The sequence below is a fragment of the Amblyomma americanum genome, chromosome 3, assembly GCF_052857255.1.
Source record: "Amblyomma americanum isolate KBUSLIRL-KWMA chromosome 3, ASM5285725v1, whole genome shotgun sequence".
NCBI lineage: Eukaryota > Metazoa > Arthropoda > Arachnida > Ixodida > Ixodidae > Amblyomma > Amblyomma americanum.
The window spans coordinates 102338570-102399517 of NC_135499.1; the positions used below are offsets into that span (position 1 = coordinate 102338570).

Consider the following 60948-nt stretch of genomic DNA (forward strand, 5'->3'; position numbering starts at 1 on the left):
CGAGTGTGACGCAGTGGGAGCACTTGCTGGCCAGCCAGGACGAAGAAGTGCAACAATTTTTCGTACGCCGAGCCACGTTGGCAGCTGTCAAGTGCGGCATCCTGTACCAAGGAGCGGCCACGGCGCCCAGTGTCCCTTAAGGGTGAAGAACATTTTGAATTCGGCGCCAATAATGTTTTTTTATATCGTTACATCCATCCTACGACCCTTTTCGCTGCATCCGAACCACCACATGCACTTCCGGCGTTTCGACTAATCAGGCGTGACCGCTGCTGCAGATTATGACGTTTTTATTGTGACACAAACTCTGAGCAGGGGCCCAGTAATATGTTTTTTTTGGGCGCGAAAAAAAGAGTGTAAGAAATGTTTTAGCCTTAACAAGCGGAGATAGCCTCCTTGCATTTTTTTTTGCCTTTCAGCTTGCTGAGTTCTTTACCAAAGCATTGTTTGAAGAGATCAAGGCCAACTGGGAAAAATGCGTCGAAAAATCTGTGAGCGCAGTCCACAATGCCGTCAAAAAATTGGGGATGGTTTGAAAAAATTGGGCGAAACCGTGGTGGCCGTTAATAAGGTGGTCGCGTCGCCCGTCACGGCGATTGTAAAGGCAGGCAGGCGCGAAGCCTCTTTATACCATCAAATAGAACTATGAAGCCTTCAAGACTCTCACGAAGATTTTCGACAAGTCTGTGGTGAGCTACTCTTCCAAGGACATCAAAAAGGCGGTAGACTTTGTGGAGCAAGTGAGCTAACGTGTCGATGTAGTTGGATGCCAGGTCGTCGAACAGGGTAAAGAGCTGCTGGGTATTTACGACTACAAATTTTGAGAATAAATCTGAAACTTCCTTTTTCACCGAGAAGAGATGACTAAGGAAAACGTTGGCTTTCAGCTAGCGGTTTTTGCACAAGTCGCTGTTGTGATTTAAGCGTTTTCTATCCACAGGTACAGCTTACTCGTTCCGGTACATGCGCTCAAAGCTCAGGCAGCAAACAGAATGAGCACAAAAAGTTCCTTCCACAAGTCTCGATACATGCACTAGCTACTTGTGCAAAACCATTGCACTCAGGAAGAAAGAGTTAGGCTGAGATACACTACCACTAAATTTGTCTGCGGCTTAGCTCGGCTACGCCAGGGTATCCGTAGCGAGAGGTACATTTTCCTGGCTGAGCTCACTGTGGTCACTGTATGTTTAGCAGTGAGAGACATTGGATATACACATCTTCTATTCATTTTGCTTGACAGCGACGAAGACTGCGTGATGATCTGTGAAGTGACATGCAGCGGTCTCAATTTTGCCGATAGAGTATATCGATTTGGTAGAATCTCTTTAGTATAAAGCATTATAGTAGTTCCCCATTGTGTAGTCTGGACATGATGGTCAGAAGCTAAATTAAATTCAAACTATTCTTTCATACACTAAGAGAGTGCTGTCTTCTGTTGGAATCACCTCAAGTCACACACAACTGCGAAACAGTGCCGTAACCAGGTATACACGTGGAAACGCCTTGGATAATAATGCCGCTTTCCAGAAGCCGAACACAGCAGGATTGGGCATTATTCACCGCGATCGAAGGGAGATGTCTTGTTTCACGTACACACAGACTCCAGCGTTCTTTTTGGGTTCAAGCCAACTGCCAGACGACAACCTCAGGATCGGAACAGTTAATATCATATTCTCTATACCGCCGTTTAGCAACGGCTGGCTGGACTCTCCTTCTCTGCATGCATGTCAAACGTTGTGATACAGACTCCCACTACATCTCCGCCTTTTATACGCAATCCTGCGTATGCTACGCGGGGTTCGGGTGAAAGAGCGGCGAGGCGGCGACGAAGAATGCGGCGCAGCTGTAGGGTCTCTCTGCTTACCATGGTATCGGCGCATGCGCACAACTGCTCATCTGCGTGACGTCACGCTCCTCTTCGGTTGCCGTGGTAACGGCGCATGCGCCCAACTGACCTCTCCCGTGTACCGCGGAAATGCTCGACTGGTAGCCCGGTGTAGCTCTCGCTACAATACCATCCTAAAATGCTTGACATTGCGCGCGGTCTAATAGTTGCTGGTTTCACGCTTACTAGATTTTCGTCGCTTTTAGAGGCAGCGTTCTATAAACGGTCATTAAATTCATTTAATTCTTGGAGAACATCAAATATAATAGAGTTTTCAAGCGAAAGCTTTAACAGCCTCGTCTAGCCAAGGTATTCAGCGATGTACATTTGACCTTCAAGTAGAGGAGTGGTGGTGTGTCAGACACGTGATGTACCACTTGACTTGCCGCAGCGGCAGCCGCCACCGCTGCGCCGACAAGCGCCTCGCCAGCTGTGTCCACGTGGCTAAACACGTGAATCGCCGTGCGCTTGGAAGACTCGGCGCCGCTTTGCCTGCATACGATCTGCCGCCTCGCAGTTTCTCGCTATGGATGAAGCGAGTCGGCCGGTACTGTCTACGCCGTCGGGACGGTCTCGTATACGACGGGCTGAGTCTAATCATCTGGCCGACGCGGACAATCACGCCAAGTGTTTAGCTAGAGGTAGGGAAGGTAAGCGTGCAAAGGGAGCGGCAGAGACCGACGAAGAACGCAAGCGTCGACTGGCTCAGTGGCGGTAAAAGGATGCCGAAAGGCGGCAGCGAAGAATTTCAGAGGCAGCCGCTGCTGCTTTCTGCCTCCGCTACGACTTCGTCTTTGGGGATGGACGAAGAGGCTGAGTCCAACCTGGTTAGCAACGCAGCATAACCACGCACAACAAATCATTCGCTTGCATAATCTGGGTTAGCCGAGCTAAGCCGCAGCCATTTTTTGCTCAGAAGATTGCAGAATGCGCGCTAATATTTCTTCTCCTGGTATCGAAGTAGTCATCTAAGATTAATTTTATTCCCGCGGACCGATGGCCACTCCAACATGTCTCCTTTTGTGAGATAGAGCACAAACAAATGTATCATGTTCAGGAGCTTGGAGCAGCAGCTTGGAATCAAAAAGTGTAGACCTGTCTAGAAACGCTTGTGGAGGGCGGAAGCTACAGACAGAGGTGCTTGATTTCACGTACCTGTGACGTACAATACTTCAAATCTGGATAAACGAATCAAGGTTTGCACTGCTGCCACCATATGCCGCGTGGCGCTGAACACCAGGATAACAGCAGGAATTTTGAATATTCGGTACATGCCATTGACTTTCTGTGGCCGTCAGAAATGGTTGATGGGAGCGAAGGAAGCAATTTATTTAGTCACATTTCGCAGCGAGGACGAGCAGCAGGCCGTAGTTATCACCATGTTTACTCAGACTGTGTCTATCTGTCTAGGTCTCAAAAATTACAAGTTTAAAACATACCCACTTAGTTAAGGGGTGTTCGCTACAGGGGGCCAGCAAAGTGCCAGTTGCTAAATGTCCAGCAAAGCTGGGAACTGATAGAAGCGACAAAACATAGCATGTGGGAAAAAAAACAGCCCATGTCCACCATTGTATTATGTCACTTGTTTTCGCCCACATCAGGAATTGAAATCAGAACTTTATAGGCCCCCTGCCTTAATCAAGTCACCGTGATAAAAATCAGCAAGCGTATAATTTTATTGTGCTAAAAGCGACTACTTTATTTAAAATAGAACATTTAACAACAACCTTTTTCCTCCTCTTCTTTGTGATTTTCTCAACATGCAGCCTGTTAGCCCCCCCCCTCACGAAGGCCACGGTCAACCAACAGAATCGCTCGGGAAAAGAGCGTTCATTTTACTAAACAGGATATAACTAATTGATAGAGTTGACCGCTAGCCGGCGACGAATGTCTGCGATTACTGAGTCCCATGTCGGCTTTATCGTTTTTCTGCAGGTTTTCGTCGACTTCGTGCTGCACGTTTGTTTACGTGATGCCACGACACCCTTGGCGACGCCATTCAGAAGGGAGCAGCTCATTCATAGAGCCACCCATGTAAAAAGAGGCTGCATTGTGCTGAATATGGCGAGAAGATTCCTCCGTGTGGCACTCACTCAGAGAAGAAAGGGGTTTTGTTAAACTACCTCAAACTTTTCCTCGGTAATTTTGAGAAGCAGCTTAATGCAAGTGTATCGACCGCGTGCATGAAGTTATGTGGACCACCGTGAAACCAAATTCGGTGGTAGGGGACTTCTTTTTCCGAATTTAGAGGACTTTTGTGTGCCGAGAGGAGCGTCCACCGCTTGGCCTAACGTCGAGCTCCGCTATGGCCGGGGGAGCGGTAGGCCTAGCCTGAGCCTTGGTGAAGCCACCAGCGGAACATTGAACCATCGGTTATTACGCAAGTGAGCATTGACCTAAGATGACTACTGCTATGCGTGTAAAAGTGGACGGCATCGAAATTTCTCCGGACCAGTGCACAAGATCGCAAGGCTAGAAAACTGCTGGAGAAGCGAGAGTCAGGCACAATGGCATGGGCAAGCTAAGCCTAAATCCCATACTTCAAACGAGCCAAGATAGCGCCTAGGCCACGGCGCGGTTCAGGTGTCCAACGTTATATGAGACATATACTGCGCCATTTCCTTTTCCCAAAAACCAATTATATTATTATTAAGATGCCCCCAAAACCCCTATCAAAGCCGGCGCAAGGCAAGGGGGAATTTTTCTGCGGAACTCGCTAGTAATACCACCTAAGCCAGAAGATTTCACACTCCGCTGGTCAGAAATGGCAGATGTAATTTCGTTCAAAGTGATTGGTCCCTAGACCACAACAGGCTGCTGATTGTGGAGTCAATGAAAGCCTTCGAGTAAGCAACTGTAATCTAATGTCCCACTTTTACCCCCCCCCCCAGCCTATAATGAACTTAAGATAGTAATTACATTTAATATTGATTTATTTTTATGTTAAGTGTATAATTGCAGCAAGATCAATACAGCTGCTTTGCAGAACTATGGCCGTTCACGAGAAAGCCATTGATATTTTATTTTCTTCTCGGTATAGTCACTAGTTCGCCACCTGGGAAGCACTGGTTAGAAAGAAAAATTCCATGACACAATCGGTGTCATTAACGGACTCCAAGAAAAACCGAAAAGAGCAGTGACCTAACACACTTTGTGGTATGAAAAGACTAAGGAACAAGAGTTTAATACCGAGCCTTGTTACAAGCACCAAGCTTAAGAGCTTTACTGATGGGAAAGATACTCCAGAAAAAAATGAGTGAACTTAATATCTTTCATAACTTACGTAGAATGATTCCTCAAGAAAATAGGAAGCTGCAAGCACGTGCAGAATCGTTTGCATTGTTCTGAACCACTCCTATTATAATGTTCGTTTTAAATTAGCATCCTTAACAGAAGAACCGAGAGTCATAGCAACATAGAGCTGTACACACGCAAATCGCGGTGAAAATTGCTTTATAACGCTTGTTCTTCTCGCCATTTATTTTCGTTTCGTAAAATTGAACAATGTGGCACCATCGGACAGCACACTCGGGCTGATACTTATCCGCTGTTATCAGCGGCTTCTGTAAGCTACAACACTGCTGACGCTGAAGTGGCATGAAAAGCTGATACGAAAGTCACGCGATTGCAAAGGCATTGTTCGCCACATAGAATATTGTCGCTATATGCTTGTAAATGAAGGAGTTATGTTTTTTTTTCTGGAAGATTTCTCAAAGTCCATGAGTGAGGTTAAAGTAAGGGGGGTAAGAAACTCATATGAACTGCTTGGACGGTGGACAGACTGTGACCGCCTGGGTGTGGCCTTTTAATCGGTGCTGAAAAAAGGTGCTCACAGGTTGGTGCTCTCTGTTTTAAGATATGAATACTGTCTAATCGAGTTAGTAGTTGTTAAAGTTGGCCTTCTAGTGCCGCTGCTACTGCTTTGTTTTCATACACGCCATGCCATGTGAAATGTTCCTGGCTTGCTAGCAGTCTACTTCGATGAACTCTGTCATTATAGAATGCTCCGAGTCTACGTTTTCTTATCATCATGGCAACTACTCGAGAGTGAGAAAAGCAGTGATGAAATCCAAACCTGATATAAGAAAGTCTTGGCTCCGTACGACATGTAAAGCTTCTAAACTATTGGGAGCCGAAGCTCTGAAAGGGGAAAAACTCAGCAAGATGATGTCATTGCAGCTAGGCTAATCGTGATGAAGGAGAGCACCACCGCCCTTCACTCACTGCTTGAACAGACTGAGAACCTGATGTTAGTCAGAGAACCTGTTTATAGCTCTGAGACAAGCATCAACTTTCTGTCTGATGTGCACGATAAGGTTATAGAAATGGCTGACTGACACAAAGACAAAACTTATGACTTCAAAGGAAGAGTGTAAAAAAATCGAAACACAAACAGTGAATGAAGGAATTAGAGGACTAAAAAAGATATGTAACTACCTGGACCAATGTATCCGCTGACAGAACTTTGAAATTCATGGCCTCACACAAACTGAGGAGGAGAATTTCTTAAGCAAGCTAAACGACATTGCACGAAAACTGAACACTGAAGAAGTCAAACCGAGGGAAATAGCAGCCATACACACGTTGCCATCCAGACCTTTGAAGACGTCAGTTGTCCTTGTGCGGTTTGCTTCGATGGGAATAAGAGTGGTCAGACCAAAAAGTGCATGTTCAAACAAAACTTCCCGACCTCCGTATATTTGGCACAACCCCACAAATTCTCCCGGGGAACTGCTGTGTCTTGCTAAGTCGAGGGCAAAGAAACAATTGCACCAGTTTCTATTGCAAAAAAGCAGTAGGATATCTCTATCAGAGAAAAGCAGGGTGAGGTGGCCATCCGTGTAAAGTCTGTAGATTGAATCAGACAAATCGATTGATTAAGTAGAGCACTAGAGAAGCGCCCATCACCATGGCCGCTCAATCCTTTCACTGCTGTTATCATGACAAAAACTATTTCAGCAAATATTGCAAAAAGCAACAACCAAGAAAATCAATATGGCTATTGCATCCAAAGTTTCGAATTATGCAAATTAACCATATCGATGTTGGTACAAACTTAGACTCATTGAATCATAATTTTTCGATAACAGCTTTCATGGAAACTTGGTTTTAGCGGCTCTAGTGAGGTGATGGATGCTATCCCCGGAACGGCTGTTTTGAAGGGGCGGTGTAACTCTTGCAAAAAAAGTGAAAGCCAAAAAAAATTGCCTCCAGAAAAATAAACTTCCCCCCAATCTTCTCTCAGTCTTCTTTGATTGAGATAAATGTGTTTCCGGCATTTTGTATCACATCTCTTGTTACAAAGCTTTCCCATCTTTTGAATTTTATCCTCTTGATTATCTTTTTACGAGGTTTTAAATAAAGTTTTAGTTGCGAAAAAGCGCTCGTGTCGTATCTAAGTTCTTCATTTGATTATTGTTGCTTTAGCCTTACTTTTCGCCATGAATGAAATTCAACTTTCCCAATTTTTCACTTCCCTACTCAACACACTAAAACATTTCATTTTTGGTTCAATGGAGCTCTAGAGGACTGCTGAGAAACTACACAGACATTGCAGACATACCTAAATCAATGTCGCTTATTGCTTTGTGTCTTTAGGAGACAAACCTAGGCCCAAAACACACAAATATTTAAAAAAATTCTAAATTTGACGACGAGAAAGAGAACACCTGAACAGGCTGTCAGGTGGCCCGTAGTCATAACGCAAAGCGGCCTCCCTGCGCGAAAAGTATGACTGGAAACAAACTGCGAGGCTGTAGCAGTCAGTGTAGCTACGCAGGAAATAACAATACGCTCTCTATATACACCACCGCACCCGCACCTGACAGTTACAATCCACAATCTGGAAAGTTTTTACAACAATTGCATGAACCATATGTGGTAGTTGGTGATTTTATTGCGCGCTCCCTTTTTTTTGGGCAGTGAGCGGACAGACACCAGAGGCAAAATAATTGAAGAGCTTATACTTACAAAGAAAATATCCGTAATTAAAACCGGAAAAAAAAGATATTGCTCTCCCATATCCCAGGAAAAATGTGCTGCCTCAATTCATCCTTCGTATAAACCATGGTTTTAATGATGTTAATTCGGATGTTTTCAACAATCCCTGAGAAAGTGGCCCCTTACCGCAATTTTAAAGTTATTGCCCTGATTTCAAATCATGCAAACACAGCCTCAGCGCTGCAAAACCCAACCACCTGATTTGCCTCTGTTTGCCTCAAACGCCGCAATTCATGACGAATTCGATGATACAAAGGGTAGTTTAAATAAATGAAAGATTTACCACCTGCATAATTTCTCCACAAAAGATAGAAATTAAACATAATTAGGACAAGTCAGGAAAAAGAGGAGTTGTTGGAGAAAGGAGAGGAGATTATAAAGAAAGGAACAAAATGAAAGCATGGAGTATATTTAGTAGTGACCCCAGCGCTTAGAACTTATTATTTAAAAGGGCAAAAGCCAAGGCACGTTAAATACGCGGAATTTCAGAAAAAGAAGGCCTGGATGAAATACGCATCAAATATTATGCAGTTAATTAATGTAAACAATATTGTGGGATAGTCTTGAAATGCAACGGCGACTATTCTAACCACACTTTTGTACTTCTGTCCGCTCCTGGTACACAGACAACAGTTGAAAATGAGGCAAACATATTAGTAGATCATTTTGCTGCTGTCTCTAGTTCTTCCATCTTCACAGACACATTCCAATAATATACAATCATTTCACAAAAAGCCTCCCGCCCACAGGAGCAGGCATGAATGCAGATTATAACCGGGAAATTACAACACCACAACTAAATAGAGTACTATCTGCAGGTAAGAACACAGCAGCATGTCCAGATAATATACGCTCCACCATGCTTGCATATCCCTCTGAGACCACCGCTGAACAACTCCAAAAATTCAACAAAATCTGGCTTTCAAGGCAAATACCTGATCCATCGAAGAAAGCCGTCGTACTACCTTCCATGTAACCTGGAAAACCATCAAGTCCAGGTAGTTATAGAATGATTACGCTTAGAGTTGTCAAGCAAAATAATTTAAAAGTGTGTCGAAGAAAAATACCTATATTCGTGTCAAATATGGTGCCTCACACTAGAGGCCGGCAGTAAAAGTTGTCATAAATAAAAGCTTAGCAGAGCATAAAGACTCCGATGACTAGGATCTCGTGTTTAATCTCGTTAGCTTCTCGATATACATCAGTGGCTTTGTATCATTTGTATCATCAGTGGCTATGTATCATCTAGTTCATCTGGGAAACACAGTTAGAGAGGCGTTCATAGATAAAAAATATTATCTAGCGGCCTGCTTTGATATAGAGAAAGCCTATGACACCATTAGGAGGTTAGGTATTCTCCGCAACCTAGCTAGGCACCCGGGGCATGATGCTGAACTGTTCGAGTGCCTTTCTAGCAAACCGTTCTTTCCAAGTATGTCTACGTACTACCCTATCAGTGAATTCCATCCATGAGAATGGTTACTTCAGTAGTGAACTGTAAGTACTACACTTTCAGTAGCAAAAGTAATCCCCAAGACGATCATGTATTCAGTGTATGTAGATGAGTGTATCAACGTATGTGAGACGGAAAGAGATGACTAAATATATTGGCTAATTGGGCAGATAGAAATGAATTCAAGCTTTCTCTATTAAAATCAGAGACTGTGCTGCTTTCGCTAAAGCAAAATTTAGAGACTGAGCCCACCCTATACCTGAATAATGTTCTGTTACCAGTAAGATAGGGAAATATACTCTTCTGCACAACATTTGACAAAAGCTCACATTCATACCTCACATAAACAACCTAAAGAAGAAAGCCCCTTGAGCCCTCAACGTACTCACCGTACTTTCAGGAAAACGCTGGGGTGCCGATAGAACTTGCCTTTTGCAGATTTATTGTTATCTGCTGCGCTCCTGTTTACATTATGAATCCGTGGCTTTCGGTTGAGCCAGGCAGTCGTATTTGAAATGACTGGCCCCAGTTTATAACTTTGACCTTTGTCGTGCAACCGGAGCGTGCAGAACATCTACCATAAATATCCTTTATGTAGAAACAAATGAACCACCCCTACCAGAGAGAAAAACAATGCTCACAAACGCATACTTACCGAAAGTTAGATCTGTGCCCAAAACATATTTGTTATCCGATTGTTATCAAGTGCACTTCCAGAACACTGCTGAAGAATAAATTGCAATCATTAGACCTCTGCTTCTCCACTTTGAAGATAGTTGTCAAAACTTGGAAATACTGGAGAGCCTTCCTTATTTCTCCCCAAGGTACGACCCGCTGCCTCCGTGGCACAGCTTTCCCACTGCCTGTGACTTTACGTTAACAAACACCACACAAACAAATATAACAGGAATACCAAGCACTGCAATGAAAATACGTGAACCACATGGAATTTTACACTGACGCCTCATAAACAGCAAAATATCTCGGAAGGGCGGTTGTACAAGGAAACAGGCAAAGAAAAGTAAGGCTGCTTAACTGTGCACCCATTTTTAATGCCGAATGTCATGAAATCATATCAGCTGTAGGAGAATAATAAATAACAGTATTCCAAACAGCATAATCTGCAGGAATTCACCTAGCATGCTTATGGCACTACATTCCAGAAATGCAGTCGAACCTTTAATAGGAAGCCTAATACACAACGTAGAAAAATTGAAAGCACAGGGCCATATAATAAATTTCTGGTGGGCGCCGAGCCATGTTCAAATAGATAGCAATGAGAGAGCCGACTTATGTACTGCACAAGCAGGCAATCATGAAATCAAGAGTGTCAGCATACCCCATACATACTGGATGAATTTAATACACAGCGATTTGAAGGCTAAATGCAAGGAAATCATGAGAGTGATGTAACAAAGTGAATTTGGTAAAGCATGTACTGGGCGAATAGAAACCCTGTAGAAACCAGGAGCCTTTTATGCAGGTAATTTTATGTCGTCTCCTCATTAGACACACACACACCTTACACACAAGTTCCTACTAAGAAAAAGAAAAACATGTTTGCGAAAAATGTGAGGTGAATTAACAACAAATAAGATTTTATTGTTATGCATGAAACTCGAAAAACGAAGAAAAATGTATTTTACGCAGTGTTATTTGCTGAGTATTTTACTGAGTGTTATTTACACACACTGTTTCTCTTGTCTGAAGATGCAATTTTGGACATCTCTTGTTTGTTAAGCTTTTTAAGAGAAGCGAGTTTCCTCGACAAACTCTAAATTTTTACCCACTGCTTCGCTTCCTTTTTTTATTCACTTCAGCCACCTTGTCATTCCTGAGGAGAATGCTATAGGCTTGTATTTTATTGGATGGGAGGCTCAACATCTTCGCCCAGCCAAGTATGGCTGCTGAGGTTAGCAGACCTTCTTTAAAGCTCTTACTCTTAACCATTTAGAAAATTTCTTTCCTCTAGGTAATGCGAACCAATATTTTAGGCCATCCACACCACCAATCACTTCATTAGACACTCTCTGCATCTTGAGCTTGGCACATGATAGCCTTAGTTGCCTATGCTTCATAAAACACAACACATCTCATGCCGGTCAGTGGTGCACCGCGACTGCCGTCGGCGAACTCATCTTTTATGCGTATATTTGCAATTTGGCGATCAGAGCTCAGTAAAAGAAGAGCGCTTCAATCGCAAGCAAGTAAGATGTGTATCAAAAAAGATGTAGGAGCGATCTTCTTGCGCATAATTTGTATTAAAACGCGGCGCTTAGAAGGCACCCGCGGGTGAATGCGAGAGCAACTTTGATGACTGCGTTATACCGCTTTCTGGAAACAGGATTTTAACAGTGGCGTCTATTCCCAAAAGTCGAAGGGGTGCTTATTTAAGCAAAGAGTTTTTATGACGTGCTTGCAGTGTATATCTCAATCACAGTGGCAACGTGAGAAATACAAGGCGCAAAATATGCCATGTTGAGGAATAGAAAAAAGCGAAGAAACTTTTTACACAACATTTTTAATTATCTGCTTACTGCTCTAGTAACTTTTAGACGAAAATGTTTACGGTATATGGTAAGAAAAAAGCAGTTAAAAAACACAAACAAATGCCTCATCTCACGGATAATTGTAAAGTAACAAGTAAATAAATGCTCAAACTTTGTTGACACTCATATTATCATATAATCAGTTGCCATAATTACTTTTTTTTCTGGATGTCGATGCAGGAAAGAGGCCAACAAGGTCCATGCCGATTTGATAAAATGGCTTTTGGTGGTGGCATAAAGTGCAGAGGTTGTGCTCGATTGCTTGGTGGTGTCCCGAATCGATGAAAACCCTGACCGGTGGTTACGTACCATGCGATGTCTGCGTGCAGTCGTGCCTTGTAGTAATTGCCTTGAATGCCATCAAGAGGGCGGCCAAATCTGTTGCGCCCGGATGTCAATTCATCCTGGAAAGCCTGCAAAATTTTTTCTCGAAGGCTGCTGGGAATAACTAGAAGGTACGCTGTCACTTCGATGGCGAGATACTTCTTCGCGGGAACGCCGCTTCGTCAAAGAAAGGACGACAGTCGGCACTCGAATGCTATGGGCGAATATGTGGTTTCGGCTTCCACGTAATAGAAAATGTGTATTTGCTTAGGGTGCAGGCGCCCCTGTCGGGTGAGATCGCTAGCGCTTAACGGTCCTAGAAAGGCGTCGTCATCGTAGGCTTTTGACGGCGCATGGACGGCGGCTCGTGACAGGCAGTCTGCTTCAGAGTTCTTTTGCCTTGACTTATGGACTACAGTGACATCGAACTCTTCGAGGCGCAAGCCTGCGAGCCGTGATCGAGAAATAGAGCCTGAAGAGTCCTTCAATTTCTGCAGGCACCACATACATGGTGATCGCCAATAAATTTTAATGCTCGACCATACAGCCACAAACAGAATTTCAAAGTCGCCCAGATGATGGCGATAAACTCCTCGGTCATGGAATAGTAAGCATCAACCTTTCACAGCTAACGGCCAGCATACAAGATTATTTTTTAAAGACTTGCTTTTTTAAACGAGGACGGCACCTAGGCACACAGTCCTTGTGATGGTATGAATTTCCACCTCGGAGTCTTCGTCACGGTCCTAGGGCCGTATAGGATTGTAAACAACGCTAAAGTTCCTTGAAGGTTTCCACATGTGGTGCTTTCCATTTGAAAGGGGCGGGCCTCTCATAGGTTGTTCAGCTATTCGGCGATAGATGCAAAGTTTTTTTTTACAAACCGTCTGCAGCGTCACTAAAGCTGCTAATATAGGCCTAGCTAGGATTTATACATGACTTCGTTGTTGCGCTGTTCTAAAATTATAATATTATTTTATTATTATTATTATTATTATTATTATTATTATTACTACTACTATTATTATTATTATTATTATTATTAATATTATTATTATTATTATTATTATTATTATTATTATTATTATTATTATTATTATTATTATTATTATTATTATTATTATCGTGCTGAGTAGCGAAATAGCAAATTCAATTGTCTGTGATACGCACATAGTCCCACAAATGTGCGGAAAAGTTTCTTGTCGTGAGGCTCAAGAAACAGGGCATAGGGACTGTCCTCTGTGGGTCGGGGTGTACGCCGTTCTTGTTTTGATGATGTGGTCGAGAAACAGTAGCTCCTGGTAGGTGAGGCAGCAGTTTTCCTGCTTCAGGGTAAGTCTGGTATCCTTCTTTTCGTCCAGTAATGCCTATGAAGGTGTTCGCCGAAGCTCGTCGCTAACTCGCCAACTCTGTCCAGACGCACGCGAGAGATTTGGCACTTGAAGCCTGCAAACATCACGCCCATCACTCGTTCAAACGTTGCAGGTACGGAAGAAAGCCCGAATGACATGACCTTGAACTTGGATAGACCGTCCGGCGTGAAAAAAGCTCTCTTCTCAATTTTTTGGCCAATTTCATTGTCCCGCTCATAAGATCCATCCACTAGAAGTACTCGGGTGGGACAGTCAGTCTTGGGTTTTATTGATTTGGAGTAAGAGGCGGATGTGTTTGGTTATGTTGTTCAGTTACCGGAAATGAACAGAGAATCGAACAGTGCCGTCTTTCTTTTCTTTCTTTCCCACCAGAAAAACAGCTGCCACTTACCGGGCTCTGGACAGCACAACGATGTCATCGCGCAGAATTTCTTCTACATGCGCCCGAATGGCTTGGCGCTGTAGTGGTTACACACCATAGGAACTTTGGCAAAGACGTCGAGCATGTTCGTTGGTTACAATGCGAGCTTTCGAAATTGCGATTTGTTGAACCGTTTTGAACGACCAGAAGTACCAGCTGTAACTTCGAAGAAGACTGCCGGCCTGTTCTTGTTTGCTCCGGACAGGGCTCGATTAGTCGTGGTTATGCAATCTTCGCATCGATAGTAGAAGGCGAAGCCATGCCGAACATGCACTAGTTCGTCTAAGAAAGCAATCGTCGTGACTCTGTTAATTACGGAAGTCTATGAACCAGTCGATTACAGACAGAAGCGTTGGCTCTTCATAGGCTGAACCTTAGGTCTGAGAGCAACTGCGTGTTTAATTCGGCAGTGCCTTCAAAGTTCTTGATTATTGCGGCGGCCACACAGACGACGATGCTTGTCCAAGCGAGGTGGGACGCTCACTTCGTCTAGACACTGCTTATCTTGCACACTGAGGACGCTCACCGAGCCCAAGCTTGCTGTTGTCACAGATTCCAAATCACTTATTTCTTTGTGGTTGTCGGTCAGCCTTATATACGGTTTCTTTTCAAAGCAATTTTCGCATTCTTCCTAACTGCCAGACTGACATCATCACTACTTGACATTTAGTGCAGGTGCTGGGTTAAAATGCAATGCACAGGACACTCCTGAAAAGCGTGATTCTTTACTTCGGTTCTCACCCGAGGAACTCTTACCAGTCTGTCCAGCCAGCCGACTTCTTCAAGGGCGCTAACTTCAGCGCCCTACATGAGCTCGCCAGAGCCGTCGACCCCCGATCTTTCTACAGCATGTTACGAACGCCGACAGCCAGTGTGATTTAGCAACGCTGACAGCAAGTCTTGCCTGTTGGTAGCCAACAGGCTCTTCTGGGTGGCTCCGAGCAATTCGATGGTGATCGTTAAAAATCAAAGATCAAAAATACACGGGCTCTAAAGAAATCCATTCATTTCCACTCTGTTCATTGTCCTGACAGCGAGATTTTGTGTTAACTATCCGTAAATACACTCAAAATGATTTATCCCCGCAGAAACTTGAAAAAATTCGAGACCTCCATATTAACGAAGTTTGTATTAAGGGCGTGCGACTATATACCTATTTAGGCAATAACATTGTACCGAAGAAGCAAATAGCTTGCTGGTCAGCAATAGTTGGTCAGCCTGCAGGGAAACTGCTTAGCGGTTTCCGAATCCTCAGGTTTCGCGGTGCGAAATCTCTCATGAAAGCCCTCTGCCGTAAGCCTGATTCTTTGGAGGAGTGCCTTTTTGACTTTCTCGTTGTCCATGGAATCAGCAGCAGGCATCCTTCCAAACACATTCAGCGCCTCCCCGAAAAAACACATGCTCAGTGGCGTGGCCTGTTCACTGCGCTTTCAGCATTGTCCCAAAGCTATCAGCTCGAATCGTTGCAGATATACGTCCAAATCACCTCTTTGGTCATCAAAAAGAGCCATCAACTTTCTTGAACTAAATCTAGCCGGTCTGGGAGATTTCGTACCCACTAAGAAACGCTCAACATTGTCCGTGTTATCCTCATATCCTTCCGCGACATGCGTGTGTTTCCACAAAATAAACTTCTTCTCCCGTTCTATCCTCTTTTTCTACTGTTCTGCCTCGCGAGCGTGTGCGCGTGCTTGCGCCCTTTCCTCTCTCTGCCTGTTTGCTTCCTCTTCATAGAAAAGCATCGTCTCTTCGTTGCTTAACCTTAGCTTGAGCGCCATTTCTAACGTTTTTGTCAAATCCAAATCTTCTGCCGTAGAGAGACAGGAAAGATCCGAAACAAAACAAAAAGAAACAAGGAAATGATTTCTGGCACAGGCTCGTCACTTAACTTTGTCACGGACCTCCCCGGAGAACACTCGTACCGAAAGAATTGACTAGGCGACATGTGTATCCACACAGACGCACATTTAATCACCCTACGTAACACAAACACTAGCACACAAAACAAAGTAACATAACTAACACAAAACACAAATACCATTAATACACACGACCCGGGAACACTGCTAGTAGCGTCTACTACTAGCGTTCTACTGTTAGCGGACGGCGTTCGTGCTCACGGTTGGTCCGGTGCGGCTGCGGCGTTACATGGGTCCAGTTGCCGGCGTCGAGGTGGCGTTCGACGTGCTCAGGCTGACGTCGCTGGTGGCGTCGTTGGCTGCGTCGTAATAGCGCGCGGTCCAAGCGCCCGTGGAGGTGTTGTTGGCGTTGGGGCACCACCCGGATGTGTGGCAAAAGCGCTGGAGACACCCCTGGCCGTAGCAGGTGTTAGCGTCCTCCGATGGCTCCCCTGAACAGGCTCAGGGACGACAGGAAGTCCATGGTGCGAAGCCGTAGAACTCGAGCCTACCGGAGCTGTAGCAGGCGTTTCTCTCTTCCAGCCGAAGCGTCTCTGACCCGCCGGAGCCTCCGCGTTTCTGTTTTCCGCCGTGACTCGCACTCCCTCGCGCTTTTATATCCTTGGCGTTGGTCCACGTCAACCTTGTCATCGTCCTCTTTTTCTCTTCTGCACCAGTCACCTCTTCCCACCTCACCGAATACTTCTTCTTCATCTTCTTTATTCTTCGGTTAACTTACGTCATCCTTATCGCCGTCCTCATCGTCTTCTTCAAACATCTTTTGTTGATACTTTTATTTCAGACTCCCTATTATAAGTGACACAATACAACTCCTATGCAGACATCTCATCAGTTCGCAGCTCTCCATTGGGATGACGACGAGTGGCCGGATCTTCCCCGAGCACATCTCGCATGAACCTTCTGCTCAACAACCTTCTAACGGTACGGTGCGCAAGGAACACCGTCTACAACCGCCAGTAAAACAGTGCAGCATGCCTGAACTACCACAAGAGGATATGGCCGCAGTCTACAAAAATATCGCGCATCTTTTAGCGGAGGTCACCAAGCTCCGGCAACACTGTGAACTGCCTGCTCGCTCGACGTCGACAGTCAGCGCAATCATCCGCCACATCTACCAATGGCGCAGCAACATGGACTTCCACACGCCCACTTGTGTCATTTCCTGCCTCTTCCTAGTTTACCGCAATGTCACTGGGCAACTCTGCATTATCTTTGCTACTGTTTATGGTCAACCAGTTGTCTAACCTGACGTCTGTGATACTACAGCGCTTGAGCAAGTAACTGGAAATGGCAAGTTCTTGGCGTTCTGGTGTGCTGCAGTATAAGACGGAAAAGTTCAAGACCCAACTACGAATTCACGAGCTTTATGTATGGGCCATGTTGCTAGACTGATAGACTGTCGTTTACACACTGCTGCTTGCCCGGGAAAGGCGGCGGTGTTTGTTTACTTACGTTTTCCCTGTGTACGCAGTGCTCCCGAAAATGGTGCACGGCATATCAACAGCTAGTTGCAGTGGCTGCTAAATTTATGAAGGGAGCCATTGTGGTCGTTTCATTTTACGTTAGACAAGCCGGTGGCACTTTCTCACGTTTTAATCTTGGCTGGATACTAAGTGTTCGACGGCAGTACCCCGGGCGTCTGATTTTAGTCAGATGCGATTTTAATGCCTCTCACTTGGATTGGGGTACCGCACTTCATGCCTTCGTGGCAAGCGTGTGCGGGACCATTTCACGGATTTGAAGTTTGTTCTGCTCAAGCGTCTTCGGAGAGCAACACAGCCAGTTCTTGTGGTCCAGACCTGATGTGGTGGTCGGATCCGGGTACTCCCTCCTGGCCCATGGAGCCACACTGTTGGGGAAGTGATCATCAAACCTATCTCCATCAGTCCCCATACCTCACATTTCCAGCCCTTATGCTACAAATGATCAACTAGGAAGGACAGTTCTCAGTCCTGTCTCGACAATCTCTGTTCAGATTCTTCACCACTTCTTGCTGAGCGCATAGAAACAGCGCTTAACGGTGCTACCACCTCAGTCTGATGCTGGTCGACCGGCACCAGATTTCGGCCTCCTTAACTTGTAGGCTGCCGCCGTCAAACCGAGCTGGCTGCTACGCGAGACTCTACTTCGTCACAGGCACGTACGCGACTGCATTATCTTGCTACTAAGGCATGCAAATATGACCACGATATCTCACGGCCGCAATGGGATGCGTGGTGTGAAGGACTTTCTGCAAAATCCTCGACTGCCTCTCTTTGGCACAGTCGCCGTTCTACTGACGTGGTAGCAACCGCATGCTTCGCAGCTAACTTGTCGCCGGATAATTTCGCCAAAGAAGCAGCACGAAAGTTGTCCTAAAATACGATGAAGTGCCTACTTTACCTGCTAGTTTTAATATGGAAGGCATCCCAGCGCATGTATATGAACTGACATATCATGTCGACGGAGATAAAATTTAGTGTCCGTTCTCTACGCCAGAGCTGCGGGTTGCACTAGATGATGCGAAAAAGAAAATAGCGCCCGGCACAGCGAATGTACAGAATGAGGATTGCAGGAACCTCAGCAGCTATGAAATCCCTTAACTACTGGACGCCATTGTCGCGAATTGGTAACGTGTCCCCGACTTTCCGAAGAACGCTATCGCGTGCAGATTCGAACAAGAGAACAAGAGAACAAAGAAATAAAACAAAACAAAACTAAGCCGAATTTATAACACAAAGGAAAAGAGCAGATACGAAACAAAAACAACAAAAACACCTGCTCAACAAGAGTACAGGATTGTAGAATAAAGAAAGAGTTCACCAGGTACTGAGCATCCCGGGTGAAGTGGGGATGCCTTGCAGACAGGACCGACGCGGGTGGATGTAGGGCGACGCGTCTCTGGCCATGCGCCGAAGGAAGTGGCGGAAGGGAGCCAGAGAACTGCAGGAAGACGCAGGTGGTCTCCCGTCAACAGCCCGAACTTAGCAGCAGCAGAAGAAGCGTAGCCAGGACCCGTCGACGGCGTCCAAAAATGCCGGAGGTTTAAAGCAGGTTATCCAAGGGTGTCTTTCGGCAGCACGGACCCTCAGTCCATCGGTTTCCACCTCTAAACTTGAAAGCGACGCAGGAGGCTTGCGTCGGGGATCCAAGGGAGGCCCATGGCAGCACGGACCTAGCGTCCAACGGCTATTGCGCGGACCGCGGGACAGACGTGGCAAGTGTGTTGTGTGGACAGCACAGCAGAGTTGCACAAAATATGAAAGCAGAAAATACAGGACTTGTGCTTGTCAAGTGCCTGTGCCTTTGCCTACAGCTAGCCTGTAATGAGGCGATTGATCTTCTACTCTCTCACACTGTCAACCTTGTACGCGAAAATTTCAATTGGTTTGCATCTTCTCCAAGAAGGCAGCAAGAGAACAGGGAAACGTACGTAACCGTCGCTTTGGGTGATATACCGAATGAGCTGGTAGGTCTGTACGACAGGATGGGTAAACATTGCGCCTTTTTTGCGATAAAGCGTGGATCACTGCGCTGCACAAGATGTAAAATTTGAAGAAGTGAAAAGTAGGGAACACTCTAACGCGGCTAGAGTAATGTACACTGAAGAGCAAGATTTATGTTAAATTTCTAAGCCACTCGTCAATGAATTCGACCGAACGAGCAGTATCTTTCAGTGGCAGGTTCTGGAGGTGGGCTACATTAGGAATTGATTTGCTTTATGAAAACGCTTATGGTAAGGTTTTTAATACCTGGTTACGCAGAGCCGCGAAAACGTGGAATGGGAACAACACATATTACATGTCAGAATATGCGGCATAGGAGATTTTTTTCTCGACTGCCTTCAAGAGTCACCTCTCAGTGACACTGTTGAAGTTTCTTTTTTTTTTGTGAGGGGAGGGAAGGTGCGACAACCACATGTTTTTTATAGCTTGCATAAAAAGGGTGCTGAAGCGGCTTCCCGCGGGTCTGAGGGCTCTGAGCGACCACAGCAGCTTCTCCAACCAAAAACCTCAGTGAAAAGCTCTTCCAAATTGTCCGTAGTTCATTTGGCGCTTTTACACCGAAGAATTCAATTTTCTCTGTAGAATCTGAGCACCCGCTGTCGCAGAGAAAAAGCGACGAACTGGCGGAGGGTACCCGTTGCATAAATGAATTCTGCGTAAGCGTGAGGGATGAAAAAAAAAAGTTGTTGGCAAGCAGACGTTCCCACTGATGGGGGGCTTATTATTTTTCATTCTTTTTTTGTTGCGCCAACCTAACAAATTATGTCTGACCTGGCGCTCTCTAAGTTCTCATGCCGCTGCGGTGGCTCAGTGAGTTATGGCGCTCGGCTGCTGACCCGAAAGATGCGGGTTCGATCCAGGCCGCGGAGGTCGAATATCGATGGAGACAAAATTCTTCAGGCGCATGTACTCTGGGATGTCAGTAAGCGTTAAAGAACCCCAGGAGGTCGAAATTTTCGGAGCCCTTCACTAGGCCGTCCCTCATAGACTGAGTCCCTTTGGGATGTTGGACCCCCTGTAAATTAAACTATCTCTTTGTTATCAATACCCGTACCAACCAACGCTGTCGAACGAGCGCAGCCAGGTCTCACTCACTAAAATCGGCTTGCGAAATAAATTGTCTAACGAGACATTGGAAGCTCACCTCCACGCCAAGCCTGGCCTGGCCAGAAACAGAGGCTGCTGTGAGGATTTTGAAACTACGCGAAGATTTTTGGTCCCGTTTCAGCTGCAACATTTTTGTGTGAGTCAAGCAGTCCCGTTTCCTAATCAACTCGTGATCTTTCTCTAGCCTACTTTCTTTTGTAACGACTTTCTTGTCAAAAGAAACGACTGAATTTTGTAACGAAGACAACATTTGCCTTTCATGACTTTGCTTGCATGCCTGCGTAGCTGCACTCCTTGAACTGGCACAGCACTAGCATTTTCCATGGAGTGTGGCAGCTGCGATGGTGCATGCGGCTCACAAAAGCACGCTCCGTGCAGCATCTCGAGAGATCTTGGCTGAAAAAAACTAATGCATGCATATCCTTGCTGAAAATTACCTCAAAATGCCAGAGGAATCTCTTCACACACAAAAAAAGCTGTTTGGCTACTTTTGGACTACTTAAATTTTTGCCCCTGGCTACATTTGGGCTAATAAGGAGGCCAATTTGGCTACCTGTGGTTGAAACGTTCTAGCATCCCTGGCCGCGTGCAGCATTCGCTTGTATATCGAAGCTTACTCTATCGCAGTTGATTTGGCTGTTAGACATACCACAGCAAAATTTCCGAAACGCAGTCAGGCCACATTTCAGTTTATTTTTTACTTTGACAGACACGCTTTTCTCTTTTGCCTCTGCAAACAATATTAAAAAGTTGCAGCATTATAGTACGCAGACATAGATAACTCGCACCACGCGAGGTTTCAGCTTTTAAAGAATTATAATCAGCGGACTATAGTCTCGAAATTACAGAACATTAATTCAGTTGCGTAGTGCTTTCACGCATAGAAAAAGAGGTCATTTCTGCTCCAATCATCATTAGGCGCGCATATTTATTAGCGTAGGTGTTAAGTGCCCATTCTCAATTTGAGCGGCGTTGACATAAGATGGTGAAGCAGTAAGATAATTATAATGATAATGATCATAGATTTTTATGGCGCAAGGGCGCCTATGGCCAAAGAGCGCCATGACACAATGTATTTTGGATTACTCAAGGCAGGGTCAAAGACCGATTTTTCAAGCATTTAACCCCTACAAGCCGAGCACCAGGCCATGGGAAAGCTTGTACCCATTGTACCACCGGTGGGCACCCGGCGGCTCTGGGGATCGAATCCCGCACCTCCCGCATGCGAGGCGGATGCTCAACCACTCGGCCACCGCTGCGGTGAAGCAGTAAGAAGGCGAAGATTAATGGAAGGAAAAGGACGAGGAAAGAACAGAGCAGCTGAGAGAGAGGGAGAGAGCCTAATGGCTGGAAGACAAGCGGCGCGAAGGGGAGTGGCTCCGATCAGACCGCAAAAGCAATTGAATAGACAGGTAGTACAAGAATAAAATGACGTTTCCGTGATAAAAGCACGTCCCTCCTGCAGAGCTCGTGGTCACGGGAGTAGACGACAGCGGGATCTGGGACAGGCTAGAAGAAGGAGGCAAAAATGCTAATATCATTTAAGCTTAGAGGGAGACCACAAGCGGACGTGGCCTTTAAGAGAGAGCACACAGCGCAACTCCAGAAAAGTTGACGTGTTGATGAATTTAGAACACAAAATACTTAGCGCAAATGGACGAGGACTTAAAAAGAACTCAAAATACACAGGGCTAACTTTAAACAACAGAGTTGATTCAAGTTAGTGCTTAGTCTCTCGGCGTTCTTTTTATGCCTTCTTCCATTCGAACTACATGCTCATTTTCTACATTGCAGCTAACTGCGATAGCGCTAATACACCTACCCTTTTAGTGTGAAAGCGCTACCTCACGAGGTTAAACCGGCTCACCAGTTTGTGTGATGCATGACCTTGTGGGAGGCCCCTCTGGCAAAGCGTAACAAAATAAAAAATAATTACTGCAGCGGCAGCGATTCGAGCCCACGGCGGCGCGAAAAGATCGGCTACGCTGGCTAGTGCACGATAAGACTAGACTATCGCCGCAACAGACCACGCCTCAATCATATGGGTCTGCAGCCACCAAGCCATGCCAGGTAACGAATCCACCAATCTGGCAGCCCACGCACTCACTTACCGGGTACCAGGCGTTCCTTGGGAGGACCTTAAACCAGATCACAGCCCTTTTCTTCATTTAAAGACATTACTGAGCACTATCGTGTCGAACACCGGCGGTACCCGGTTCCTATGAAGGGACTCAGTAATGCTGGCGAAAGAACTCTCCTTAGGTTCTTTACAAACATCCTGTTGTGCCCTGCAGTTTTCAAGCACTTTGATTCTTCTTTTGATGGCCGCTGCTCATTCTGTGAGGAGGTGGCCTACACCGTTCACATGGTTTGGGCAAGCAAACAAACTCCTTCTCTCCTCCCTATCACCCCTTACCCTACACTAGAGGACAGGGAGGCGGCTCTGCTCGGCTGCCAGGAACTATCGGCCCAACAGGCTCTGGTTTTGCTGACCTGCGCAGGGCTCAGGACCAACCGGGTCCCGGAATAAGGGACTCCGCATTATATTGTAAGGGGCGAGACCCACTAAGGGCCTCTTCCCGAGCCCCTCTCTGGTTTGGTTTATGGGGCTTAACGTCTCAAAGCGACTCATGCTATGAGGGACGCCGTTAGTGAAGGGCTCCGGAAATTTCGGCCATGTGGGGTTTTTTAACGTGCACTGAAATCGCACAGTACACGGGCCTCTAGAATTTCGCCTCCATGGAAATTCGACCTCCGCATCCGGTATCGAATCTGCGTCATTCAGATCAGCAGCCGAGCGCTAAAACCACTGACCCACCGAGGCGGCTCCGAGCACTTCTCTGTAAATATAGCTAAATAAATGCTATTCACCCCCACCACCACCACCATCATGCCTGGTTTTAACCTTCAATGCAGTCTCGGGCGGAGGATTGGACATCTTCCGGCAGCAAAATGAGACTAATTTTCTCGCTTTGAGCTCTGTGGCTGTAGTGACCGACAGATGCGCAATCCATGCGTTGGCATGGACCGTTGGCATGGACAACGTGGTGCTGAAAACATTGCTGCAGAAATCTCATCCGGCCATCTAAATTCTTAATCTCATCCGCCCATCTTACCTTCGGCCACCAGCGGCTACGCTTGCCTTCTCTTGGAATCCATTCATTACCCTTAAATACCAGCCGTTATCTTGGCTTTGCATCACATGCCCTGCCTAAACCCATTTCTTCCCCTTGATTTTGACTACGATGTCATTAATCTGCGTTTGTTCCCTCAGCCGCTCTGGCCGCTTCCGGACTCTTAATGTTACAGCTATCATTTTTCTTTAAATAGTTCTCTGCGTTGTCCTTAACTTAAGTTGAACCCTTTTCGTTAGCCTCCACGTTTCTGCCCCGTAGGTGAGTGCCGGTAAGATACAGCTGTTTTACACTTTGATCTTGAGGGATATTGGCAAACTGCTATTCATGATCTGAGAGAACCTGCCATATGCGCTCGACCACATCCTTATCCTTCTAGTCATCTCCCTCTCTTGATCCGGACCAGCTGTCACTACCTGCCCTAAGTAGACATATTTCGTTACCACTTCCAGTACCTCGCTGCCAATGGTGAACTTCTGCTCCCTTGCTAGACTGCTGAACATTACTTTGGTTTTCTGCATGTTAGTTTTAAGACCCATCGAACTGCTCTGTATAACTCATTGATCATGATTTGTAGTTCATCTCCTGAGTGACTCAGCAAGGCAATGTCATTAGCGAGTCTCAGATTACTTAGGTATTCTCCATTAACTCCTATCTCGGATTGTTTACAATTCAGGCCTTGTAATCTCTCCTGCACACATGCGGTGAATAGCATTGTTGAGATCTCCCTGCCTGACATCCTTCCTTGTTAAAATTTTTTTGCTGATTTTATGGAGGACTACAGTAACCGTGCAGTTGCTATATATATATATATATATATATATATATATATATATATATATATATATATATATATCGCCTAGTATTTTGACATAAGGCTCTTCTATACCCTGATTCCGCAATGCCTGTATGACTGCTGAGGTTTCCACTGCGTCAAATGCTTTCACGAAATAAATCAACGCTCTAAACAGGGGTTGGTTATATTCGGCGCATTTCTCTATAACATGATTGACTGAGTGATTGCGGTATATTGTTGAGTATCATTTGCGAAAGCTTGCCTGGTTATTTGTTTGATTGAAATTTAAGGTGGTCCTGATTCTGTTTACGATTACCTTAGTAAATTCCTTGTAAGCAGCGGAGAGTTAGCTAATTGGTCTGTACTTTTCAACTTCTTGATGTCTGCTTTCTTATGAATTAAGGTAATGTTAGCGTTTTTACAAGCTTCTTATAAGGTCTAGGTGATAAAGCATTGCGTATGCAGGATAGCTAGTTTTTCTAGCACTATTGCTCTCCATCCTCAAGAAGTCTGCTGTTACCTGATCCTCACCAGCTGCTTTCCCCCTTTGCGTTGCTCCCCAAGGCTCTCTTTACTTCCTGTTTCGCTACTGGCAGGACGTTCCACAACTGTTTGTTACTGTCGTTGTTATTAACCTTCTGATTACATTGGCTACTGTATTGATTATTGTAAAATTCTTCGGCTATTTTTACTGTCATATCCGTAGTACTAATGACATTGCTCTCTTGTCTCTTTGCGCATACATCTTGTTTTTATGAATGCCTAGTTTCCACTTCATTCCTTTAGGTTACATCCGTTCTTTAGAACACGCTATAGTTTCTCTAAATGAAACTTCCTTATGCCGGCTACCCCCCCCCCCCCCCCCGCCCTTGCGCTTATTTTGTTAACTTCGATAGCTCTGCCAGTTCTAATATGTCATATTCTGTCCTGAGATAGCTTTGCGATATCCCGTCGAACAATCCTACCACCTACTACTGCGCACTTCGTAATGATAGCGGTGAGATTATCGTTTTTAAATTGAATATTAAGATCGTCTTCCTCAGTTAGAGCCGAATATCTGTTCTGCAGGAATATCCTGAATTCTTTTACTTCGCTTCTTACGGCTAACTCGTTATTGGGTTTCCGCCTCACTAATATCTTCCCTTCCCTCTTCTGGTATAAGCTAATTCCAGACCTTACCTTTACTGTGGTCGCTACAACGCACCTTTCTGAGAACTCCCACATCCTTCACTATACCAGAGTGAGCGCATAGTATGGTCTGTGTCATTTTTAGTCTCCCCTTTGGCGATCTTCCATGTGCATATCCTGTTATTTTGTTTCTGGAAGAAGGTATTCATGATCCGTAAATTATTTTTATCTGTGAACTCCTTTATTAACTCTACCATGCTATTCCTAGAGCCTATCCTATAGTCGCCTACCGTCTTGTCGCCAGCCTGTTTCTTGCCCACCTTCGCGTTGAATTCACCCATCAGTACAGTGTTCTGTGATTTTAGTTTTTTTCATTGCCGACTCCACGTCTTCATAGAGGCTTTCAACGATCTGGTCATCACGGCTGGATGTAGGGGCATAGGCCTGCACCACCTTCAGCTTCTACCTCCTATTGAGCTTAATTACGATAGCTCCCACCCTCTCGTTAATGCTATAGAGCTCCTCTACGCTGCCATCTATAACCTGGTTAATGAGGAATCCCAATCATTGCTCTCTTCAGCCCGCTAATCCACTATAGCGCAATACGTGCCCGTCTCTTAGCATTGTATACGCCTCATCTGTTCTCCTAACCTTACTAAGCCCTATGGCATCCCATTAATACCCTGTAGTTCCTCCAACACCACCGCTAGACTAGCCTTACCGGGTAAGGTTGTAGCGTTAAATGTACCCAGGTTCAGATTCCAAGGGCGGCCTGTCCGGAGCCAGAGATCCCTAGCACCCTCCGCTGCGCCACAGATCTGACCGCGGCCTTGGTCACTTGCTCCGCAGCCTCTGAGGACTGGGGGCAGAGGGATAATGTTTTGTTCAAAAAATGTTGTGGCGGTGCAGTACACCGGGGTGGCCATATCCTGCTGTGTGGCTACAGTAGGTTCCACTCATGGTTTGTTTCTTTTTCCCCACCTACGGGTCGTAAAATTATCATTGCCTTTGGGCTTCTTCTTTTATCTTCAAATTAGATTAAGCCGGTTGTAAATCACGCTGTGCAGGCATGGGCTGATTATGTTACAATTTTTTAGCTTCCCTAGCCTATTATATGGAGTGAGGAAGTACGTCGTTGGTTCTTGTCGCCAAGATGAGGCCTCGCCTCAGGCCTAGTTGTGCAATTCTATCGACACGCAGAGTTCTTTTACTTTGAACTTGGTGGAGAATCGCGGGGCACCGGGAGTCGAAACCCGGTCCCCTTGCATGCGAGGCAGATAGCCTACCTCTACGCCATCGCTGCCATGGCATTTCGCCTTCATGGAAATAGGACCGCCGCTGCCAGGATTGAACCCGCGTCTTTCGGGTCAGCAGCCAAGCACCACAGCCCCTGAGCCACCGCAGCGGCTATATGCGGAGAAAATTAATGAGAATCGAAGGCGAGAAAACGACCTTTCCATAATGACGCTTTCGCGCGAACCGTGGCACCGAGTGACGGGCTGTCAAAACAGCGGAAGTAGCCCCGTGCAGGCGCTCGTACTGAGAGCTCAGCATGTAAAACAGTGTCCGACACGGGTGTATTCATCTGCGAGTAAGAGTAACGACACACCCTTAAGATTGGCCGGTGGCTCTTTGTGACACGACTACACTTGACGGATCTTATCGCTCAATGGACGGACGCCGTCAGGGTTCATAACAGCTACTTGGTTATCTGCATATGCGCGCAACATAGACGGTAACACATGTGTTTATCGGGAGACGATGAATCAATTGACGTAGTGCAAGCAGTGGCATATTATTTTATAGCGCAAGGTACCGACACGTTAGCGCGTGATAAATCCTGCTATGCAATTCCAGTGACGAAACACCCACCTTTGTTCACATTGTGTGTGGTCGCTTCAGGGGCGATGCACCTTTATGCATAACTGGCTGGCATTTTTTTCTCGCCGTATGCAGTTCCAAATCTCGGGCACACGAAAAGGGCGAAAATTGGGCCCAATAGGTGGTATAGTGCACTACCACCATGGTTCGTGGTGGTTTATGGAATTGTCGAACGTAGCAAGAGAAATACTTGCTGCCTCCAGCTTTATACAGTGGTCATAGTATACAGAGAGTTTTGCCTAAGGGTTTACACAATTTTAAAACACGGCTTTTTTGAGTCAGGAGGGTGCTTTCTCTGGCATAGCATTGTCGGTGGTGTAGTACATCAGAATACAGCTAAGACGTGCTAACCAGTAAGATATTTAATGCTGAATAGCATACTGAACTGCATCGCATCCTTTCCTACTTCGTCTAGACATGTGTTTGACAGAAGATTTCTCGCTCACTAGGCAGGCATTTCTAGCGTAGCGGTCACTATTTCACAATCACGTTTTGCGACTGTAGCATAGAAGTCCATAATTACATGCAATTAAGGTCATTGATGCAACAGAGTATGGGCTACCATTAGTTCTCCAATTTGGACTAAGCAGTCTCTGCTGCTGGCGTGTTCAGGCAGTCCGCGCGAATGGCGTGATGCAGGGCGCCAGTGACCGCGTGACGCGCTGTACCACCGCTCCTCTCCCCTGGTCGAATTGAACAATCAAGTTGTGACACGCTTTACACCCTGTTTTCTCTCTGCCACCCGCCAACCGCCGCCTCTCGCCTTGTCATTGTCGATGCATACTCTGTCATATCTATAGCATTGATGGTTTAAAAATTTTCAGCACGCTAGCACTAAAAACTCAATATCAGCTTTCGCCGATGTTCGTCTCTATAAGGTAGGGTGGCCGCCGCTGGCAAAGGACAGTCTTAATTCGAGAGATATTAGAGAGGCCTTTGTCCTACAGTGGGTGAAGTCAGGTTGATGACGATAATAATGACGCTATCTGTCCGAAGCTCCAAACAGGTTCGAAGGCTCTGGCAATCCAGCTTTATGGCCAACTATGCTAAACGTTTTATGGCAAAACACTATGGCCCCTATTTAGTTTAGAAACAGGGGCAGCGTGAACAGATCAGCTTCGTTCATCACAGCATTAGACGACTATGTGTTTACCTGCCAATTTCACGCACTCAGCTTTGTTTGCAGTCGTTTTCACCAACCTCCAACCGTGCGCAATGAATTGCAAACTCACATCTATCGGAATGCGCTGTTAAACCGAGCGTCGTATCGAACCCGGAAATGAATTTAAATCTTCAGTCATTTTTTTCCTTGTCGCCTTGATGCAGCCGCCGAACACCACTATTCAAGGATCTTTCGGTAAACATAAATTTCGGCGGGAAAAAAGCGCTCATGATACACAACACACCTTGTTCAGCGGCATATATTGCCAGAACGGGGGGATCGATGCCTTGTGCGGGAGAGAACCAAATGAGTCTCATTGTTTTGCGGAATGTTTTGGTGCAGTTAGCGGTGAAAGTTTTGATTGCGTGATTCAGTGACAACCAAGGCGACGACATTTAAAGTGAGCAAGAGAGCAACTCTTTGTGAGAGGCTTCCCTTTTCGAGGCAGGTTCAATGTATTCAATACGGCGAGAAAATTCGTGCATGCATAACCGGCGTAGAAGGAAGAAGCTAAGTAATACGAAATCAAGCTATTCGAAGTCCATCTGAGGTGGGGTACCGTCGTGATTGCTACTTGGGTGTACGCGTTACATGCCATCAAAACCTAGGGCACCTGGTTTTATATTGCATGTTGGGGTACAACTACCATTGTGATTTGGCTTTTATTATGTATCTATATGTGACACCAACGGCTCGAAAGTTTATGTGCGTATATTCGTGGGCGCGAGAGCGTTTTCACTTCAGGGGGTGAGAAAAATCACTTTTACACCTAACCTAAGCTGGCGACGGAAATTCATGCTTATCTCCAAACGTAATCTCTAAGGAAGAAATTCTTGGAAGAAAAAGACTGAAACATTAAAAGCAACAAGAACAATGCTCCAAATTTATGTAACTTACGAATATAGCGGCTCCTGCAAAACTTCACATTTTCTTTTCTTGCAACACATGATTAGCTCTCAGCCGTTGAAATAATCCTTTTTTTTTGACACAGACAATGCAGGGTTCTGTGTTGAATCAGCGGCTTGTGCTCTGTAACGGCTTCGCCAACAGAATTGTTGCCGGCATATCTTAAACATCAAAGTGTTCCGACATTCTGGTGCCAGCCTCTTTGCTGAAAGTAGTACCGTGCATGAATATTTCGACGGGTTAGATGCGCCATTGTACAAGTAGTCAAGTGAGTGGCATACCGGAAACTGTGACGTCCACGCGAAGACCGAAGAGAATTGCGCCCAACTAAGCTATATATAAAAGGCGGGGTAACAATTGGCGCTTTCTTCAATATTCCGTCTGTAGGCAAGGGGGTCAAAAATCAGTGGCCCAGGCCATTATGCTCTCGTCATAGAGATTTGGCGAGGTCCAGAATTTAAAAATAATTTCCTCTTTGTCCAGGTACACCTAATAAAAAGCGGCTTTGTTAGCATGCTAGCGGGCACTCCCTGAAATATTCCATCCGCTGTCTTCTTTTTCAACCGGGAATGGGAAACCACGCCGCATTGGTAGATAGGATACATGGCAAGGTGACGGACACTGCAGCTTTCTTCGTATCTTTAATTTTCATGACCAATAGTTAGCTAGGGCAGGGCATGTAATTCGAGGGCAAGAAAAACAACGGTTTTTAAAGGTAACGGACTCAATTCAAACAGAAGGAAAATGGAGGAGGGTGCGGCAGATTGTTGGGTCGGCGGATGAGAGTCAGATGTTTTTTGGGGTACGGTGGCCGCAGCTGGCACAGAACAGGGTTCAATGGAGAGACCTGGGAAAGTCCTTGGTCCAGCAGTGAGCGCAATTTGGCTGATGATAATGATTAGTTAAATAACTTTCATACTACCACACGTACTATTTAAAAAAATTCTTACAAGTCATGGTACCGTCATCTTAGCAACCAAAATTCATGAGCGTTTTGCTGAATGAGGGAAAATATTTATAGGATAGGATATGAATAACCTTATTAAAATGACGCCAGCGGACGGTTTAAAACGGCTACCCTATGAACACTCCCCCGCATACGTGCGAAGCGCCTGCGTTCCCAGCGCCGCGCCGCGACGGACATCGAAAAGGGGCATCCACCTCCATGCTCCTGCAGCTGACTCGTTCCCACTCTATGGTAAGAATTTGAAGGCGTGAAGAAAAAGGGCTTGGGGGCGCTGAAAGGACACCTTAAACCGTGAAGAAAAGTAATTGGGGGGGGGGGGGGGACCTGAAAGAGCTCCAAGCCATGAAAAAAAAATTCCCAGAAAGCCCCGCGGTCCTCCCATTTTTGTGAACCGGACCCCGCTTCCGACGCGCGCGCCAGCGCCCGCGCGCAGGCACGAATATCTGACATGTAGAGATATCTCCGCCCCACTCGCGGCTGATCGCGCGACGCGCCTCGCGCATGCGCACGCAGGCTCCAGCGTACGCCCGTGCGCGTAGGCGCTCCACCCGTACGCGTAGGATGTGTTCATGGAGTTGGGGCTTAACGCGTCGTGATGTTCGCCAAGCGTTGACCTGGGGTTATGCCCTGCTCTCCACTAAGCGTTACTTTGTTAAAGATATCTATTACATATCTAGTGAAGGCAGTCACAGTTCCAGGCCTCGACAATATATGAGGCCATTCAATCGCCAGTGGCGTTTATCTTTGCTAGTGTGGTGGATTTTTGCGATCAGCGTTAGACTTGAATGCCTTGCAAGATATATACCCGAAACAAGAAAAGGCACTTTGTTGTGAAATCTCTGTTGAAAGAGCAGATGTTGGTGAACGATTTCGAGGTGCTCTATAGATAGAGACACTAAAGTCTGTGATAATGGAGCTACCACGAGTAACTAATCAGCATTTATAACATACACAATAAATGGAACTAATAATTTCGTCGGCCTAGCACTACACCCTGACAGTTCAACAACCTGCTAGCTGGCCGTAGTTGGCTTGTATATTCAGCTGATAAACTTTGATTCGTTCCAACCACCTCCGCATTTTTTATCAAGAAACCGTTGAGATTCCTGACCGCTTGTGGAGCATAAAAGGCAGCACGCTGTGGTTCCTCAAGCATTACTGTTTCGTGGCAGTACCCTACCTTGACGAGTCCGCTGCAAACCACTGGTAAGTTGCTGCACCCTTCTTGTGAGAAGAATGTCTCTTGAATGTTAAGTGTTCATTTGAAGTGTGCATTACAAGGAATCCTTTGTCGATGGTGGATTCGGTAATTAACAAACATTGCATTCGTAAAAAAAGTGCGACGTCTTTAGGAAATTTTTTCATCGAGCAAAGTTTCCTTCGGATGAACTTGGGAACGACGTTTACTCTTGAGAAGTAATTTTCCTGTCAAGCAAAATAGTAGCCAACAGAAGGTGCGAGATTAAAGCCACAAGGGCGGTTAGTAGAATTTCGGCATATTAAAATTTTCATATTTACCTCAGTGAGAACCGCACACTGTTTTGCAATCAACTATTCAGCCCGCGATTTCTGGTTGTGAAATCTGTGCGCGTACTGCAGGCCGGCACTGTTCAGAAAAGTAAGTTCAAATGCCTTCGGTTTTGGGGGTTTTATGTGGCATACAAAGCAGTGTGGAACGTTGTGGACACTAGTTCACAAAATGCCATATATATTCACCTTCCTTTGCGAAAAAAATGCACACAAATCCTACTGGTCGTAAGACTACCTTCTAGGCTCGCTTTCCGCCGGGATTGGGCTTTTCTAACTTGAGGTGACAGTAGAAATCATTAGTCAGCTGCCCTGAATCTATCTTAAGGACGCTTTTCAGGCATTTACTTGGTAGTAATGTTATTCCTGAAAGTTATTCTTCTTGCCCGATTAAAAGCGGGAAAATATCCAGCGAGTTCGCTGGAATGTATGGATTGGCCAGCGAAGATACACCCCACTGCTCTTATAAAGAAATTGTGCGCTAACACGTCGGTTATTTAAGAGTACAGTGCATACATGGCGGTACTTAGTTCTTGACAACCGCTAAACAGGCATTATGCACAAACCAACTCGGGCTTCATGGTTAGATATCACAATACTGCCTGCCTCAAAACATTGCTGTATTTCAAGTACAGTAGCTTCCTCGAATATATATATATATATATATATATATATATATATATATATTGTTGGTTTCTTCAGTATTCGTGCATACTAAAATCTTCTTACATAACTGTATATATTGTAAGGCTCAAATAAAGTTATTCCAAAAGAAAACAAGAAAAAGACAAGTGCTCTAGATTTCCGGGTCTATGTTGTCGAGAAAAGCGCCCAAAATCAACAAATCTGTCACATTTGATGTTAAATTGATCTGGTAATTTTACCGCTAAATGAATCCACTTTTTCATAAGTGCCATTAACGTCCGCAATGTGTGTAGGGTTTTTGAGGAATTAATTTTTGAGGAAAACTCCCGTCCGCAATGTGTGTAGGGTTTTTGAGGAATTAATTTTTGAGGAAAACTCACTCTTGTGGCTCAGTAATAAGGCGCTCGTATGCTGAGCCGGAGTACCCGGGTTCGAACCCGACCGCGACGGCTGCGTTTTGATGGAGGCGAAATGCAAAACGTGAGCGTGTGCTGTGCGATGTCGGTACACGTTAAAAAACCCCCTGGTGGTCGAAAACATTCTGGAGTACACCACTACCGCACACATTTCTCCCTGTATTGTTTCACTCCCTCCTTTATTCCTTCCCTTACGGCGAGGTTTGGGTGTCCACCGACATGTGTGAGACGATTACTGCGTCATTTCGTTTCCTCAAAATCAATTCTCAATTTCTTGTGCACCCCAATGCCGCGTGTATATTTTCGTGTAGACAGCAAAAATCAACATTTCTTAAATTTTATCTTAAATTGTAGTCAAAATTTCACCACTAAATGATTCAACCTTTTTTTTATAGACGCCATGAATGTCATTACGTCCGCAATTTGTGTGCTTGGCCTCTTTTTCTTCACAGGTGAGATGATTCGTATGGCTGCTTCTCGTGAGGCGGTGCTATTCTCGCATATCTGTTTATTTGGGCAGAGATTTTAACTAATTGCCTGTACAAACAGGAAAGAATGGATTGTTAATGGGATTTGTAAAGGAGTAGTAAACTTTGCAAGCTACTTTCGGCAGCTTTATTTTAGTACTTTTTGAGTGGCGGTCCTCCGCAGAGTGGGAGGCCAATTATAACCAATGCTGAATTTCTCAACACGCACCACAACCGAGCACCTTTCCCACTGATCAGGACCCTTAATGCTATCCGCTAATCGCCTGTAGAGGATCTTTATCCCTCATCTTTACCTAATGTGAGAGAATTTTGCTGACAAGAAAGAATATATTAGGCGGATCGCTGTTCTTTAGGCGAAGGTTGCTATATTGCATTGCAGCGGAATTTTCGCATCCCAATGTAAGATTACTTTGCGCTAAGGTTATTGGCAAATAGTGGTGAAATACTCACTACATTGCAGCTTCAGCGGAAACTTCCGTAGAGGAAGAGAAGACGTTGGAGGTGGTGTCGGGCCTCCAGTCCAAAATCGCCGCCGATGAGGCCGTGCTGGTCGGACACATTCTGCGCAACGTTGCCCACGAGCTTCAACAAGACACCGAACTGGACAGCGAGGTGAGGCTTGAAAGAACTATTTGTGCACGCGCCAAGAAACCTATAGGTTTGGAGAAAAAAAAAGACAACGTCTTCTCTTGGAAATTAAAAGAGCGTTTTGGTTTTTTCACATATTTAATTCTCAGATATTCTCTCTCGGTATTGTTTTTTCTTTTATTTTTAATTACTCTGCAATTTCGCCCAAGACACAATCATTAGCTTGACACCAGTTTACCCTATTCTAAAGGGTCTCCCCCCTCAGAACCCTGGTCACTCCCCCGTCGTGGGTATGTGCCATGTCACGAAAGCAAGAACAACAACAACCACAAATAGAACCATCCAAGCGCCCACAACCCTTGCATAAGTAATCCTCAGATGCATGGTCAATTCTGTGCCCAAATTTAGAGCCTGTATATCTGGTGCAATCTCTAAACCTGACAGAACATTTCAATGCCCATCATCGCGACCAGGTTAGTGCTTCCGAAAAAGATTTTTTTTTGTTGACTGTTAAAAAAAGCATGAAATGGTAGAAATAGCGATCACCATCTTACAATTTGAAGGAGGTTAGCACTATTGCATTTTGCGACCTGAGCTGACAAGACGACAAGTCGCTTGTATGTAATTAAAATACGCATGAGATTCGAGGTTAATCTGCAGTGAATTGAAATGCATAGGTGTTCTGAAAACCTAGGAACGCAAAGTGCCTCGATCAAACATTTTTTTGTAATTTACTGATATAATAGGGGTGCTTTATTGAATAAGTAAAAATGAAAAATCAAGCTCTGAGACAATGCTCGCTCCCTGCTGTAGGTTTGAACAGAGAACTGCATGTGTTAATGAATGAGGGCAGAATTGAGGGATAAAACATCTGCTTTTGCAAGAATTAAATTGGTTAACAGAGACCTCGTGCAGTCTCTGAGGAGGAGTTGGGTGACTAATGGATGGAAGCAGTACCTGACTTTGCCTAATTATGCGTCAACGAATATTTGTTAATGTTGCACGAATATTGAGGAACTCGGTTAAAATAAAAACAGTAGTTATTAACACCATAACATTCGCACGGAGCACGTCTTACAAATTGATTTCTTGCTAATCTAGGAAACTGTAAACACGCGACTGAAGGCGCAAGTAATTGTACAGGGGTGATAAAAGTTATTGGGGTGCCTCGGTTACCTTAAGAGGGGAATGCGACAGCGTTAGACATAGTTGCTGCGACAAACTTCTGCGTGTCATTTCTTACACCACATACAAAATATGGCAACAGTCATCTTGCATGTATACTGGCAAGCACATAATTATGCGCTCATTATATCTAAGTTCATTTCCTAGTCAAACTTCACTGTATTCGTTAATGTCGGTGTCCTAGAGGCTATCGAACCCTTTCCCCCAACCGGTTCCAACCGGAGTGATTCGACCCTTTATGTTTGCATGCGGAGGGGCAAGACCAGCGCTGTGATCATGTGATCTTGTGACGTCATCGCCCTCTCGTCCAATCTTCTCCCCAGTTGTATTCAACCTGCTTTTTTCTCTTTTCCCAGCTGCGAGAAAAAAAGCGAGAGCATCGCCGTAGAAGTTTCCTTTGCAATGTAATTATCTCCATCTGCAAAGGTGGGCAGGTTGTTCACAACCTGGTGGTCAGGTTTATACGGGCCCCGTTGGACAAGTTGAATGACATTGTTCTCTCGACCGATCGGAGAGTTTTGTGAACTAATACTACAAAATATTGCGATATGAAGCTCAATGCTCTCTCGCACTTCGGCATACGGCGGCTAGAGCGAGCGAAATCTGACGCAGAGGAAATGCTTCCTCCTTCATATTTCCCGGCCACCCCGTTGGCGCTTCGACAAGGAGCTCCCAATTGCCCCCCGGGAGAACGTGGTTTTGATGATATCTATGCGTGCTCAATATGTAGGTAGCCAGGAGAATGTGTCATTTTCGCGGAGATAGCTTTTCGTAACGCCCTCCACAGCCTGTCACGAGAGCACGTTAGACGTGTTCTCTAGTATCTCATCGTCTGTGACCATAAGAGTATGCAAGTTTTCTGAACATAAGGGGAGGCATTTTGCAGGACGTTACGTATTTTAACACATTCGCACTTTCTTGCTTATTTATTTAGTTATTTATTGTATTTGTTTAGTGTACACTCATGGCCATTAAGGCATTACAGACGTGAGTGGTAAAAGAAACGGGTATGTTCAACGAACGGGAGTTCATGAGGCGAAACGGCATATATACAGTAAAAAGGCACCTAAATACAAAAGGTTAGCTTCGGAGTTAGTGAAAACAAGTAGAACGATGTCAAGAAACAGGAGCCCTACTTCAAAGGATGCCGCACTGTAAGTCACCGCATGAACGGAACATCCTCGTTGAAATCCTATTTAAGGACAGCATTCGGTTGAACTTTCTCGGCGGCACAGTTCAGTTCTGTGCTAATCGGGCTTTTTGATGGGCATTTCGTAGTAATCTCTGCCGCGGCGGTGAATACCACTTGCTCTCGCGGCCAAATGCACTAGTGTGAACGACTAACATTATTATCATATTAAAAACAAATGAGAACAGCGCTGGACCTACGGGCGTTACTGATCACATTTATTTTAATCGGAACTGTACTGCCTATATTAGGTTTGAAACTTAAGAGCATGCTTGGGCATTATGTTTTTATTCTTCCATTTCAGACGGACGAGTATTTCTTCCGCAATTTCTGGAATAAGACCAAGGGAGCAGTGAAGAAGGCTTGCCGAAAAATCAAGAAGGCTGCGAAGAAAATTATGCCCCACATCCAGAACGCTGCCGAGGATGTCGTCAAGTCCGTCTCTAACGCAGTCTTACCAATCATAAAAGAGAAGGCTGAGAAGAAAGCCACTGAACTCGTGACCAAGTTCTTCGCAAAGCATTTGGACGTCTACGCTCTGCAAGACTCGAGCAGCCATACCGATGTTGTACGCAGTCTATGCACGCTCTTGGACGAAGAGGGCAAACGACTTATTGAGCAGGGCGAGAAACTGAACGCCCACCAATTTGTTTTCTCTATTCATTAGTCGATGGCTAGAAGCCAGAGCCCGCTGCAGGTGTGTCCTCGATTAGAACCTCGGGGACTCTTGTATGCTGAGGGAACGCAGGCGTTTCATTTCATGTATTTATTACAACCTCAGTCATGATAAGTCTCTCTCAGATAATTGTAACATGATATTGCCGGCTGCTCAACAGTTTTCCTACAAGACGCTTCAATGAGCCGTCTTTGCTCGACGAGTAATAAAACATCGTGCTTTTGTCAAGGAAATATTGTTTGTTTTGCATGTCATCGAACCAGAAATGAGGCAGCTTAGGCTTATAAATTTAAGCTGCCTCGAGCAGGCTTTGATCATTTGGTGGACTGCTACTACCAGAGTTGCATTCACATGAATATTAGTTAAAGAACTCACATTACAGGCACATCAAATTAAATCGGTGGCCTTACAGGCTGCTATAAACAGCGCTAATGATAAGCAAGGTAGAGGTCATTTGTACATAGATACAAAGAATAACTGAAGCGTTGCCCATACTCTTTCTGGTAAACCCGGCGAAAAGAACTCTTGGAAGTTTCTTTTTATTTGCGGAGTTTATTCAAAGAAACCTGCATCGCTAGAAAGGTACTTTTGCGTGGTAGACCTGGGAATAAATAAAATATCACAAGTGCCATAGTCAGATGCTGAGACATTTGTACAACACACAGAGGAGCAATAATACAGAAAATAAAACTCGCGCACACACTCGCGTACGTTAAATAAGACAATGCTAAGATAAAACATTAGAAGAAATGCACGAAACGCTTCCAGAATTGCGCCGTCGACAAAATTTTTGGCACATTGTTCTACATATATATGATATTTGTAAAGGAAGAGTTTTTGCTATCGTCTGTTGGGCATGACCACAACGTACAGATACCGAGTAGGCCAGCTGAATGTGCAAAGCATTGCTTATCGCGGTTTTGTTGAAATGGATGTGGTTGAACATTTCCAACTTTACTGCAGAGATTCGTGCTACTGGAAATTTATCAATTAAATAATTTGTTGTTACGAAACGCGGCGCCTAGTCACTGGTGCCAAAGTGAGCTGCCCTGGCCTGAACGTTTTCCTAAGGAGCCGGTAATGAAGTCATGCGTAGATCCCCCACCGCACTGGCATGTTCAGAAATGGGTGTGATGGTTGTGAGATGCAGCGGTGAGTTTATATATACAGCAGCTTTGTGAAAATATTTCCGGAATAGATTCAACATTCTCAATGCTTTCGAAAATATATCAGGTGATTTTCTTCCAATATTTTGATTTTTATTTTTAAACATATGAGAGTTACCTCCATGCCAACTGTGTAGGTGCATTTTAAAGCAAGGCACATGGCATATGCGCCACAAAGCTCAATAGTTACATTATTGCCTAACTAAATAACTCATAAACGTTTTAATTGTAAGGCAGGAGTTCACCGACCGGTTTATTCCCACCCGCAGCCGGTGATACACTCCGAGCGAACAGCTCTAGCGATGAGATCAATATACACAGGGGAAAAAGGATGAAGTCGCGTACAGATAGGTGAAAGTGACGAAGGCACAAAGAGTGCTAACAATGTATAGTTATGACATAACAAGCCATCAGTGATTCTCTGATTGGGTTTCGGCCGACGGCGCTCGATCTGGAGTCCTCATTTAGATTTGGAAAGCAGAAGAAAGAGGTCGCGGCTGTACCCATTTTGGATATCGCAAATAATATGACACCGTAGAGCATTCAATACTCTTGAGCAAGCTTGACGAAATTCAGCCGCCGTATACACTGTTTCATAGGTACGGGATTTCTTAAAAGAGAGACGTTTCATGTGTTCCGATGGTTTCTTTACTTCTAAAACCTTTTCACAGACCAGAGTTGTGCCTCAGGGATCGGTCCTGTAACCTTTAATTTTAAACATACTCATGCCGGGCATACCTACTCAATGTGACATCAAAGTGCATGCGTATGCGGATGACATAGCCTTTTTCGCTTGTGCTAGAGATGTTCATTCACTGTACCAGCTATTGGAAGCCTACCTCAATGCCCTGGAAATTTAATCGTGTAAGTTACGTTGAATTCTCAACGTAAACAAATCTTTCGTTCTCGTTTTCCCACCAGCGTCCCCTCTTTATATCTGTTTAAAGTGACATGGCAACCAAATCCCATAAGTTGTGTCCTTAAAATAGCTAGGTGTAATAAACGACCCTCCAAAGTATTGTTCAGAAAGGTGAGCGGGCTCTCGATCGCCTTACGCGCATCAGCAATAAGAAATCTGGTATGCGCAGAGACACTTATTTATCTTTAAGACTTACGTATTATCAATTTTGGAGTTCGGCTGCTTTATGTTGTCAGGTTATCCTAGATACAAAATTCAACCTCTGGTGCTTTTGGAGAGGCGCGCTCCAGGGCTTTGCCTTGGCTTGCCAAAATCAGTGGCAAATGTCCCGTTTCTGGAAGCCCGCGTACGGGACTTGAACTATCGCTTCCAGCTTCTCACATTGCTTACCTTCTTACGGGGACTTGAGCCTATGCCTAGAGTCGCTCCACCCATTTTCTTTGATAAAATCAGCTTCATTTCTAGATAAACTTTGGCCGCAAAACAAGGTGCCTCAACTTGTGTTTATAGAGTATCTGTTATCTAGAATTGCAGTCTCGCTTAGCTTCGTGCAGTCCGTTAGCAATGTGCAGGCTACTCCAGCTGTTTTCTTCAAACATATGCTGCCGCAATATGATGATGGTGAGGATAGTGATTGTTTTATGGCGCAAGAGCATCTGCGGCCAAAGAGCGCCATGGCACAAGGATGTTTTCGTTTGCTCAAGATGAGGTCAAAGATGCATTTCCCAAGCATTTCACCCTGTTTATGCCGAGCACCAGGTAAGAGAAATTCGTACCAATTGTATCACCGGTTTGTACCAAGCGGCACTGGGGATCGAACCCCGCACCTCCCAAATGCGGGGCGGATGCTCAACCATTAGGCAACCGCTGCGGTCATCTGCCGCAGTATGCAAAAAGATTGACTGCCAGTGAGCAAAATCGTCTCCCGGAAGCATACATGTTCCAGTATCCGAGCCCAGCAGTCATTTCTAGAGATGCCTCTAAACATGGCGGAAAACAGCAGTAGGTGTTATTTCCCCGCGCTCTAGATTGGAATTATTCTATCCGGATCCCAGATTACAACCCAATTTTTGCTGCTTAATTTCTCGCTATTAGTTTCGCGCTCAAAAAAGTTCCCCACTATATTTCTCATGTAATCATTCTCTTGGACAGTCTCTTAGGCTTGACAGCACTTGAAATCTCGATAACTCGTATCCTGTACCAATCCCTAATGTACTTTGTGCCCCTTCATGTACAAGAAGTGTGTTTGCAGTGGATTCCAGGGCATGGTGCCATTACTTAAAATTCAATGGCCTATTTCTTAGCGAAGTCAGCCATCAACGGGCCTGTTGGCTACGTTTCTCTAAACCTTAACCTGCTGACCACGTCCTGTCAGGAACGTTTAAACTACACCAGAACCTGAGCTAAGAGCCCATCCTAGCTACAACAGACCATGAACACTGAAAATTCCCATAGAACTTTCGTTCACGTGTTTAAGGCAATGTGAGGTTTTCATCACGCTGTTCCGCAGCAGGATTCCTCGTCTCAATATTTATGCGAACTTGGTTCACGCCGTCGAATCTATGGAGGTCATACGGGGACAGTGAATCCTTAAAGCATTTCAGACTATCATGCCGGCGGTTTGCACGGCAGAGAATAAAGTAATTTCTAATTTCCCTCGCTCAATTAGGGCTACCGTTTACTTTTCCCGTCCTCTCCTTCCTTCGGTGCAACCGTGAAAGGACATGCCGTTAAGCTGGTGTGTGAGCTCCTTTGCAGATGTGTTATCGAGACGTGGAGAGTTTTGTGTTAACTTTTATTTCCCTTTTCTTTTCTCTGAAAATTTATTTATATAAGATTATTACATTCTAATCAATTTAATGTAGCCCATACCTCTTTGTTCATCGATTTTTATAACCATCTTCTCAAAATCTCTCAAAATTTGTTATTCGTTTCCCAGATTGCACAATTTTTTGTTTATGAGCCGCTTGAGGTAAGCATAGATAAATTTTTCACCTCTTTGAACCTGCACGAAACCCTGGCAAGTCCCACAGTTTGGGTATGTGCCATCACTTTAGAGGCAACAACAACAACAACAACAACCACCCGCGCAGTCGGACATCAACAGCCTGGCTGCGATTTGTCAGATACAGGGTACGGAATGAAAGGCGTCAGGCGGGAAACTTGGCAATTTCTGTCGCGCGGTAACATCAGTCCGCAGGAGGATCAGCACGAGAGACACGGTAGTTCTCTGAAGAAGTTTAGACGAGCACCAAGCAGGGTCCAATTAAGCAACTCTAAAGCTTGAGCAAGTCGAGGCATCCGCAAAAGGATCCAAAGTAAGACCTAGTCGACAGGGGGGAAATACAGAACGTGGTGCGTCGCGTTGCAGTGATTCTTGTGATCTTCTTTGGAGGCTTCAGTGTTTAGGCGAGCAAGATGGCCGAATAGGGCCACTAGGGAGAGGAACTTTTTCGGAACAGACGGGGGGCAGCTCGCCGGCGTCTAGAATAAAGAGGCGTCGAGAAGGGTAGTGAAAAGACGACCGTAAACGATAATAAACGGACATAACCAGTAGTTAGTAGGAATGCGAAATTTGGACAAAAGCAATGGCAGGAAAGACTGTGTCCCAATTTCAAAAAAATTCTATTCAATTCAATTTATTCAACATCTTGAAGATGTTGGGTGCGTCGACAAAAAGCCAGAGAGAAGGCTTGACAGGAATCGACGCACCCTACAATGACTTGGCAGCAGCATCAGAATACATTAATAACAGGATCACTACGTGAGTATGGAATTAAAATAAAACGACAAGTAAGCACAAACGAAAGAAAATACAAATAATAAGTACAAATCTCAGTTGCACGAAGTGCTCACGGGTACCTAAGTGTGCATCAATTTAGATGTTTCATTTAATGAACACAGAAGAGTGTATGAAAGCATTTGGCGCACATAATTCGTTGAAGTTTTCGACACGAACCATGTGAAACAAGTACGGGTGGCATAATTCAATTCTTTACATTCTATGTTCGACAGGCACACAAAAATAGATTATTTTTTCTAATACTGTTTTATACCGCCTCAGTAGTATATATTCAAAGACTTGGCGAAGGGGGAGATGCGAAGCGATGCAAAAATCGGTTCCGTATGTTCAAAACGTGAAACATTAACAATATTTCGAACAATTTTCTTTTGAAGTAATTGCAGCGGTTTGATATTCACAAATGATGTTGTTCCCCAGACCAAAATACAATAGTTAGTCACCGAGGAAAACAGTGCGTTGCACAGCATCAGCTTAATGTGCTTTGGGAAGAGGTACCGCAGTCGGGACACAATACCAGCAACCTTGGACAAATTGTCCCTAACTTTTTCAACGTGTTCATCCCATGATAAATTTTCTTTAAAATGCACTCCCGGGCTTTTGGCCGTAGGAACTATTTGAATGAATGAGGAACCCGTTTTTAGGCGAATTTGTGAGACAGCAGGATCCTTATTACGAGGTCTAAGAAGTACAGCTTTGCTTTTTCCTGTGTCCATGATCAGTAAATTGAATTCAGACCACTTGTGAAGTTTCTACAAACAATCTGCAGCTTGCTGTTCAAGATCTCGCACATGTGTTGCTCGGAAAAATAGAGTGTTGTCATCTGCATATATGACAAAAGTTGGAAGTTTACTAATACAGACAATGTCGTTTACACAAAGAAGGAAAAGCAGCGGTCCCAATGTAATACCTTGCGGCACACCAGAAGACAGATGTATAAAATTTGATGACTCGTTGCCTACTGTTACTTGTTGTACACAGCAATTAACGTATAATGTAATTATTTGATAAAATTTTCCGCGAAAATGATCGTGTTGAAGCTTTGCCAACATTGTGTTGTGATTGATGCGATGAACGCTTTCGAAAAGTCGACAAAAATGCCAAGAGTGAAAAGTTTTTGTTCAAAGGTCTCTAGAATTAGTTCTTTTTGGGTTACAAACGCAGTTTCTGTAGAAAAGCTTTTCCATACGCTATGCTGGCTAGGCGTTAGTATATTACATTTCGGTGATCATGTTCGACATACATGTCAATCATATCTGAAAGTGTGCGATAGAGCCGCTCAAACAGGAGGCCATTTGTACCGAGGTCGTAGCAGGAGGCCATCTTGTGATGTGTAAAGAGGCTTGAAGAACTTCGGCAACAACTCTCGACAGGAACGTGCGGCCGCGGTCACTGAGAAGCACATGAGGGGCGGCCTGGCGCACTGCGAATAATTCCAAAACATGGTGGCAGCGTTGAGCGCGCCATGCCATTAGACGAGGCTGCGGTCTCTTCGAAATGGTCAGATGGTCGATAGGTTTGGATATCCAACGATTACCGAGCCTAGAGACAGGAAACGGGCCACACAATTCGACGCCGACGGCGGCGAACGGTGTGGCGGGGTAAAGAAGAGGCTGCAGATGTCCGGCGGGAGGTAAAGTCGGTCTTTTGGACGCTGGCAGAGCGAGGAAGATAATTTGTATTTAGCTAAGCTTGAGGAAATGCCAGGCGAGAAGAAGCTGCTTTTCACGCGGTCATATGTTTTGTGAGCATCTAAGTGACCGGCTGTGGCGACTTTGAGTAGGGCGTACAAAATTCTAAAGCGAAGCGTACATGCCACCAATTGAACTCAGCGGGTGCCGTCGGGCAGTAAGCGTAGCGGAAGAGCACACAATTCTCTAATTTTGTACTGGTGAAGCTGCCTACACAGCCAAGCGTTAGGAAGGCCGGAAGCCCCAGTGAGGCGGTCGATAAAAGAGCGAAAGTACGCATCGCCGCAGTGATTCGATGCAAAGGCGTCGTAGTCGTCAGATGCGACATTGGGGAGGGGGCGATGTGCAGAACAGCTGACAACGAAGCAGCGTCGCGCTGGAAGGAACAAGGTGGTGTAGAAGAACGACACGCAAGTTCCAGAAGCGGGCAACGCGAAAGAGTATCGGCGTCTTGAAATGTGCGAACCGACATGTATACGATGGCGAAAGTGTATTCTTGGAGACAAAGAACTCAGCGGCCAAGGTGCCCAGTCAGCATTTTGAGGCTTCACAACAAGCCTATTGCGTGATGGTCCGTAATGACCGTGAAGTGGCGGCCGTAAAGTTAGGGGCAGAATTTATGAACTGCCCAAGCGACGGCAAGACGTTCCTGCTAAGTGATGATATAGTTACGTTGCGCAGGTGTCAAAGTGCGGCTGTCGAACTCAATAACTTTCTCGCGAGAAGTACTACTACGCTGCAGAAGTGCAACGCCAAGGTCGTGGCTGCTAGCCTCAGTGCGTGCAATGGTGGGAGCAGCATCGTCAAAATGACCAAGGACAGAGTCTGAAGTGAGAGCCAGCTTGAGGGTTTGAAAAGCACTTTCACATGGCTGAGACCAAACGAAAGCACTCTGAGTGGTGAGAAGCTGACACTCTGGGGCGGCGGTGGTTGCGAAATTTCTGACAAAACGGCGAATATAAGAGGACAGGCCAAGCAAACTGCGCGGTTCTTTACCCCTTTGAAGATGAGGAAAAATCTGCGCATCGGCCAACTTGTCAAGGTCGGTGCGAATTCCGTCGTGCCTGATGATGTGGCCCAGGATCTTGATTTCCTTTCTGGAGAAATGACACTTTTTGTATTGAGTTGAGGGCCAGCGGATTCCAGGCACCTAAGCACTTAACCGATGCGGCGTATATGGTCTCGAAAAGTGAGGAGAAAATAACAATGTTGCCTAGGTAGCATAAGCAGGCTTTCCAGTACAGGCCGCGGAGGAGTATATCAATCATGCATTCAAAAGTAGCGGGATCATTACAGAGTACAAACGGCATAACTTTCAATTCATATAGCCCGTGGAGATTAGCCAGCGCGGTGTTTTCTTTCACTGCATCATGATTTGGGAATGTGTCAGAAACTGGAACGAAGATCTAAGGTTGAGAAGTATTTAACTCCCTGTTGAGAGTTGAGAGTGATCAACCAGACGCATATGGTAAGCATCTTTGTGAATGATTTTGTTGAAAGTGCAGTAATCAACACAAAATCGCAGTTACTCATTTTTTTTTTAAGAGCACCAACGGGGAAGCTCAAGAACTGGCTAAAGGGTGAATAATGTCTCGGTGGAGCGTATCACTCACGTTGTCTTCTACGAATTTCCTTACAGATAAAGCAACTCGCTGAGGGCCACGGCTAACACGCGCTACGCTAACTATACTGTGCTTCATAACAGAAGTACCTCCCAGGGTAGCAGAAGTCACAGCAAAACACTTTAGTGCTTGCGAAGCAAGTTCAGGAACTCTTGGTGTTGCGAAGCAGGGAGGTACGCATTGATGGTGGCGGAGGGGACAGATAGCGAAACGTTCACTGAATTTAACAGCTGGGAGGAGGGCGCTGTAAGCACGATGATACAAACCGGCTGAATGTCCAACACGCATGAAAAAGAGGTTCCTTTGTGCAGGAGAACAGGTTCACGGAAGGAGGTCAAGGCAACGGCAAAGGCTGATCCGTTTTCAAACCGTACAGGGCGAGATACAAAGGCAATTTCCCTGATTTGGTGCCGACTAGAAAGCGCGATAAGCACATTCCCACTAACAATGGAATTAAAAGTAAGCGTGAAAAGCAAGCGTGACAAGTAAGTGTGACAAAATCGAAATAGCAGCGGCAATGATGCGATGACATGACTCGGGAGAATCAGAGGGAAGATCTCTCTCATTCATGTGGATAATGCGGTCGCGAGAAGAGGTAATAGCGCATGCGAAGAACAAGATTTCCCAGCCAAAAAATGAGAAGGTGACCTCAAGGAGACAGCGCAGCATTGTATGCATGGTAATGGGCACCATCAATAGAAACTCGCAAAGTTCACTTTGCTAATGGACGAATGACGACTGCGTAAGCTCCACGCAGTTGGGGCTCATCGCACGGCGTTTTCACTTTCCACAGGAAGGAACACTACAAGTCGGTGTCAATTACGGAAACAGCAGCGCCCTTTTCCATGAAAGCCTCAATTCATAAAGCTACAATGCACACGGAAACCATATTTTAAAAGCGTTCTGGGTGAATCTGTTGTGGTTTGAAGCATGCAGCTTTCTTTCCAAAATTGCACCAGCAAGTTTTCCAAGCGAAGGTCAGGAGCCGGAGAAGCCGGCTGGAACGGAGAGGAAGACCGGCGGTACGGCGAATGGGATCGGCTACTGGTGGGCTGATAACGCGGCGCAGCGGAACTGTCGGCAGGTGGTGAAGAAGAACGCCGCGAAGAGGCATGGAAGGAACGGCGCTGCTGGGCGAGAGATCTAAGAGTGTAGTCACTAGGAGTGCAGTCGACGTTCATCTTGGAAGCAACGACAACAGAAGTGCGAAATGTGGCAACGGAAGCCGCAATTATAACAAAAGGGGTGGCTTGGGCGCCTGAACTTGTACTATGGTGGAAAAGGGGCTAAGGTTGCCAAACCTGTTACATGGTCCCGTGCAGGCGCCGGCGTTTGAGGCGAACCAAAGCCAGGTGACAAGGCAGCGACCTGCGCGTACTTGGGTGCGGAGGCGCAGGAGAAGTTTAGCGAGGCCGACTGTTCTTTGATAATGCTTCGAACGTCGGCACCAGCAGATGACGGTGCAGGAGTCCCAGGCTCATTGCGGCTCGAAGACCCGTGAGCGAGAAGTTCCTGAGGAATGAGCACCCGAATTAACGCACGCAGATCGGAGTCGGCAGGCAAAAGGGAGGCAGCCGGGGCATGTTGCAGACGGATGGGTTGCAATTGTAAGGAAGTTGACTGGTTGTGATGATGGGAGGTAGGGTTTTGAACAGAAAGGGCTTTGAATGCAATAAAGGCGATACGTTTCAGGACGCGGAGAACACGGTCGGCTTCTGTCATGGAGGTACTGACACGTCGACAAAGAGCGAGTACATCCTCAATTTAGAAAGTTTACGACTCAGTTGTGCGCTGAATGCTGTCACCATGCTACATCTCGGCGACTTCAGCCCGAACACCCGGAGCGCTGAAAATCTGCCGCAACCATCCTTGAAACAGGACCAGTCCAGAATATCCCTCTCGTGATTAAGTGACCATGTGCGTGCGACGCCGCTCAGGTATTAGGACACGTTTAGAAGTTTTAGGGAGTCGTGCAATTTGTTTGAAAGAGCGTGCGCGGTCGTAGTACTCAAGTCAGTCGTCGACGTCGTCACCTCGGGGGCCAGCAAACATCTGAAGGCCGCGTTGGCGGCTGCTGAGGGTCCAAATCGCGGGGGTAGTACAGGGAACCGAGAAGAACCCGGGCTCTCAGCATTCTCCTCTTGGGACATGACGGTTAGAGCACAGAAGCAGCGACCGGAACGCAGCTCGAGGCAGATGCTGGGAAAGAGGCAATGGCGGATCAAGGTGCACCTTCACCACGTGTAAGGCAGGAACCAGCTTACGAATATTCTTCCTTGGCAATCTTGTTCGATACATCGATCATCAAAAATGTGCATTTGAAAGCTCGTTGAGTTGGCTCTTCGCTTCGAAGATTTGAACAATGGTGTCGCTAGGATTTTTAACGCAAGAATTACAAACGCTGTTGGTTTATTTTCTGACGGAGAAGCAGCAAACGTGATTTCAGTGACGATGCTACGCAAACGAGAAAATTTGGTATATATACAGTGAGGCAAATGAAACTCAACGAGTTGGTTAAATGTTTTTAGGTGCATCCCCCAATGCGAGTACATTTGTAAAAAGAAGCGAATTCCTCACTGGCATCCACGCAAAGGCAGCCATACCGCTACAAATAAAATCTATACAGCTTCCACAGAAACTTCGTACGTAGTTAAGGAAAAATTTATCCTGGTAAAAGGTTGGAACCCGGGACCACCGTTTCTCTCGAGCAGTCGGTCTACCTACTGAGCTAAGATTATCTTCTTTCATTTTAGAATTCACGACTCTGACGGTCTTTCTCTTTACTCTGGCGTCAGCCAGGGCTCGGTTCTTGGGCCTGTTCTTTTTCTTCTCTATATAGATGAGGTTGTAAATGAGCTTCCCGTAAAATTATTATTCTATTAAGATTATTGTGTTTTGCGATTAGAAATAGAAAGCCCTTCTGATGGAATATTGTTAAATGATGCATTTCAGAAGGTCGTTTCCTGGTGAGACGTATGACAGATGTCGGCATTTTGAGAAAGCCGTTTTTATGTGCATTACTCATGAAAAGAGTAAGCTGAAATTGAATTATATGGTTAACGACATTTTATACCTGAGTTAACAGAACACAAATACCTTGGCCTGTGGATAGCTAAAAACGTCAAATTGAATCAACACATAAAGTTACCACTAATAGCTACTCTAAAATGTTTTTTTTTCTCCGGAGAGCCTTAAAACTGTCCACATGCCCCGTTTGCTTAATAGCATATAACACAATAATATGTCTAGTACTAGAATACCCAGCCGTTATTTGTGATTCCTTTATGCAATCTCCAACAAGTGGAGAGAATAGCAGTTCCCTTCATTTACAATAACTTATTCCGCACCTCAGTTAGAGCGCTTTTAAAACGAGCCAACTTGCCCGCACTAACAGAGCGTAAGCGAGTTTCTCGACTAAAGTTCATGTATCAGCTTATAGAGGAACATTTGCCTCTCTGGGCATGTTAACCTTTCTGATATAATTATATTCTCTTCTGGATATTCCACAAGGCCAAGTGATCAACTAACATGACACTATTGTGCGTAAAAAACGATTATTTTAAACATTAAATTTTTTTCCGAGGACCGTAATAGAAAGGAATAACTTAATATCGAAGTTATACAGCCTTCCATGTCCTTATTTGCTCCTAATTTCTCATGATTTTTTTCAAGCTCAAAGGTGCCGCTTACTTTTATGCGACGTTTTATAGAATAACGACGTTGTTGGTGTTATCATGAAAGAAATGTACTTCTTTATCATTGTGTTTTGTGGCCTGCGTTTATGTACTGCTATGTTGCTTTTTAATCCTCCCCAAAATCTTTTGTGGATTGCAGTATCTGCAATTAAACTATTATAAAAAATTACAACAGGCAAAATTCGTTCATTATCGATTATTGCATGATGTCCACCTCCCTCTGCAAATCAGAAGACCAGACCGCCGTGATACATCGCGATTTTTACAATAAATATCTGTGATGATTTAAAATCACTACATGGCATAGCGCAAAACGTTTTAAATATGCTGGTGGGAGTTTACTACTCTCCGCATTAACAATCTTTCACAATGGAGTAATGGCTACACACCCGAAACGTGCCTTCTGTGGTAAACTGTATTATATTGGTAACACGTCTTATTGGAGTCGTACGTATTCATAAAGAAAATGCGCATTTTAAACCTTAGAGGATCATAAAAAACATTTTTTGAAAACGACTTTGCTGGGCGCTTCCAGTGACAAGAAATTTTCAGCGTGCATGGCGGCCGCACTGCTGTCGAATATCGCCGGAGTGACAGCCAGACAGCCACAGGACCTGCCTGTACACATCCTTTCATAAGCAAGAAAAGCGGTCACCTAGTGTATCATTTAAAAAATTGTTAAATTGTTAAGCTTCAACAGCACAAATTTCGGCTTTGTATCCCTCTTAGCTATGTCACTGCAGCGGGATCAATTTAGGTGCTTTCAAGAACGACGGCTGTCGCTTAGAAGGTAGATAATATAAACCTCAGTGGAATATCATCAATATTTTTCCGCCTAAGCAGCTAGTCGCAGTTAGAGAGCGCGGAATGCTCCGAATGAAATAAAGAAAAACGACGGCTAGAATTTTTTATATAGTGAAATGAATGAAGTCAGCAACAAGACTTTTGATATAAAAGGTCCTTACAAGAGCGAACAGCTGATTATTGGGAAGAAGCCCCCAAAAGATTTTTCACTTCACTTAATGTCTTTTGAGGCCGCCGAGGTGCCTCAGTGGTGATGGCGCTCGGCTACTGACCCGAAAGGTGCGAGTTCGATCCCGGCCGCGGCTGTCGAAGTTTGGTGGAGGCGAAATTCTAGAGGCCCGTGTATTGTGCGATGTAAGTGCACGTCAAAGAGGCCTAGGTGGTCTAAATTTCAGGTGCCCTTGACTACGGCGTCCCCTATAGCCTGAGTCGCTTTAGTACGTTAAACCACATAAACCATCCAATGTCCTTCAGCAGTTACGGAATGTATACCCGTAAGAAAATATGTAAGCGAAGCAAAAACGCTATGAATTTTTGGAAAGGCTCGCATTTTATTGCCGCCCTGGATTAGAATTCCTGGAAAAATACAGTGATAAAGATAATCAGCTGTACACGTGCATCACTCTGTATCAATTGCGTTATAGCACCATGTCTCCTTTCCGTGTATTGTGTACGGCGTAAAATTGAACGCCGTGTCGCCGTCGTCACAGTGCACTCGTGATAATTCTGCTGCCCTGGCATCTGCGGCTCTCGCCAGTGACAAGATTGCAAAAGCTGAAGTGCCGTAAGGGACTGATAAAAAAATCACGCCATAGGAGAGACTTTGGTCGCCCGCTGAATATGCCTTTATATTCTTACAGAGGCCACTTTGCTTGTGGTGGACTATATTTACCGCGGAGTGCCTGCGTATATATGGCGACATTCTAACCCAAAATGCTCTTGGTTACGAATTGTCGACGATGTCATTAGAATATCGAGTCAAAGTAGCGTCTACGGAGACGTCGGAAACAGCGCTGATTTAGTCGTTCAGATTTCCGTTACAAATACACTCTCGCACGGGAACATTTTTCACGAGCAGTCATACTAGCACGGCTTTTTGTTTCAATGTCGGCCCGAGGCGGCTAGGTATAGAAATAGTCATTTTGTGAAATATATCATTTGAAATATATCATATATCAAGTACCCAATGTGCAAAGGTGAATGCAAAAAGCGTTATAAGCTAGCAAGAGAGTCAGTGAAGCACAAAAATTCGAAATTTAGAGTTTACATAAGATGATGACAGTGGCACAAAATATACTAAGTATAAAATGCACAAAGGCAAAAGTATATCAGTATGATAGGGCTGCGAAAATCAACATCTGAAGATAACAAAAGAGCAAATTACTTATTGGCATCCACCCAAGCGAAGCCATACGGCTGCAGAGGAAAACTATACAGCTTCCACAGAAACTTCGTAGATAAAAGAAAAAGAAATACGTCCAGGCTCGGCGTACGAAACCGGGACAACCGTTTCAGCAGAGCTGTCGCTCACCCAGCTAAGCTAATACGAACAGCTGGGTGATGGCAAATTTATCAGAAACTTTATCAGTAAGTGGGAGCATTGTTAGTCAAATGTTTAGGAAAATATCTCAACGCGGAGTAAATTTGTAATAAAGGAGCAAACTATTCATTGGCATCCGCCCAAGCGAAACCATAAGGTCTGACCCTGACCGACCTCACCCTCAGCGCCGCTTCTCGCCCCGCTCTCAGCCAGGCCAGTAAGAACTCTCTATCTGCAATTCCTGCTCTCCGTCAACCCAAGGCCGTCGGTCGATCGAATGCACGCAGGGTGTCCTCCAACTCGAGCTCCCCCGACTAGGTTCCGAGCCCGTCGATCCCTCTCTCCGCTTGTTCGATGTAGACTATGCTCGTCTGCCATCTCAAGCCCCCTCCTTCGTTGCACTGACACCCTCTTCCCCAGTTCCCGATGGCGACTACCTCGTTGCGCCTAGTACCGATCTCCTGCTGACCCGAAACGTTGCCCTGCCCTATACCATCGCCTCCGCCAAGGCGAATGCACTCTCTCTGCCAGTCCTCAGCTTCGGCTTATCTCCTCAAATTCTCCCGTCTGGCCATTTGCGTTGCTACGATCTTATCCGTCGCACTGTACCAAGTCGCTAGATTCGACACCGCCCCTTCTCATGATCCCGCAGCCCATCGCCAGCCTACCTCTCTTTACGGACGCTATCGCGACCATGATGCCCTCAGACCTGTGTCCCGCCCAAACTGCGCAGCTTCGAGCCCTTCTCGAATTTTTTTTCGAACATTTTTGAGCTCAATAATAGCCCGCTGGGCCAATATTTTTCGGTAAAGCGCCGCATCGACCCGGGGATGCCTCGCCTATCCGTCGTCTACCACACCGAGTCTCCAATGCTGAGTGCCTGGTAATCAAGGAGGAGGTTAGAAATATGCATAAGAACATTATCGAACCGTCCTGCTACCCCTGGGCCTCGACAGTCGTTCTTCTCAGGAAAAAAGATGGCTCATGGCGTTTTTGTGTTGACTAGCGCCACTTGAACAAAATAACCAAACAGGACGTGTACCCTCCCCCTCCCCCCGCGCATCGACGACGCCCTTGATTGCCTATACGCTGCCCAATTCTTCTCCTTCATAGATCTTCGCTCCGGCTATTGGCAGATAGCAGTGGATAACTAGGAGCGTGAGAAGACCGCGTTTGTGGCACCTCAACCCCTCCTGATGCCGTTTTGCGGATCGACAGATCACAGTCTTGGGCCATGTCGTCGATGCTATGGGTGTTCACCCTGATCCAGCTAAGATCCGAGCTGTAAAAGGCTTACAGGTGCCACGTTTCAGCAACGACGTGCGGAGCTTCCTGTGGCTGTGCTCCTACTTGCGTGGCTTTTGATGGAGGCGAAATTCTAGAGGCCCGTCTACTGTGCGATGTCAGTGCACGTTAATGAACCTTAGGTGGTCGAAATTCCCGGAGCCCTTCACTACGGCGTCTCTCATAGCCTGAGTCGCTTTGGGACGTTAAACCCCCATAAACCATAAACCTACTTGCGTGGATTCGTGCCAGGCTTTGCTGACATCTCCCGCCCCCTCTGTGATCTGCTCAAAAATAGCACTCCTTTCGCGTGGGGACACCTACAAGAAAACGCCTTTGCCGCGCTAATCTCAAAGCTCATCATGTCGCCCGTCTTGGCACACTTTGATGCGGTCGCTCACCCTGAAGTCAGCACTGACGCCAGCTGTCATGAAATCGGCGCTGTCCTTTCTAAGCGGCAATCTGGTTCTGACCTTGTCATCACCTACGCCAGCCGCCTTCTCTCTACATCAGGGCGCAATTACTCCATCACGGAACGCGAGTGCTTTGCGCTCATGTGCGCCGTTGGCAAATTTCGCCCGTATTTATACGGCCGCCCTTTTACGGTTGTCACAGACAATTATGCGCTCTGCTGGCTGACCTCTCTTAAAGATCCTACTGGCCGGCTAGGTCGCTAAGCTTTACGCCTACATGACTCCGACTACACAGTGGTCTTTAAGTACGGTCGGGTACTCACCGATGGTCATTGCCTCTCCCGATAGCCTATTGACCATTCTTACTGGCATTGCCTGCGCCACCGACCTCTTCTCGCTCTCTGCTCTTCTCACTTTGGTGATGAACAGCGACGAGTTACTGAGCTGCGCTCTATTAATGACCGCCTCAAGTCCTCCCCATCTGAACGTGCTCTGCGCCAGTTTGTGCTGCGTCATGACACTATTCTGCTGAAGCCTCAACACCGCTGTCCCCGACCATAATGATTATAAAGAGACATTTTTGAATAAAGCAGTTTGTTTCTTTTTAAAGCTATTTCTTTGGAGGGTGAAATGATTGGAAGCAGGAGCAGAGAAGAGGATGACTATAGATACAATTTTTAGGATAGATGGAACATGAGCCACTGTTCCCCCGATGTGCTTCGGAAGTACTGTTGATTACCATTGGTGTGAAGGAAAGGTAGAATGCCATTGGCATCTGTTAGTTTCGCGCGCAATGAAAGGCTCTTCTGGCCGAATGGTTTTATGGGGATGGTACCCCATTTGGCTTAAGTTAGCCTTGATGAACTCTACCCATGTAATGGTGTAGCCCCGGTTCGGTATGTGGTGATCCTACGGCCCGGGGTTCGACTATAGTGTGAAAGCCTTAGAAATTTGCTTTTCCGCCACTAGTAGGGCACGCAAAAATTTGTGGCAGTAAAATAAACGGGTTCATTGCACATTCCATCTTACTAGTTTTTGGGATCACCCTCATAAGGTGGCAACCATTCTAGAGGATGAAATTATTTGTGCCAAATTTTCGTGTGTGCTTTTAGCGGGCGAAATCAGTGTGATGAAGAAAAAAAGAATTTATACTGCTTACGTATTGTCTGCGTCGTTATACTTTTGAAAGACGGGAGCATTGCACAGAAGTATACGCGCCTATCTTTTTGTTCTTCTAGGAAACGTACGCATATCTCGGACATACCTGTAGCACGATCGGCGTACCAGTGGCAGGCACAAAACCCTTATTGCATAGATAGCGCTATTGCATTCCGTTATGTAAGACGTAGAGTCACGATTTGCACGCAATGTTCTTTTATCTAGACAAAATCGGCAAAAAAGCAGCAGCAAAATTACACTGAATCTTAGGGCAACAATCGCGCTCAAGATAGCAGGCGCCTCCTTTCTTTGTCATGAATACCGGGAGCTCGATGCACACACTGCCGATGGAGCATTTGAAGAGAGGACGTAAGAAATACTTCCTGCGTGATTACGGACTCAGCAGTGCTTTATTCAATTGTCTGTGAAGGTGTGCTGGCATGCGTGCTTTAATCGCTATTGAAGAACCACTTCAAAGAGCATACGGAAAAGACGACTGACTGCAGGTTTTTACTGAGCACCGGTATTTATCAGCCCTGGCGGTAGGAACACGTGATACACGTCGGCTCATAACAGTATAAAAGGGGTGTTGTCTATATGAGAAAGCAGAAGCAAGGTGTTACTGCGACACGACTCTTCAAAAGGTGAGTGTGCTTCGCTGCTATCTTTTTCAGGAAAGAAATGTTTCCTGTCAAGGAAGCTCCCAGCTGTCTGGTGAATTGGACAATATAATATATACACAGAATCATAACTGAATAAAGCTTTAATGCTTTACTTGAGACGATTTAGTACCACTCTTTTTGCTCTTGAGGAGGCGGAAACACTCCCATATTTCAAGATTTACCTAGATGTCTAATGTCTTGAAGCATGCAAACGCGGGTCCTCTATTGTGAAAGAAGATTTGAAATACTTGATTCGTGTTCCCTTATACTCAGCATCCATGTGGACTCTAATTCAAAAGAACATAACAATGCGTATTTTAACTATCGAATGCCTTCTCACTGCAAATATTTTCTGCAGGCACGATAAAGACAACCTTGGCTGCATTATGCGCTCTTTGCTTCGTTGTAGGTGAGTACAGAAGCTGGTAGCCAGCATTCAAGTCGATTAAAAAAATTTAAAACATCGTGACAAGCTGACAGTTTGCACTAGAGAGTAGAGACCAAACGACCTCTTAGCTCAGATTTGATAGCGATTCAGACTGAGGATGGAAAATTCACTGCGTATGCTTTTATTCTGCAAAACGAAGATACTCTAAAATAACTGGTACCTTCGCGACTTAGGCGGAAACGCAGCTCTGGGGAAAATTCGTTGTGCTCGTTGCGTATATTCTTGCCTATAGCGCGGCGATAACAAACCCGCTGCGGTTACCTGTGAGCGGCATGTGGACAACCACAACGTACGGCACTCTCGAAAGCGATCTCCATCAACAGCTTCTGCCCAAAGGAAGCGCTGGGGATGCCTAGAGAAGTAAAGCCTTTTTATCAGAATTTGTTAGCAGTATAGAGGATGTTTCATCTAAGGCTTCACACAGTTTTGAAAACTAGAATGTTTTGTTTAGAAGAGCGGTTTTTTCGGCACAGCATTATCAGCCGTGTAGCACATCAGAGTACAGCCAGGACGAGCTACCTAGAAGGATGGTCAACCTATATTCAGTAATTCACTTTTTAAAACTTACTGTTAGGCTGCTTAGTTATTTAAAGGCATGTTGTTTACCATAAATAAAAACAAAATCAGTTTCCAAGCTTTCACAAACGCCGTAACCCAAGGCACCGTGGCCAAACAAATTTTGGCTATTTCGACGTGTTACGTGCTCTGGAGAGGTTGCTTTGCCTGCATGCTTCTTTCCGCGATTTTCCGCGATGTAGGCAACATTTGTTGCGCCACAGCGCGAAGGGTAAATGCGTTTTTCAAATAAAAAAACTCAAATGGATTTTACTTACGGTTGGCTACAGGCCTATCAATAATTAAGAAGCCTAAAAGTAATAGCTAAAAGTTAACTGTTCAATTTTATTTAACCAGTCTGCTAGTTAGCACGTGTTAGCGCTACTCTTATGTTCTACACCGCCCGTAATGATATGCCATAAAAAGCACTCTTCTAACCAAAAAATTTTTTTAACTGTGTAAAACCTTAAGCGAAGCACGCTCTATATGTATTACAAAGCGGCAAGCACAGGCCTCATCAAGTGCTAGTAGCTCGAATATGCAAGGGAAAAGCCGTTTCACCAAAAAAACTTTAAGATCTCTCTTGATTGCTACTGGCCCAGATGAAAACTATTTATAACAAAAAAAACTTATTTTCGCTCTCACTTCCGGGGTAAGAAATTAGAATAATGTGCTGCAAACGATGTGTTATCTACCTAGACTGGGTCGTGACGAGGAACCGTTAGAAAATTTGAGCGCATACTTGTCGCAGCGTCGCTCGCTTGGCTAGCACGTTCCTCCAATGAGATGTGACGACATACGGTGACATTGCCGAATAAGCATTACAACTGCCGGACGACACTACTACAAGATTTGCTCTCAGTACTTATGCACGCACTCTCGCTGTTTTGGCCATCTCGTTCCGTCTTTGGGCCTTAAACAATGTCTTAAACTGCGCTCATGTGATATAACTAAATGTTTGGGTTCTTTAACCACTGACTGTTATAATGATATGAGCTGCCCTCTCTGATATAGATTCTACGACCAAGGTATAGAAACATCCCTCTCTAATTGAACGAAAAGAATCTCTTCTCACACGAGGGATGATGCGAAATGCACCAAAATATGTAAAGAGAGTACTTTTGTGGCCATGTATCCCTGAAGGTAATTTACCCGACATATGGTGTGCTTCCAGCGTCGGCGTATGAGATCCGCAGGGTAAATCCTGCGCTCGAGACGCCAATCGACGCCGAGTCCAAAGCCGTCGGCGCGGAAGCCATACTCGTCGGCCAAGCTCTACGCTACGTGGCCCGTGAACTCGCGCAGGATGAGACACTCGACAACGAGGTGAGCATTAAGAAGTAATGGGTAAATGATGTATCCAGCGCTTAGGTAGATCAGCCTTGATTCATGGCGTTAGCACATTTCGCGTTCGTACATAACTGTGAATGAGAAGCGGCCCATAAAATTAATACATGAATATGACCCTGAGACTTTTAATGTAAACTGGCAGTTTGATATGAAAGTACTGCAATAGTCATCGTTATCATAATGCAAAGAAGGTGCCGTGCTGCCTGGAATTGGTGGTTTGCTTAGTAAAAGCTGGTAGTTCGATGCTAACGCTGCGATTAGCCGTAAATAGAATTTAATATTTCGGCAGTGAAGAATGAATTACTGCGTTCCTCTTACATACAGCTCCTGGCCCATTAGGGCAAGTATAAGAGATAATTTAGCTGAAATCTGGCAGACATCAACAATATTGGGAGGATAAAATCCACGAGCGCTGTGCGCCTCTAATGCAAGACGTGATTTTGTAACACTGCTAAATACATAGTCAAGGGTTCGACGAAAGTTGGTCTGGTCAGGCATTAGTAGAAGCAAAAGATTACAGTCACTGACCAAGTCAAAGTAAAAACAAATTGACGTTTCGACGTTTATCCTGTATTTTCGCCAAGTATAACCTACGCATCAGACACGTGCCTTCCATCAAACTTCGAAGTATGCTGGTGAATGTCAAGGACCCTCTGCCAGATAACCGCTTTCCCGGCGTTGTCTACCGAATCCCGTGCGGTGATTAAAACCAGGTTTACATAGGCGAAACGCAAAAATTCCCCAGAAGATTGAAAGAGCATCAGCGCGATGTTGATAGCCATAAAGTTTCTTCCAATGCGATTGCCTAGCACGCGCACGAAAAAACGCGTGATATCGCCTTAGACAACACCGCAATTATTTCCAAAGAGCGGAACCTGACGACACGCCTTTTGCTTGAGTCATCATTCATCCAGACGACACCTGATACTATGAACCGGAAGGAAGGGATGGCGCCACCCGTGTACATACAGTCATTACGTCATATTCTGTGTACTTAAGTTTCGACCGCTGCCATTTTAGCCTCAGTGTGAACAAGGAACCCATCCGGGTTTCGAAACGTCAATTTCTTATTACTTTGACTTGGTCACTGACTGTAATCTTTTGCTACTGCTAAATACAAAAAATTGGAAGTCATTGCGAAAAATTTTGCATATGCAGATTCACAATTAGAAACCTTAATGACATAGATTGTGTTGTTTTCCCGAAGGCTGGCATAAATGAAAGGTGTGGTGAAAATATATTAAAGACTGCAGTGTTCGCATTATCTGAACTAGCAGCAATTAGAAACTCAGAAAGCAGAAACTAGCAGAAACAACCTCCTGTCACTAATATACCGCATACTACACCGGTTCTTTAGGCGAACATTTGTGAAACATGAAATATGAGGTAGTGGACCAAGAAAAAAAAATCTCTTTTAGTTTTTGAAAAGTGACGGTCGTATAGGCGATGTCGCAAATTCACATAACACTAAATTCTGCAAATTAGAATATAATCTGTAAATTATAATTCAACTAACCAATATCATTGGTCTCATCGATGCCCACATCCGCCACTTTATTTTAACCAATAAATGATTTTTTTTTAATTTCGAAAAGATTTCGCTGGAACAATCGGTATGTAGCTGCGTTACTGAAGTCGTCTGCTAGGTGCGGTCTTCTGCAAGGAACTAGAGGCCGAAACACATCTAGGTCCGGACTATACGCTTGTAGTAAATCCTTTCTTGTGCTCGAAGAGTGATAGCAATTATTTAGTCTTACGAATTTGAGTCATGAATCTGCATGTATTTTATTTTTTGTTTATCTTGCAGGTTGATGAGTACTTTTTCGGTAAACTGCTTGGAATAGTCAAGAAGGGCGTGAAGACAGCTGGGAAAGTAGCCGGGGAAATTGTGAAAGGTGTCGGGAAGGTGGCCGTGTCGCCCATCAAGGCTGCTGTGGATGTCATCAAGGAGCACGCTTCTTTTTCCGCGCAAGATAACGTCACGGATAAAGCTACCAAGATTCTGACGAAAATTTTTGAAAAGTCTGTGGCCAGCTACTCTTCCCAGGACTCCCGGAATGCGCAAGACTTTCTGAAAGAAGTTTGCTCGCGTGTCGATGCAGTCGGAATGCGGCTCATTGAGCAAGGTGAAAAGCTGCTTGAGCTGTACGACGTAAACTTCTAGAATAAAGTTCAAATAGATTTTTCTGTGATCCAGCATAGGTGACTGAGGAAAAAAAAATTTTTTCAGCTCATAGTTCCAGCAGAAGTGACGCTATGAGTTTAAGAGTTTTTGAAATATCACTTAACCGTTTACTCGCTACTACATGCTCTCCAAGTTTTCCTGTCTTTGTCAACATTTGCAAGTTTTTTAACCATTGTGTTGACGTGTATATTATCTACTTCGGCAATAAAATTGCACTAGCCATGAAAACCTCTGGCTGAGAAACGCTGCCATCAATATCAACAGGAAATTTTTGGCGTTCCACATGATCAAGGAGGCGCAGTTTACCTTCTTGTTGGAGATGATTTTTGCCCCCTTGTAAGACTTCATTGCTCAACACGGTAAATAAATGTATTAAATTGCAGGCAACGCAAAATAATTTCATGAGCATACTGAGGAAAGTGCGCTAAGTTTTCTTCCTGCAGTAGTGACACAGTTTTTTTGCATGCACTTCACTGCTGCTGACCGATGGCCGCGGAAAGATGCCTTCTTTATCAGATGAGAAAAAAGATGTTCGAATCCTCTGCGAGAAACAAGAACTCCAGAGAGTTTCTCAACGCTGATAAAGTATGGAAGCTATTTGCCGTTCTCAACGCTGATAAAGTATGGAAGCTATTTGCCGAAGTTTGTAGCGCGAGATTTATTTCTCAGAGATTGATATTAAGCCAGAAGTAAGAAAGTTCTATTTCTGTATAATGAAACTGATGTCAACACCGGCAGTTTCTTTCTGCCGAGCACGCTGAGGCGTGGCGACACTAAAAACGCATTGCTTACGTCTTCAATGGTTCTTGCATTGTATGGACCAGTAAAGATGAGGCAGGAAACTTCAACGGTACAAATTGTTTGTAGTTCCACAGCTTCCATTCAGAAACCGCGTGAAATGAACAACGTTGACTTAGTTTCTGCCAGACATAGGTTTTATTTCAATAGTAGCTTACAGTGACCTCTCACGCTAACACCACGCAATAATCGTTCCCTGGCAGTACATCACTATGGGGCTGAAACTGCAAGGATAACGGAGCAAAGGCTTCAGACCACGCACATACATAACCCAGAAGCCCGACACCTATCTTCATCCTCCAAAACCATTCACCCACAAGTAGCTCACGCAGCAGCATAGCGAGGGATTGACGGCAAAATTTAACCAAAAACACCATTATAACGCAATTAAGCAAACCCAAAAGGCATGCGCTCCCGCTAACGCAGTTTCCCCGAGTCGGTGCCTATCATAGTCTGCCAATTTTTTTTTTTTACCGGTCGGAAATTTCCGGTGAACAGTTTTCTCCCGACAGTTTTCCCCCGATCATAGGAACTTTTCAGTTATGAGATGTGGCTACCCTTGACTGATTATAAGACGCCAATTTGTATAAAGAGGATTTTGAGCTTGACAACCTTCTGGCTTTCAACCTTTGACAACTAGAATAGACATAATCC

General features: G+C 45.1%; 2 protein-coding genes and 1 long non-coding RNA gene across 3 annotated transcripts; all 3 read left to right on the forward strand.

The window, feature by feature from the left end:
• The first annotated feature begins 5569 nt into the window (after positions 1-5569).
• Positions 5570-30107, forward strand: LOC144123185 (uncharacterized). Its single transcript, XR_013313032.1, has 3 exons — positions 5570-5720; positions 11159-11250; positions 30007-30107. It is a non-coding gene; the product is annotated as an uncharacterized LOC144123185 (long non-coding RNA).
• A 3371-nt stretch (positions 30108-33478) lies between these two features.
• Positions 33479-37422, forward strand: LOC144123186 (uncharacterized). The gene is made up of 3 exons (XM_077656064.1): positions 33479-33530; positions 34027-34178; positions 36833-37422. The coding sequence occupies exons 1-3, from the start codon at positions 33479-33481 to the stop codon at positions 37193-37195; spliced, it is 567 nt and encodes a 188-aa protein (XP_077512190.1). The 3' UTR covers positions 37196-37422.
• Positions 37423-53087: 15665 nt separating this feature from the next.
• On the forward strand, positions 53088-59501 carry LOC144123940 (uncharacterized). Its single transcript, XM_077656651.1, has 4 exons — positions 53088-53292; positions 55317-55367; positions 57136-57287; positions 59119-59501. The coding sequence occupies exons 1-4, from the start codon at positions 53088-53090 to the stop codon at positions 59473-59475; spliced, it is 765 nt and encodes a 254-aa protein (XP_077512777.1). The 3' UTR covers positions 59476-59501.
• Positions 59502-60948: the final 1447 nt, after the last annotated feature.

Bases quoted from the DNA above. Each gene is read 5' to 3' on its own strand.
- LOC144123940 (XM_077656651.1), top strand. From the start codon at position 53,088: ATGTCGCCCGTCTTGGCACACTTTGATGCGGTCGCTCACCCTGAAGTC. The intron at 55,368-57,135 runs GTGAGTACAGAA...GTGTGCTTCCAG, and splicing joins CGCTCTTTGCTTCGTTGTAG to CGTCGGCGTATGAGATCCGC. The intron at 57,288-59,118 runs GTGAGCATTAAG...TTTATCTTGCAG, and splicing joins ATGAGACACTCGACAACGAG to GTTGATGAGTACTTTTTCGG.
- LOC144123186 (XM_077656064.1), top strand. From the start codon at position 33,479: ATGAATGTCATTACGTCCGCAATTTGTGTGCTTGGCCTCTTTTTCTTC. The intron at 33,531-34,026 runs GTGAGATGATTC...ACTACATTGCAG, and splicing joins TGGCCTCTTTTTCTTCACAG to CTTCAGCGGAAACTTCCGTA. The intron at 34,179-36,832 runs GTGAGGCTTGAA...CTTCCATTTCAG, and splicing joins ACACCGAACTGGACAGCGAG to ACGGACGAGTATTTCTTCCG.